The sequence below is a fragment of the Cryptomeria japonica genome, chromosome 2 (assembly GCF_030272615.1).
Source record: "Cryptomeria japonica chromosome 2, Sugi_1.0, whole genome shotgun sequence".
Classification (NCBI taxonomy): domain Eukaryota; kingdom Viridiplantae; phylum Streptophyta; class Pinopsida; order Cupressales; family Cupressaceae; genus Cryptomeria; species Cryptomeria japonica.
In genome coordinates this window covers 131,320,384-131,392,472 of record NC_081406.1, presented here as the reverse complement: position 1 = coordinate 131,392,472, position 72,089 = coordinate 131,320,384, and positions in this window count along the sequence as shown.

The window sequence follows — 72,089 nt, the reverse complement described above, 5'->3', positions numbered from 1 at the left end:
GCTCAGTGTGCAGACCACATATAGTTCTTTTGCTTAAGACAACACTTCTCGGTACTATGTCCATATCTATTACAATTTTTAAAAAACCCTTTGAAATTTGCCTTCTTACAATTGTTAAAATACTTTGTCCTACATTGGTTAAATGTGTGACCATATTTATTGCAATTGTAACAATAACCATTAGACTTAGTGACATTCAGTTGCTTACCTTTTCTAATTTGGCACATGTTAGCAATATGACCTTGATTTCCACAATAGTTGCAAATAGGCTTCTTTCTTTTGATGTGCTTCTTGTTTCCAGCTTGCTTTGATGATTCTCCTCTCTTGGTTGTATGAATTCCCTTTTTGGTAGAGTCTTTTCCTTTGTAACCGAGCCCTGCTTCTTTGTTGGGTCTTCTTGTATTCAGTTGCTCATCCAACATCTTTGATGCTTCATAGCTCTTCTTTAGTGTTTCCTTGGATTTCTTTTCTATTTCAAGTTCATTGGTCAACCTTGATATTTCAAGTTTCAATGCTTGATTCTCATCATCTTTAAGATTTGCTTCATGATGCGCATAACCTAATTGATCTGATAGATTTTGTTGAATCCCAGTCAACCTTATGATTTCATCATTCTTTTCAAATACTAATGCTTCAAGCTATTGTTTTTCTCTTTCTAGATCTCTTAATTTATCCTCAACTATCCTCAATGCATCAAGATTCTTAGTCATCTGTGTGCTGAAATGTTCATGTCCTCTTTTCATTGCTTTTAGCTGATTAGCCAGTGCTTTGTTCTTTTCTTTCAATACCCCAATCATTTCTTTAGTCTCTTTAGATATACTATTCTCAGATGATGTTTCAATTTGTTCCACTAACTCTTGAGAGTCCTGCAAATCATCAGATAATCTTCTTCTCACTTTCAATGATTTTTGCATTTGTCTTTGCATGTCTACAATCACTTGATTAGCATGATCCAACTCTTCTTGTAGATACACAATTCTCTGAGATTGTTTATAGCCTTCCATTGATAAGATCTTTCTCTTTATGTTGTTAAACCTTTTTCCAAGATTCAGGCTCTGATACCAATTGTTAGGCCCAATATGGAAAGCTAATGTACTGCGAGGGGAGGGGTGAATCAGTACTTCAAATCCTTTTATCAACAATATTTTTACTATTATGCATAAACCAAAAATTGTTGTAACATAACATAAAGCTAAAACAAATAGATAACAATCATACATGATTCACTCCATAACACATATATTTTGGTTACACAGAAACTCTTGGTTAGAGAGAAAAACTGCGGTGGGGATGGCACCCACAACTTCACTACTGCAATAATAAAGGTTTCTCAGTTAGAGCTACATGTTCAACTATTTCTGATAGCTTACCCTATTAGGAGTATCAAGATCTGTTAGATCTACCTTGCTAAAGGATTTTACAACACTTAAACTAAATGTTGCACCTGGTTAGAGGCTTTACAATTTATAGACTTAGTTAGAGTCTTTTACCTTGTTAAAGGTTTCTCTTACAACTTCAAAATATTTCAATAAAATCTTTATAAATATCTGCAACTTTACATCTGGAATGTTATAGCAGATTATATGTGCTCAAAATAAGATTACCTTGCTTATAGCATATCTCGGCAACCCATAAAGTAACTCGGTAAACCCTTATGTTTACTCTGTTCTTTGACTGTTCTCTAAAATCCTTCTCAGTGACCTCTGTGTCTTTGTAACAGTCATAACACTTAGTGCTTTCTCATGTATCACACATGTCTTGTTTCATACACTTCTGTATATCTCTGTCTATCACACTTTTATCCTTAATCCATGCTAAATAAATAGATCTCTTATGTCGGTGATCTGATTCATTGCTTCGATCTTACAAACATGATTTATTGAATGAATAACTATATAAAATATTTCATTGGTTAGATGACCTCAAAATCATACACAATCTTTAAGTGCAATTTCCAATGTGATAACGGTTCTATGTTCCTCGATCTTGTAACACGTTTTCCCATGTGTGTCTAGATTCAATAAATCTGGTAACATGTTTCACTCAGTGTATCATTATTTTTGCTCGGTAGGCATGGAATGAAACTCTGTAGACAACACGATGCATACTAGGCTCTGTGACTACTTTTTTCTATAACCGACTATTCTGTGCATACCGACTGAATGTTTCGGTAGTAGTAACTGACTAGAGTATATAGAATGAATTTGGATATAAAACTAATGGCAACTTGATAAGTAGTAACACAGTTATCTCCAGATGGCTAATGGGAAATATTTAGCATTTCAGCTTTCATTATTTACTAGAGAAAACTATGATTATTAGAGAGTCAAAATGAAGACCCTACTTTTATGCCAAGATCTTTGGGAATTTGTGGAAGGTGGATATACAAAACATGTTGATCAGAATACATTAAATACATGGACACCACAAAAGAAAAATCAGCTGAAAGTAGATAGAAATATGGATAACAAAGCTCTTTTCACCATTCAATTTGCCTTGGATGTTTCAATTTTTCCTTGAATTGCTAGATTGACAAAATCAAAGGATGAATGGGAGGCTCTACAAACTGCATACCAAGGTACAGACAAATCAAATTGGTAAGACTTCAAACTTTTCGAAGAGAATTTAAAAATTTGAGGATGAAGGAATCTAAGTCCATTCATGAATTTATTACTAGGACTCAAGGTATTGTGAATCAGCTTAGGACTCAAGGTGAAACTATATCAGATCAGAAAATTATAGAATTTTTTTTGAGGTCTCTTCCTCCTAAATTTGATCTAGTAGTAATTGCTATTGAAGAAAGTAAAGATCTAACTACTTTCAAAGTTGCATAATTAATTGGTTCTTAGTAGTGTCATGAAAAGCACATGCAACGTTCTATGGAAAGTTTTGTGCAAGCTTTCTAGTCTTCTATGAATATTGAGGAAAAATACAAATCTCCTCCCTTTCATACTGCTAAATTTCAAGGTGAATCTTTTGGTAATAACAGAGGAAGAGGTAGAGGAAGAGGAAGAGGAAATAACAAAGGAAGAGGATGAAGTTCTATTTATAGAAGGAGTATACATTGCAAATATTGTGAAAGATATGGGCACTATGAATTTGAGTGTAGGAAGAAGAAATCTGACCTGAATAAGTCAAGAGCTAGTTATGCAAAAGAGTCTTCTGATGCAAATAATTCTACATTCTTTGCATGCAATTTGGCAAAATAACCCCAAGAGGATGTCTGGTTCTTGAACAACCATTGCTCAAATCACATGACAGGTAAATCTGATTTCTTTATCAAATTAGATGATTCAATGAGGAGTAAAGTTAAATTTAGAGATGATAAGAAGGTTGTTGTAATGGGAAAAGGTACCCTTGCAGTCAAGACTAAGAAAAGAGACACTAAACATATCCATAATACTTTAATTGTGCCAGAATTACAACATAGTCTCTTAAGTATAGGACAACTTCTAGAAAAGAACTATAAAGTTGTATTTGAAGATAGCTGCTGCAAATTTTTTGATAAATCTAATAATCATCATCATGTATAAAAGATTTATATGATAGAGAATATATTGTTTCCTCTCAAATTGGTTTCTAGTAAGTTGCATGCACTAAAATCAACCATAGATGATTCATAGTTATGGCATCAACAAAATGGTCATCTGAATTTTCAAGGCTAACTTTGTTGAATAAGAAGAATATGGTGAGAAGTCTTCCTCCAATCAAGGAAAAAGAAGAAGTTTGTTTAGGGTGTGCACTTGGAAAGCATTACCGAGACATTTTTCCAGTGGGCCAATCTTGGAGGGCCGAATCTCCTCTAGAGCTTATGCATGCTGACATCTGTGGTGACATGCAAGAGCCATCATTGGGTAAGAACCTTTATTTTTTGACATTCATTGATGATTACTGTCGCCACACTTGGGTTTATTTTTTGAAGCAGAAATCTGAAGCCTTTGCATGCTTCAAGAATTTTAAAGCACTGATTGAAAAACAAAGCGGGTATCTTGTCAAGATACTTAGAACAGATAGAGGGGGAGAGTTTACTTCTAATGAGTTTGCTGATTTTTGTGCTATGAATGACATCCAAAGACATCTTATTGCTGCATATACACCTCATCAAAATGGTATTGCTGAAAAAAAGAACTGTACCATTATGGAAATGGCATGAAGCATGCTACAAACAAAAAATCTTCCAAATACTTTTTGGGGAGAAGTAGCTGCCACTATAATATATATTCTCAACCATAGTCCCACAAAAGCAGTTCAAAATCTCACTCCAAAGGAAGCCTGGAGTGGTCACAAGCCTTTAGTGGCTCATCTTCAAGTCTTTGGATGCTTGGCATATGTGCATAATCTAGATCAAAAGCGGAAGAAGTTGGATGCCAAATCCCAACTTTGTATATTTGTAGGCTACTCTACTACAACTAAAGGCTACAAGTTTTATTATCTTGAGACAAAGCAATGGATAGTTAGTCGGGATGTGATTTTTGATGAAGGGGGAGTATGGCAGTGGAAAGATGATGTGCAAAAAAATCCATCAATACTCATAAACATGGAAGTAACAATGTTCCTCCTCCTCTCCCCACAAGCTCAAGTGGAAGTTCTAGCTCTAGTTCTAGTCCTCCAAGCTCACCTAGTTCTTCAAGAAGAACAATCTCAAGTGAAGATTCACCCCCACCATCATCTCTAGCATCCATTCCAAGAAAGGTACAAAGTTTGGTTGATATTTATCAGAGGAGTGCCAATATAAATCCAGTTGTTAATTTTGCTTTGTTTAGTATAGTTAAAGCTGGACCCTCTGTGTGTGAAGAAGCAGTGAAAGAACCCGTATGGGTTAATGTTATGAATGATGAAATGCATTTCATTCATCAAAATAATACTTGGGAATTAGTTCTACTTCCCAAAGGTAAGCAAGTGATTGGTGTAAAATGGATATACAAAGTGAAATATCATGCAGATGGTTTAGTAGAACTCCATAAGGCAAGACTAGTTGCCAAGGGGTTTGCACAAACTCCTGGAGTGGATTATGCAGAAAATTTTTCTCCTGTGGCTCGACTTGACACAATCAAGATTATATTGGCTGTTGCAACATAATACAAGTGGCCAATATTTTAGATGGATGTGAAATCAACATTCCTTAATGGTTACATAGATGAGGAAGTTTATGTGGAACAATCTATGGGTTATGGAGTTCCAAAAAAATAACACAGTCTACAAGTTGAAGAAAGCCCTTTATGGGTTTAAGCAAGCTCCTCATGCCTGGTATACTAGAATTGATAGTTATTTCATGAAGAAAGGATTCAACACAAGCCACTCAAAGCCCACCTTGTATGTCCAATATATTGGTAATGATATTCTCATAGTTTGCCTCTATGTTGATGATTTTATTTATACAGGTAATAGAAAAGCTCCCATGGAGAAGTTTCAAGCAAAAATGAAATAAGAGTTTGAAATGTTAGATCTGGGACTCATGCACTATTTTCTTGGTGTGGAAGTACAACAGTCATTAGAAGGTGTATTTATTTCTCAATCCAAGTATGTATCTGATTTATTGAAGAAGTTTAACATGGTAGCATGCAAAGCATTTGCAACCCTCATAGGCCTTGGTGAAAATCTAACCAAGGAAGATGTTAGTCCCAAGGTTGATGCAACTCAATGTAGGAGTTTGGTTGGTAGCCTCATGTACCTCACAACTACAAGGATTGATATTATGTATGTTGTGAGCCTCATCTCTCAGTTCATGCAGGATCCACACGAGTCACATTGGCGGCCTGCTAAAAGAATTTTGAGGTATGTGAGTGGCACACAAAATTTTGGCATTTAGTGTTCTCCCACTGACAAGTTTGAACTAGTTGGTTACACTTCAAGTCGAGTCGGTTCAGTGGATGATAGGAAATCTACATTTGGTTATGTTTTTTCGTTTGGCTCTGGAGTTGTATCCCAGAGTAGTAAGAGATAGGAAACAATGGTACTTTCTTCAGCAGAAGTGGAATACATGGTAGCGTCATTGGCAAGTTCTCAAGCGGTATGGATAAAAAGGATATTAACATATCTATATTTAGTTATGGAGCATCTAGCTACCATCTATTGTAATAACAACAACACTATTTCCATGACAAATAATCTTGTGTTTCATGCCAAAACGAAACACATAGAGATCCAACATCACTACATTTGTGACTTGGTTCAAGATGGACAAGTGGAGCTACAATTCTGTCCTTCATCTGAACAAGTTGCTGATATTTTTACTAAAGCTCTTCCAACCACAAGTTTTATTGCTTTCAAAAATCAGTTGGGACACACCTCCATTGATCATTCAGGGGGAGATTGAAGATAACAATCAATGCTGTCATAAAATCTTCTTTTTCTTTGTTTTTTATTTTTATAATCCTGCAGTTTCTAAGCTGCATAGGCTCATAGTGTTTTTGTTTTTAGTTTTGTAAAAATAAATCAGCAGTTTGGGACTTCTTGTTGGCATTACATGAAGATTGTATTGATGACATATAGTGTTGTCATTGATGTCAATAGTAACCGGTAATGAAGATTTATTGCAACTGGTAATGATGTAGTAAAGCAACTAATAGTAAAGTAGTGAAGGCAACTGGTAGTATTATTGAAGCAGAGAGATCAACCGGTAACCCTAACTAGTTGACAAGAAAAACCCTAACCGATGAAGCTTGGAGAATCGGTTGTGATGATCTATGACCGAATGGTGATCGAAGATGAAGATGCCACGTAAGCATGATGCACATGATGAGTTTGAAAATGGATTTGGCATGTAGAGATAACAATTTATCTTGGGAATAATCAATTGCATATAATGAAGAGCTACATGATCCAATGTGCAATGATCTAGGAGTAGTTGAAGTTGTCTAGAACAATGTGTAGTTGATTGTTATGCAATCTAACGGTCAAGATTGAATCAATATGTTTGTAATCTCTATGAGATTTGTAGGGTTTGTGTTGTGTTACCAATCTAGTGTATTTGTTTTTAAGGTCGATGAGTTGTTTGTAATTGTGTTGGAAAATTTGGTTGTGTGATCATTGCCAAACTAGAAGGTGTGTCTTCAGAATGTTGTGAAGGCAGATAGGAGCATAAAAGGATCTGATTAAGCCAGGAAGTGCTATTTCTAGATAAGCAAAGAACATGTTGTTCCCTAACCATTAAAACAGTTAAATACCCTAACCACGTAAGCTTTAACAAGATTGTTGTTGAAATCCTCTAACTAGGTGATCCATTTTATTGGATTTGAAATCCTCCACTGAGGTTACCTTTAACATGGTATTGTAGTCAATCCCTTAACTGGGTGGTCCTTAACTGGATCTGTTCCTAATAGGACATTATTGTATAAGCTTCTAAAAAGGCTTGGCTCTTAACAAGGCAAACTTCAGAAGAGTTTAGAATACTTGTGGGTATTCATCCCACCGTGGTTTTTCCCATTTGGGTTTCCACAAGAAAAATCAACGTGTCTAGTGGTGAATGATTTTGTGGATGTGTTTTGATATGGTTGATATGAATGACTAGTAAATACACTTAGATATGTTTAGATGACCGAAAATGATCTGAAATGAGCTATTACAGATATTAGTGAAGTGGTTTAATGTTTTGGTTAAATGGTATTTGAATTTCAGATTTGTTGCATTGTATCATTGATGTTTTGGTCAATTAGTAAAGTTTGACAATGCAGTTGCAGTTTTTGATACAGTGGCTAAACCGATTAGTTTAGTGATTGGATTCTGAGTTGAAAGTTTAATTTATTTTCTATCTACTGATTCACCCCACCTCTCAGTAGTTGACCAAATCCTCATAGTTTCATCATATTATCAATTGGTATCAGAGTTGTCCAGGTCCTCTTGAGTTTAAGCCTAATAGCTTGAGGAAAAGATCTAGGATAACATGATAAAGAAACAAGGTCTGGAGTTTAATGGGGAAAACTAAAAAATGTGGAGTGATAGGATGAAGATCTATATCAAGAGCTTAGGAAGTCAATATTGGGAACATGGTACTAAATATAACTTGCCTAGTGGGATTCTGACAGATGATCAAAAGAAGGAGCACCATGAGAATAATCAAGCATTGGAGGCCACCATCAGTTCCTTGTCTGATTTAGAATATGTTGATGTTCATGGATTGGAGACTGCATATGAAGTATAGAAGAAACTGGAAGAAATCTATAGCGGTGATGAGCATGTTAAGATTGCCAAAGAAGAGAGTTTGAGAGGAAAATTTGATGATATTCAGATGGCTCAAGGAGAAAATATTCAATAGTATGGTCAGAGGATCAAGGAGATAGTCAGAGAAATAAAAAGTGTTGGAGGTATAGTGGAGGATACACTACGGTTAGCAAGGTGTTCAAAACCCTTCTACCGGTCTACGCTATTCGAGTTGTAGCCATTCAGGAACTCAAATCTATTGAGAAGACAAAGGTAACTCTTGACTATATCATTGGTAAATTATCTGCATTTGAATTAAATGGTTTTGATGGAAGTGTTCAGAGATGAAAATCTGCATTTAGAGCCTCAGTTTCAACCCCATCGGTAAGGAAAAGCAGAGAAGTGAGCTACAGTCATGAGTCTAGATCCAACAGAGAGGTAGATGATGAAGATAGTCCGATTGAGCTTGAAGAATTGTTGGCCAAGCGACTACCTGGAGGTACCAGTAAGTACAGAGGTAAACTACCTTTGAAGTGTTTTGCATGTAACCGGATTGGACATATTGCTGCTAACTGTCCAAATGGACATAATGAGGAAAAATGTGAGAAGTATAGGAAGTATAAAGGCAAAGGTAAAATAAATTGTCTCAAAGTAGTGGATGGAGGAATTACAGATGAAGAATCTGAGGAAGATGCAAATAAGGACATTGTCTTTGTTGCTATTAAAGAAGAGATATTAGATCAGTTGGCATTGGTCTCTCACATGGATAGTTCAGATGACTGGATTATAGACTGTGGTTGTTCATACCACATGAATGACGACCAGAATGAGTTTCTTACTTTGAGGGAATTTGATGGAGGTGTTGTGAGATTTGGGAATGACTCACCTTGCATGGTGAAAGGGAAAGGATCCATCTCTCTGAATGGTAAGAGCAGTGCAGATGATGTCTACTGGGTTGAAGGACTGAAACACAATATTTTAGTTATTGCTCAGCTCAATGACAAAGGTTACCCACTGAAAGTCAAGAATGGAGTGTGCAAGATTTATGGAAGCAAAGGTGAACTGATTGCAACCAGCAAACAAAATAGAGGTAGCTTGTTTCATTTAAACTCCAAAGTCAACAATTGTTTAATTGCAAAAGTAGAATATAGTTGGCTTTGGCATTGAAGATTTTGTCATTTCAATTTTGATAACATTGTAAGAGTCAGTAAGTCCAAATCAGTAAGAGGTTTGCCATAGTTGGACAAATCAGTGAATGCTTTGTGCAAGGAATGTCAGTTAGGGAAAATGACATCTTCAACCTTCAAGAGTAAATCTTTCTCAGCTAAACATTTGCTAGATTTGGTTCATACCTACCTATGTGGACCAATGAGGACTAGGAGTATTCAAGGTGATTGGTACTTCATGATATTTATTGATGATTTCTCAAGGATGATGTAGGTCACTTTCTTGAAAGACAAGACAAAAGCATTTAGTAAGTTTAAGGCATTCAAATCCTTAGTTAAAAATGAAAGTGGAAGAAAGCTTAAGTGCTTAAGAACTGATCAAGGTGGTGAATTTACTTCAGATAAATTCACTAGATACTGTGAAGACAATGGAATTAAGAGGCAACTTTTTGCACCTAGAACACCACAGCAGAATGGTATTGCAGAAAGAAACAACCAATCAGTAGTTGAAGATGCTAGGACTATGCTAATTCAAGGAAGTGTAGCTAAGACATTTAGGAGAGAAGTTGTCAATACAACTTATTATACAATGAACCAGATACTAGTTAAAAGAGGTAAGGACAAAACTTCCTATGAGTACTAGTATGGTAGATCACCTAATGTCAGTTACTTCAAAATTTTTGGGAGCAGATGTTTTATCAAAATAGATGATTATATTGGTAAGTTTGATGCCAAAAGTGATGAAGGCATATTTCTTGGTTACTCCACCAAGAGAAAAGCTTACAAGTGTTACACCAACCGAACTAAGATCATTGAAAGTGTAAATGTCTGAGTAGATGAGTTTCCTAAAAGCTCAGGTGAAACCAACAAGGATAAGGAAGAAGAAGAACCTTACACACTATTTTTGGAACTGGAATTTGTAAAGCCATAAGTTGGTGAATTGAACAGAGAAGCCACAATTCAACCAAAATAGGAAGGTCCAATAGAAGATGAAGAAAGTGAAGAAGAAGAAGAAGAAGAAGAACCTAAAAGAAAAGATCATGTTATTCCAAGGTATGTTAGACTCAATCATAGCCCCGATTAGATTATTGGAGACAAGAATGCATGTGTGCTAACTAGAACAAGGCTCAGAGAGAAATCTTGTATGATTTCCACCATTGAGCCTAGAACTACAAAAGAAGCCTTTGTAGATGAAGACTGGATCAAGGCAATGGAAGAAGAACTTGACCAGATAGAGAAAAAAATACACGGTCATTGGTACCTAGACAGGAGAACAAGAATGTAATAGGTAAAAAATGGGTATTCAAAAATAAACTAAATGAAGATGGAGTAGTGGTAAGGAATAAAGCCAGACTGGTATGCAAAGGATGTGCACAAGAGGAAGGTGAAGACTATGGTGAGACATTTGCACCAGTAGAAAGATAGGAAGGAGTAAAGACTTTACTTGCATTTACAACATACAAATGATTTAAAGTATATAAGATGGATGTTAAGTCAACATTCCTAAATGGAATATTGGAAGAGGAAGTCTACATTGAACAACCAGATGGTTGTACTTTAACTGTAGAAAAGGATATGGTGTGAAAATTACATAAGGTATTATATGGATTGAAGAAAGCACCAAGAGCATGGTATGAAAGATTGCACTCTCACTTAGTGAAGATAGGTTTTCAAAGAACTAGTGAAGACAATAACATATATCTCAAGATAGAAGGAGATAAGATACAAGTAAGTGAGGTATTTGTGGATGATATCATTTTTGGAGGAAATGATGATATGTGTCATGACTTTGCTAATGAAATGAAGAGTGAATTTGAGATGTCACTGGTACATGAGATAAAAAATTTCATAGGTTTGCAAATCCAACATATGAAGGAAGGTATTTTTATCACACAGTCCAAATATGTGAAAGAAGTGTTGAAGACTTTTGGAATGGGAGACTGTAAACCAGTTGGAACACCAATGGTTATAGGTTGTAAATTGTCTAAGGAAGATGATTCTGCATCAGTTGATGAAAAGGAGTGCAAGTCCATGATAGGTAAACTACATTATGTTGTCTACAAGAGACCAGACATTTCTCATTCAATAGGATTGGTTGCCAGATTTCAGAAAAGCCCGAAGGAGTCACACATGGTTGCAACCAAAAGAATTTTTAGATACCTGAAATGCACAATTGATTATGGATTATGGTATTCATATACATGAGACTTTGATTTGAAAGTCTATATAGATGTAGACTGGGCAAGCAATGTTGATGATAGGAAGAGTACAACTAGAGGAGCATTTTCTCTTAGAGGAAGACTAGTGTCTTGGAGCAGCAAGAAATAGAGTTGTATCTCTCAATCAACAACAAAAGCTAAATATGTTGCAACATATATGAATTGTACCTAAGCAGTTTGGATGAAACACATTTTGGAAGGTTTCAAGTTGAAGATATCAGAACCGGTAAGAATTTTCTGTCATAACATAAGTGCTATAAATATTTCAAAGAACCCGATGTTGCATGCTAGGACAAAGCATATTGAGATGAAGTATCATTTCTTGAGAGATAAAGTGCAAAGTAAAGATATGTCACTAGAGCATTATCTACTAAAGAACAACTAGCATATATCTTTACTAAACCTCTACCTAAGACTATATTTGAGTATGTTAGAGGTAAGTTAGGGGTTTTACCCCTACATGAAGTCAATTAAGCATATGAGGAAGATATCAATCCTGGAGCCTATTGAAAATATTGAAGTAGGATTGGTGTAGAGTGGAGCTACTCCACAGGGGGAGCAACTAGTTGCAGACCAATGAAGCGTGAAATCGTATGGTTTACCTTCACTTTGGCATTGTTGTCAAAAGGGGAGAAGAACTGTATATGATTGATAGCCAATTACTAGTTGAAGACATGAAGATACAGTTGAAGGAGAGTATATGAGAAAAATGTAAACCAAGATTCCTATACCTATGTGTATGCTTTACTCTCAATCATCACAATCAATGGGTATTGATATTTGTATTACCATCAATGCCAAAAGGGGAGAATGTTGGCAATGCATGAAGATTGTATTGATGAAGTATAGTGTTGTCATTGATGTCAATAGTAACTAGTAATGGAGATGTATTGCAACCAATAATGATGTTGTAAAGAAACCGGTAGTAAAGCAGTGAAGGCAACCGGTAGTATTATTGAAGCAGAGAGATCAATCGGTAACTCTAACTAGTTGATAAGCAAAACCCTAACCAATGAAGCCGGAGAATAGGTTGTGATGATCTATGACCGAATGGTGATCGAAGATGAAGATGCCACATAAGCATTACGCACATGATGAGTTTCAAAGTGGATTTGGAATGTAGAGATAAAAATTTATCTCGGGAATGATCAATTGCATAACATGAAGTGAAAAATGCGTGATGAGCTACAGGATCCAATGTGTAGTTGAAGATGTCTAGAACAATATGTAGTTGATTTCTATGCAATCTAATAGTCAAGATTGAACTGATATGTTTGTAGTATCTATGAGATTTGTAGGGTTTGTGTTGTGTTACCGACCTATTGTATTTTCTTTTAAGGTCGATGAGTTGTTTGTAATTGTGTTGGCAAATTTGGTTAAGTGTGATTGTTTCCAAACTAGAAGGTGTGTCTGCAGAATGTTGTGAAGGCAGATAGGAGAAGAAAAGGATCTGATTAAGCAAGGAAGTGCTATTTCTAGATCAACGAAGAACCTGTTGTTCCCTAGCCATTACAACAGTTAAATCCCCTAACCGGGTAAGATTTAATAGGCTTGTTGTTGAAATCCTCTAACCAGGTGATCCATTAGCTTGGATTTGAAATCCTCCACCGAGGTTACCTTGAACAGGGTATTATAGTCAATCCCTTAACTGGGTGGTCCTTAATTAGATTTGTTCCTAACATGACATTATTGTATAAGCTTCTAACAAGGCTTGAGTACTAATAGGGAAAACTTCAGAAGAGTTTAGAATACTTGTGGGTATTCATCCCCACCATGGTTTTTCCCATTTGGGTTTCCACATGAAAAATCATTGTGTCAAGTGGTGAATGATTTTGTGGATGTGTTTTGATATGGTTGATATGAATGACTGGTAAATCCACTTAGATATGTTTAGATGATCAGAAATGATCTGAAATGAGCTATTACTGATATTAGTGAAGTGGTTTAATGTTTTGGTTAAATAGTATTTGAGTTTCAGATCTGTTGCATTGTATCATTGATGTTTTGGTCAACCGGTAAATTTTGACAGTGCAGTTGCAGTTGCAGTTTTTGATATAGTGACTAAACCGGTTAGTTTAGTGATTGGATTCTAAGTTGAAAGTTTGTTTGGTGAAAGTTTAGTTTATTTTCTATCTACCCATTAACCCCCCCCTCAATAGTTCACCAAATCCTTATAGTTTCATCATGTTATCACTGCTACGTAAGAATTTGGTTTTAAGATTTAAAACAATTTTTTGAACTATTTTTCAATTTTAATAGTTTAGTTTTATGTTTTTTCCCATTCTTAGAAAATGATTGTCTATAAGGCAATTATTGGTATTATAATTTAGAATTAGAGTTTTCCAATATTAGTTTTAGAATACAGTTTGCATGTTCATTTAATTATGAATTTGTGTTAATTCTCTTTCAGTTTGTGAGTGTATTTTTAAAAATTATAAGAATCTTTCATATATCCACCCATCGAAAGTTAGTGATCGACTGGCCGTTTGTTTGTTGTTTTGAATCCTTATTAATCAATTCTATTTGCCAAAATTTTTGGGGAGAAAAACCCACTAATGTCATTGCAACGAAAGTGTTTTTTCAAGAAAAGAGACAAGTTAAATTTTGCAATCATCGGTGAATACCTATATCTTTTGAGATGGTTGGACATACAGCTGTACTAGTCCGCAATTTTCCTACTATTGAATAGTGCAATACTAGACCCCACTGTAATGCAAGCATTGCATGGGATGAATCACACCAAGTTTTTGGTGGTGGGATAAGAACAAAGCATTTGATACAAAATTTATCACATTATTCTCCAATCAAGGATAGTCCGTATCAAATCTAATTAAAAAGTGGTAGACAAAGAAAACTTTCATGCTTTTTATCATGTTTTTTCTACGAAAGAGATGAGCTAATTTTATGCAATCAACAGTTCATATTGTCTGCAATAAGATCGAATATATTTGAACCATTGAATTCTCAAAGCATTCACTTTAAGATGATTGGACATACAATGCATCATTGGTACACAATTTTCCTACTATTCAGCACTGCAATACTGGACCCACTCCACTACAAGCATTGTGTGGGATGAATGAATGAATGAATGAAGGAATTTTAATGACGTCCACGAAACCCAATGGTCTAAGGGACCAAGATGAAACACGCTAGCCCATTTTCAATTTCTTTTCTATGTTGGTTCTCTTGATGTGGATCTTTATTAGAAAACTCATTTTTTTGTGGATTCTTGTCTCTTCAAAAATCTCATTCAAGTTGTCTACCTTTAATTTGTTAGCAAACTGATTGTGGATATCATCATACGATGCACATTCTTTGATGAAATGTCATTCCATTTCCACCACCCTCTTATTGCAGAAGATGCACATCCTTTCTTCACATTCTTATTTAGGGACCTTCCATCTCCCAGTTTCACATCTCAAATGATGAGATCTCATCCTTAATTGCGCAATTAGAATTTTGGCCTTTCCATTGATTGCGGGTCTCAAATACACTTTTTCATCATGTTCCTAGGTGGGGTTAAACTCTTTGATATAGTATGCTTTTTTCTTGCCTAGCTGATTTGTCCACATAGCATTCCTAATTTTTTCTAACACCCACTTTTTAATCTCTTCTTTAGTGTTAGGGCAGTTCTGATGATTTATGTTCCACTTGTTCAACCACATCCTATTTTAATTTTTCTAGTTCTTTTTCCTAGGAGTTAGTTTCCCCTCTTCCGCGATCATTTTGGGCTAGCGGTGCTTATCCATATTTTCAGCCTTCTTTAGATAACATAACAATTGAATGACCACTAAAGCCTCAATTAGAAACATACTAGCTTCAACTAAAAGAATATCATACGGTATCGTTGATTTTAATTTAAGACTGTTGGTAATTAGATGCTTTTGAATTCTTTCTATTTGTCACCATTTATGATTTGATATGCTATTCCCCCAAACTTCACACCCATAAAGGATAACCGACACGAATAACAAAACAAAAAGGGTTTTCTTAGTTTTCCAATCCCACAATTCTGCTTTTCTACATCTATTCTGAAGAAGGTATAAAGCTCTCCATCCTTCTTGTATCCTCTTTGATCTACATGTCTCCCAAGTATGCCTATTGTGAAAATCAATTCCTAGATATTTTTAATCCACCACTACCTCCAAGGGGCTTCCCTCAAAGATAAATTTGACTTGTTGCTTCTTCTTTTTTAGAGAGAAGATCATGACTTTGGTCTTGATGGTACTATTCACTTTCATTCCAATCTCCTGACAAAAGAGCTTGAGAGCCTTCAAATTCTCTTCCAAATCTTGTGCAGATTTAACAATGAGAATAAGATCATCTGCATATAAAAGAAACTCTACCATGTATCCCACCAATTGAATACCTTCCCCATTAATGTTGTTTAACCACTCTTCAAGTTTACCAATATATAAACCAAACAAAGTGGGAGAAAGAGGATACCCTTGCTTAACCTTGATGTCACTGCCAAAACACTCTGACATCCCCTCTTTAGTTTTGAATTTAGCTCTAACTTGCTCATATAGTTTGTAGACAACAACTCTAAACTCCTTTGGAACCCCAAGTTCTTCCATTCTGTGCCAAATCTTATCCCAAGGAACAGTGTCAAAATCTTTTTTGAAATCAACAAAGCAGCAAAAGGCTTCTCCTCCTTTGTTGTCCCAAATTTTTTCAATGAAATGTCTTAGAGTAATGCAATGGTCAATGGTGGAATGTTTCAATCGGAAACCCACCTGCCCTCTAGCCCTTTTTCCATCTTTTTCCACTCATTTACTGATTTTGTGCTCTATCATGCTTCCAAACAACTTTCCAAAGAGAGGATTGACCATAATAGTATGGTAATTAGAGGGGTTATTGATGTCTCCACTTTTATGTAGTGGTATAACAATGCTAGTTGTCCATTCTACCGAAAAGTTGTTTTGGTTAACCCCATTAAATATTTTTTTGATATATGGAGCTAGGAGATCAACTCCCCATTTTAAATTTTTTTCTTGTAAACCATCAATATCTAATTCTTTACCACTTGCCAAATTCCTTATACCTTGTTTGATGTCTATCACTGCAAAAATATCAGCGAAAGTGTCAATTATGGGTGACCTACATTTCTCGTTTATGCGTTCATATAGGAGCTTTGCATATTCAACCCACTAGACCTCTGTTATATTATTTTCTATTTGATTTCTTTTTTGTTGCAGCTCCTTCCAAAATCCTTTAGGGTTGTGTTTCCCCAAAGCAATTAGCTCCTTCCTTCTTGCAATTACATAACTTTCATTTTTTGATTTTATCAATTGTTTGTATGCAATCTTATTTTGTTTGTTTGAATCCATCCTTTTAAGAGATTTTTTAGCATCTTTGCACTCTTCATCATACCAAGGATTAGTAGGGAAGGAATTTGAAACTTTCTTAAAAGGTTTTGAATGCTTACACCCCTCCAAAGCCTTGTGAATTAAAAGGGATCAACATGCTGCCACCAAAATACTCTCTCTCTCTGTCTGTCTCTATCTCTATCTCTGTCTCTGTCTCTGTCTCTGTCTCTGTCTCTGTCTCTGTCTATCTGTCTATCTGTCTATCTCTGTCTGTCTGTCTATCTGTCTATCTCTCTGTCTGTCTGTCTGTCTGTCTGTCTGTCTGTCTCTTCCCTTTCCCTCTATATTTTTTTTTGCCAACTCTATGTGTTTTTCCATAACTGCCTTCAAGATTTCATAATTCTCTTGATTTAAGAGGATTTTACCTTGTGCGTGGTCCTTCCTAAGGTTGTGTTGTTTCTACTCTTCTTTTATGCCTTTAGTATTTATGCAAAAATTAATAGAAAGAGGCATATGATCAGAATTCATCTACAAGGGACAAATCTCAATATTGAAGTTCAACAACTTAGAAATAGAGCTTATAGAGCATATTGCATAGTCAACTACACTTGGTTCATTGTGAGTCTTGCAAGTAATACCATTAGATCTCAGCCAGTTCTTCATTCCATTACATATAACCATACCATATAGACTACAAAGACCTAACGACTCAGCCCATAGTATGGCACATTGCCATTCCCATCCTGTGAGGTCCTTTTCCAAAGATGGTCCTCGTTTTCCCGTAGCCATAAGGGGTTACTATCTTCCCCCACATCATTGCTTAGCTAAATAGATTGATTATTCATTGTCCTAGCATTGAAGTCACCAATTAAAATGATTTTTCCTATACTGCTAAAAACTGAGATATATTTTTTCAGTGCAACATATGGGTCTTCATTATCCAAATTTATCTTGTAAATTTTTGAGCTTTTTGGTGCAAAGTAGCAAGTAGCCATCCAAAACATATCCTCATTATCTATTATTTTCGGCCATATAAATTGTTTATTTGGGTCCTCCTTCTCTAGTTTCACCACTCCACTCCACATTTCTTTTATTGGGATTGTTATCCCTCCATGCCCTTTACCTATTTCAGTCTCTTCATTCCACACACATATTTTAGTGTATCCATCAATGTCTGAAACCTTGCATCCTTCATGCTCATGTGTTTCCATAAGAAAAACAATGTCCTTGCCTTCTTCTATGGGCCCCAACCTCGGTCCTCTTCTCCATGATTAACCTCTGCAATTCCAACTTACTATGTTTATATACTCCCATGGGGCCCCGAATCCCTATTTCTTGTGTGTCCATCTATCAATAATTTGAGCTTTCCCATTTTTCAACCATGCCCATTTTCCTACATCTCTTGCAGATTTCTCTTTCTCCCATTCTTTGCTTTGTTCTTCTTGTCGTGCAAAAGTCAAATCTTCATCTAGATAAATATAAGTAGCTCTAAGAATCCCTCTATTATTTAGTATCATCGTTTTGTCCTCCAAATTCCTTAATGTGACTCTCACATGTCTATCCCTTCCCATATTTTATTTCCAATCACGTTTTCTTGTTGAATACAACTTGTCCATTTCAGCTTGTCCTCGAGAAAATCCCGTGCCCAAATATCTGTTCTTTCTTTCTCTCCAAATTCCTTTAGACCTTTGATGATAATATTTACTTCCTTGTCTTGTTTGTCTTTTTCTTCTCTTATTTGCCTCTTGATTTGTCTTTCTATGATTTCCTTTTGACCAACTGTTAGTTCATTTACCACCTCAACCCAAGATTTGGCTTCCTCTATCTACTCCTTCAACTTGTTTTCTCTCATTGTCCTATCTTCTACTATCGATTGAAACTCCTCCAGTTGTTCCATGATGTATATCTTAATTGATTATGAGTTATTTTTTCTTGTTGCCTTTCCTTGATCTATTCCCTATCTTACATTATTTAATTCTTGTTGCCTGCTCACTACACTATTTTGCAAACTTATTACCAACTTCTTTAGTAACTTGCTCTCCATTTCAAGGCCCTGACTAACTTATGTAATTTCCCTTAATTTTTTTGTCTTCTTTCTTCCCCTTTGCTTCTATAACTTCAATCCTCTTTTTCATACTCATGAGCTCATTTACATATAGTTCATATGACCATAGCAAAGGAGAGGTCGTGGGACTATACAAATCTTTATTTCCTTGATAACCTTCCTCCCTTGCCTCTTTGTCAGCTGCAAGAACTTCGGTTTTGGCTTGAGATGCCTCAAGCAAATCCTTGAAAGAAAGAGATTCTTTCTTTTTACCCTTGTCCCATCCTTGGTATATTTGATGGTGGGGTCAAGAAAAAAACATTTGATGGGAAATTTCTCACATTATTTTAGAGTTGAGAGTGTTAGCATGAAATCAACTAAAAAGTGGTTCATAAAGAGAATTTTAATGTTTTTTGATTCATTAAAATTTTAACAAGTGTCATATAGTGGTGAGTACTGATAAAGAGACATTTAATGTTGTTTGATAATACCTTTTGTTTCATTAAAATTTACATAATGCAAAGTACTTGATAAACATATCTTTTTGGTGGTGGGATCAAGAACATAACATTTGATGGGAAACCTCTCACAAAATTCTCGAATGGAGAGAATCAATATGAAATCAACTAAAAAGTGGTTCATAAAGAAAATGTTAATGTCTTTTGATTCATTAAAATTTTAACAAGTGTCATATAGTGGCCAATAGTGATAAAGAGACATTTAATGTTTTTTAGACTACACCTTTTATTTCATTGAAATTTACATAATGGAGAGTACTTGATAAACATAACTTTATTGCTTTTTGACCACATCCTCTGATTCATTGAAATTTTAGCAAGTACTACATAATAACAAGTACTTGCCTTAGAGAAATTTAATGTTTTTTGACCAAGGGAAAGGACCCAGTAGTTGAGCACATTCCAATTGTTGTGATTGTAGTTGTTGGTTTAATACCCATACTTGTTGATTTAATGTTTATTTTTTTGAAAAAATTGCACCAATAGTTATGATTTTAAAGTTGTTATTGAATAAAATGTATCATTAGATGTAAACAAAAACTAATCATATGATGCCACATCAGTTGCACAAGTATAGGGTTTTTTTTTGCACGAGTATTGTTCTTACTTCTTTTTGGGCTCTTATGGACACCTTGGTGAAAAGCATTTTGATGTGGCACCATATTTGATGATATGGCCCTGTAGCCTTAGTTAGAAGGAGGGCACTTGCCAAGTAAGCTACTGCAAAAAATTGGGTGTGATTTGATATTTCTATGTAGGATTTTGAGAAGGGCAAAGTTAGGGCGCACAATTACTGGGTCCTCCCCTATGTCCTTTAATTCATTGAAATTTTAACAAGTGTCACATAGTGGCATGTACTTACCTTTTTAGTATTGTAATAATAATAAAAATATTTAATGTATAGATGAGTTATAACCTATCAATTGATAGATGAGTTGAAATTCAAGTTAAAGGCAATATCTATGATCAACAATATCAAAGAAATGATATTTATTTTATCGACTAGCACTTGCACTAAAAGGAGGTGCAAGGGTTACGTCAAATACAAATTAATGTGTTAAAAAATACTATTGTATATTGTGTGATGGTGAAAAGTGGCTAATGGAAACAACAATATTGAAAGACTAAAATGGATCCAACCACAAAACCCTAGCCTAACAATGAAAGCAATCCACCATACACAATGAAGATACCTAAGACCATGCAAAATCAACAAAAACAAATAAAATATACCACTCACATGTCTAGTAGGGTTTTAATCTCCATCTCTTCCTATCTCCATTGATCTTGCTTGATATATTTGCTCTCAGATTTTATGTGTGCACAAGACCTCAACAAAGAACAAAAATATGGTTGATAGCTTGATCGCAAGAAGGCTTGATTGCATCATTAGTGTGCTCATTAGGGTAGATAATGAAGGAAGCATCCTCTTATATAGAGAACACTGGAAGAAATGGAGGGATAAGATTAAGAAGTGTAAAGGATAAATGGTCGACTAAGATTAAATGGTGGGTAGAGGAAATAAGAAAATAATGAGAGGGTAGGTAAGAGAAGAATTAAGAGATGAATGACATGTGTCATGGGTAGAAAATGCTAATGAATTGATATTTAATTAATAGAGGAAGTGGGATCAATTAAATAAATAAAATAATTATTTAATTTAGAAAAAAGATTATTTAAATAAATAAAAGTATTTATTTAAATGAGAAAAAAGCTTAGAAAGGGATAAAAAGAATTAATTAAATAAATACAAATTTATTTAATTAATAGAAGACTTAGGATAAAATAATTAAATAAATAAAAATAAATAAAAATATTTATTTAATTAGACATGATAATTGTAGGTGTCTACATATATATTTATAGAAAATGCATTCATTTAATGTACATTATCATGTGTATCGAATACTATATACAAGTATGCTTAATGTACATTAATTTACTTCATGCTTGTAGTGACGTGTTTAGTTTGGTAGGCAATTTAGTAATTTTACATCAAGATTGTAAAATAATTAATATTATACTTTTTAAAATTTAATGCTTATAATTATATTACATATGTTTATTTATATGCATATTTATGTGTGTGCATATAAATTTAGAGTTATGTCATGGTTTATACTAATTCAACTATTTTATTTGAAATAATTTCACCTTAAAATTAGTGCCATTATCTTTCTCATGGTTTAATTTTTTTTGAAAACCCTATCCTCCCTCCACATTTTTCACACTTAAATCCAAGAGTATTAGATTGTAGAAATTTTAAAAATCACTACAAGTTAATCATTTTAATCAAACATAAGTTAAATTGGAAATTCAACAAAATATTAAAATTAATATAAAATTTAAGAGAGAGAAAAAAATTAAAATTTTATTTTATTTATAATAAATCATTATAGCATAAAATTGAGAAATTAAAGAATATGCCAAACTTATTTTAGAAATATAAAAAAAATACGATAATGCACTAAAAAATTGAAAAAATCTTATAATTAGATTTTGTTTATCCTAAATCATTATAGAATAAAGTTGAGCTTCATTGCAAGTGTTACATTTTAGTATGCAGTTGAATCCAAAAACATTCTTGATTTCAAGTCAAAATAATAAAAAAAGTCATTCAAACAAACCATTTTTCAATTGACTTCCTTCAATTAAAATTCTTAATAGATATTTCTCATTCTCTTAAGACTAGTTATGAATTATGAATACTTCTAATTTGCATGATTACAACCTAGCTTATAATTCTTAAAAGCATGCTTTTTTCTTAGTTCTAAATTTATTGATATATTAGTGTATGAAATATGTGTTTGAATTAATTACCCACAAGATTATGGTAGTGGTTTGCAATGGTTTGTCCTACAACCATACTACTTCAAAATTATGAAAAAATATTATTCATAATTTATTATGATTGAAGTACTTTAGCAGTTTCTTGTCCTTTCTTGCATGCATAAAAATAGTTGTATAACTCTACCATTTTTTTAAAAGGTTAACATTTTAACCATCCTAATGGTATATACATGTAAGAGTCACACTCTCACAAATGGATATTATAACCTTTATTGTATTTTTCCAAAGCTTATATTTTACTTATAGTAAAAAAAGTATGCTTTTGAGAATGCAGATTGCATGCATGTATATATATTACAGGTTGATTTATCTTCAATTTAACATAACTTGAGTTTGATACAGGTTAAGGCTTGAAGATTCTAACCCAAGTTTTTAGAAGAAAATTGGGAGGAATTAAATAAATAATTATTTTGTAAGTCTCAAAATTTTGATTAGAGATCCAAATTTTCACATTAGCCTCTAGCCAAGAAAGAAAAATCTTTGTAACATTAAAGAGATTTGATAAAACCTCGATTCCTCTATTATCGAATTTCAAATCATGAACCCATAGAGCCTTAACAAGTGGGTGGTATTGACAATAAAGAATTAGAGACCACAAAATACATAATTGATTAATAAATAGCCCCTTGCAAAAGTCATTGCCATCCCATATAAGTCATGGTTTGAAGGCATCCCAAAATTTCCAAAAGATTTTTATGACAAAACTACTCTTGACCTAAATGAGATCCCTAATGATAAGAAAGGTATGAATATCGAGACCTTTTTAATTCAAGCATCTAGTGTACATTTTTCAATGCCATAAATTGTATCCCTATACAATTTCATCCTCACCTAGGCCTCACGTTTACATTCTAGCCTTCCATGCCCTGACCCTGCTTTGATTATGCTCACACAAACCCAAAATCACCATTTTTGGTACCTTTGTGGGACCCTATTCAAAATTCAGTCCTAATTGGAAGGACCAGGATGTCCTAGGTGCCATGGTCCTCCCAAAAACTACCCAAATTGTGACCTCGCAATGATCATATTTTGAAGGTGAGAAAACTTTGTCCATGTTAGCCTACTTCAAAATTTAAAACATGTTTGGTGTGCTTAGGTACAAAATAAATCCTAACCTCCTCATTTTGATAATCTCTCTACAAGTTTCCAATTGCACTTTTGCAATTTCAAGTGAGAAAGCAATCAAGCATCATCAAGGCAGTGAAGGAGAGGTCAAGTTCAAATTTCAAGCATTTTTGATGACATCCATGATCAAGATATTATGAAGACATCCTACATGATATCATTAAGCTTTGCATGAACACTTCATGGCGAGATTCATCTAGCTATCAAGTTCTAGTTCAATCATTTCAATTCATATCTAGCCTTATCCTCAAAAGTTAAGCTTTTAAATTTAGTCATTCCATTACAAGTTCAATTTCAATTTCAATTCAAGGGTTAATTCCAAACCCAAGGTTCGACCTAGGCAAACCCCTATCAATAACATCATTTTCCTTCTCTATGTGTAGGTGATAGGTTTATCAGCTATGAATGAAGAATCTAATATAGAATATGACAACAATTAGATCTAAATTTTGCAAGAACAAAAACCAGAGGACCAGGGCACCTCAAGCATCTCTATCCCACAAATTTTTGACAGACTTTTGTGAGTAGATTTTGAGTGAAATTTTTATTTTGAAAGTTTCTTGTTTCTCTGAATCTGATAGCTAAAGGACAGGATCGGACCAAGAATCTTGGTCCTATACTTTCAGGCTGAATTTTCTAACACAGGTTCTTCTACATTCTTTCTTTGAAAATCTAGCTTTGTGTAAACATACTACATCTACAGCTTGTTTTTCATGTTATTTTATGTCAGTTTTCTATGATTTTCCCTAGATCTAGCATTTAAATTTAATAATATACATTCAATCTTCAACTTCCTGAAAAAAGGGTGGTGATTTATGATTCGTATTCAATCCATTTCATACTTGAAGAGGATATTGGATCAATCAAATTCATTTTGTGCCTCAGTATAATATTTTATGCAAAATAGAAGGTTTCTTATTTACATAGCTAAATTAATGAAACCCTATTTTCCACTATCATATTTTTGTGAACCCAACATAGTTCTTTCTTTACTTCTGATTTTCAATTTTAAATCAGATTTGTATGGATTTAATCAATTCACATTTATATATTTAGGGGTTCAATGCACAAAAACCCTAGATATTTTGTTAAAATATTTAATTGTGGGTTGCATAATTTATAGTTTGTTTTCTTAGATATGATTTAAATTGCATGTTATTTTTAGTTTAGAAGAATTTATTTGTTTAATTCATTGGTTAATTAACCATTCTATAAAAAAATACATTGTTTAATCATTTATTTAGCTTACATTATGATAAGTATTGTGATATCAAGACTATCCATACCCTTCTTTGTGCATGATTTTTGTTACCCTTAGTCCCACATCCAATATCTCAGTGAGAAGAAGATATAGACTTATGGATTCTCAAAGTTTAAATACTAAGGGGTGTGAGCCTATGTTGAATAACCTATTTTATGGGAACTTGGTTGAATCCTCAATCCCTACACAAGACATACCTAACATTATGGAGAACAATTTCCCTCACATTTATCATGATGAGGATGAATCATTAACTAGAGTTACTATTGATCAATTGGGAAGCTTGACCATGAGTTGGATACGCTTCATCAATGGATGGGTCAAGAACACTAAAATAGTAAGGCAATATCCTTCATTCAAGGCTTGAGAAGAATAGTTAAAAGTGATGATATTAGTCTATACATGTTGTGTGGTATTGCTCATATTGTTCATACCAATGTTATGCTAATAAAAATTTGTGCCAAAACACCTGGTTACTCTAATCCTACAAATCAACTTGAGCATTCCATTCTTATTCCTACATTCTTGTCTGATGTGTCTACATGTACATCTTTTATCATGACTACACCTACACAAAATGCTAATCCTACACATGGTAGTTGTATATGGTGAAAATGGATAACAATAATAACAATATTGAAAGGCTAATGAATTCAACCACAAAACCCAAGCCTAACAACAACAAAGATCCACCATAACATATGAAGATTACCTAAGACAATGCAAATCAAATGAAATCACAAAGATTATACCATCACATGTCCAATAGGGTTTGGATCTCCATTCTTCCTATCTCCATTGATCTTGCTTGATATATTTGCTCTCAGATTTTATGTGCACAAGAGCTCAACAAAGAACAGAATGTGGTTGCAAGTAGGATCGCATATGAAAAGCGTAGTGTAGTCAAGTGCATAAATTGATTAGAATGATTGATTAGGGTTTGATAATGAAGGAAGTATCTCCTTATATAGAAGACACTATATGAAATGGAGGGATAAGATTGAGAGGTGTAAAAGGAGGTCGGCTATGATTAGAGGGTAGGTAAAAGAAATAATAAAATAATGAAAGGGGTAGGTAGTGTAGGAATTAAGAGATGAATGACATGTGTCATGGGTAGAAAAGGTTAATGAATTAATTAAATAAATAAAGATTTATTTAATTAATAGGAGGAGTGAGATCAATTAAATAAATAAGATATTTATTTAATTTAGGGAAAAGGGATAATTTAAATAAATAAATGTATTTATTTAAATGAGAAATAAGGCTAGAAGAGGATAAATGAACTAATTAAATAAATAAAGATTTATTTAATTAATAGAAGAATTAGGCTTAGATAATTAAATAAATAAAAATATTTATTTAATTAGACATGACAATTTTAGGTGTCTACAGTAGTCATGGGGGAAATCCTATTAATCAATACTCCTGTATACCTCATTCTATTAGCCTTCCATTTGTTTTTTGCCTCCTTATTCTCAACCTTCACCTACCTATCACAATATTACACCTCCATCTCAATATAACATGTGTCAAACTCCAACTCATCCACTGAAGCCACTATGAATAACTTATCTTAAAGTGTGTCATTCTTACAACAAAAAATATCCTTTTTAACCCAGTCTAAATTAAATGTCCCCACATATGATTTAGCTATCCCACTATTCAACGATGTGGTTTGTGTGGTTTCTCGTAAGAATGTGTCAATTCCCCAATTGGAGTTATATAATGGAAAAGGTGACCTCTTGACTCATATGAAGACATTTCAAACCTTGTGCAATGATTTCTCCCACACTCGTAGACTCTTGGCAGAAATATTTACTCGCATAGAGATAAAAGGTTTTCAATGGTATTGCTCCTTACCTCCTTATAATATCACTTCCTTTCAACAGTTGGCCAATACATTCATTCAACAATTTCAAAATAACATTAGTCCTAATATTACTTTGACTAATTTGATTCACTATAAGCAAGAAGTTAAAAAAAGAGATTGATTTCATTGGTAGATATAAAAATTAACAACATTCACAAATTGGTTATCTCATGCTTGATAGTGATTGTAATACCTTCCATGTTTTCTCCCTTTTATGTTTCTGTTGGACTTACGTTTGATTCTTTTTGTAATGTGTGGACATACTCATTTGCTCTATTGATGGTTGTTTATGCACGATGATTCTATGTTTTAGTACATGATTTTGTTTATGATAAAGCATACTATGAGGTCATATTGTTGGTATTAGGGGGTAAGTGCACCAAGATGGTGAACAAAAGGGGGGGTATATGTGGCCATTTTTTTTTTTGAAATCAGCCAAACCTAAACTTGGAGGAGCAATTTGAGACTCGTTCGCTCAATATTTGAAGATACTAAAAGCAAAAAAGATTGTAGTACTTTGAATCAACTTTCCAAATTATTGAAGTTTTTCAAAATTGGATGATATTAAGAGGGTGAAATATTTCACAGACACATAAGTGCTCCTATTTTTTTAGCGAAACATAACATAGTGGACTTGACGTGTGCATCAAAAAAGTTATAGTTGCATTTAGTATTTTGAAAAACCCTTTGGTAGAAAGATATTTAAGAGTGAGCACTAGAAGTTGTATTTTTTTGTTGAGTATTTCTTTTTAATGATTTTTCAAAGCAGACACATCCTAAAAATAAGGTACTTGTTTTTGTGTGTCATATAATTTGCACCAAAATAATCAAAAATTAAAAAAAAAAAAATTATAAGTGTAAAGAATGAAGTGTAGAACAATAATATATAATAAATCTCTCAAATTTGGACAAGTAGTTCAAAAGTTATTAAAAAAGTGGTACACGTTTGTCTCTGAGAACTCTAAAGACATTGGTAAAAGAAATTCAAGATTAATTTGTTAATGTTGTTCAAATTTTTTTAAAAATATATGCTTAGAAAGCTCAGAAGATTTATGAAATTATGGTGACAATTTTACAAATACCCACTTGATAACATGTAAACCTGCGATTGATGGTGGTGTTGCTGCAGTTTTTGAGATATTGGATGCAAACCATGTTGTTAGTGGGGCTGCTAAGAGTTCATATGTGGATTGATTGGGTAAGGAGACTCAGTCGTTCCCTGTTTGTCGCTCCATTGTTGTTAACTTGGATGATGAAATGATTAATGAAATAGATCAAGTGGTCTCTAATCTATCTTCTCATGCAGTTATTTGTCGATTTAAAGGCTTTTGGCCTAGTCTTCCAAGGCTTCATGATTGGGTCTCTAAGTAGTGGGAGCCCCTTATTTCATACTCGGTGTAGATTTTCCCTTTGGCCAAGGACTTCTTTGTTGCTAAGTTTGAAAATGTAGCTGACAAAAAGATTATTCTTTGTGATCATTTTTTAATTTGGGAGAATCGTTACCCTTTGATGATTAAACCATGGCATGAGGACTTCGTTCCTTTGTCTGAATCCTTCTATAAGATGCCAATTTGGGTTAGACTCCCTAACCTCCCTCTTCACTTTTGGGTGGATCCACTTCTTGAGGTTGTGGGGGATGCTTTGTGAGATTTTGTGATGGTAGATGCTGAGTCTTTTGATAACCTTCATTCTACCTATGCTTGTATCTTGGTGGACATTGATGCTTCCAAGGGGTTTCCTGAGGAGATTAAACTATTGACTCCCAAGGGTTTTTGGATCCAACCTCTGGATTATGAAGGCATTCCCTTTAGATGCAGAAGGTGCTTCAAGACAGGTCATGTAGCAACTAAATGTGATTTACATAAAGTTAAAGCAAATATGCCTCCATCTTGGTGGATTGGGGCTTCCTCCCACCATTACACGGTGTTAAAGGGCTCTTCTCAGATGGGTAAAGGGCCTGATATTTCTCCTGAAAATGTTATTGAAGATGCTCCTCCAGCCACTATTGCAAATGGTGAGATGGTTCATTCAGAGCCAATTGGCAGTTCAGAGTTGTCAAATGCTGCTGGATCTGCCCCTGTTGTTGGTTTTGATAGGTCTGAGGGTGTTGTGTCTAGGGAGGTTGTTGGAGCGATCCCTGTGACTGCTGTTGTTTCTAGGGGTGTTTGTGACTCAACTCCTGCTATGCCTGGTGGAGCTTCATTTCTTGCTGGCTATCCCTCAGTCGGTGGTTCGGAGGTGTCAAATGCTACTAGATATGCCCCTATTGCTAGTTTTGATAGGTCAGAGGGTGTTGTTCATGTGTCTAGGGAGGTTGCTGGAGTGGTTCCTATGCCTGTTGTTGTTTCCAGGGGTGTTTATGAACCAAGTCCATCTATGCTTGCTGGAGCTTCATTGCTTGCTGGTTATCCCTTAGCTGCTGATTTTCCTGCATTAAATTCATTAGAGTGGCAAGATGAGGCTGATAAAGTTGAAGATGGATGGATAACAGTTAAAGGTAAATGGTCTAAGAGGTCCTCACCTTCTTTTGACATTACCCTTCGATCCCGCATGAAGGGTCCCAAAGGGAAATCCTAAGTGAAGGGGTTGTCTTAACCATTGTGGGTAGTTGTGCTTTGTTTATTTTGGGTTCCCTGCAGTTTCTTAGGCAGCTCGTCTCTTTGGGGTTTCTACCCTTTCTTTATCTAGTAGGCCTGTTGGTTTTCTATGTCTATTCACAACTTTTGTTGGAAGCTGTAGAGTCAGCTGTGCTAGTTTTTGGCTATGGTTTTTATTGTTATTATCTTTGCACAACCTGCTTTGTTGGGTTCTAGATCCTGGTACAATATTTTGGGTTTCGGGTCCCTTCAAAACCTGTTGTATGAGGTTTCTGGTCCCCTTAAAACCTATTTTCCCTTATTCAAAAACATGTAAACTGGATGACGAGGAAGTTGATAAATAGGATTTGAAGAAGAAAACACATATAAAGGAGGCAAATGAAACCCCCAAGCCTCAACCTTGTTATCCAAGGCTAATTACGAGTTGTAACCCGATCGATCTTTTATTTTTTATATAACCCAATTATGCTTTTATTTTTTCAATAATTTGATTAGGTTTTTATTTGTTTAAAAATCCAATCGGTATTTTTATTCATTAAAACCCAATCAGATTATGTTCTTTTATATTCATATATATTAACATACATATATGAATATATAGTTTCAAAAATGTAGACATACATATATTAATATATGTAGATGTACATATATTCATATATCTATATCTATCTATCTATCTATCTCTCCTCCCACTCCCTTCTCTCTCTATCACACTCTCTCCCTCTCTTTGTCTCTCTCTCTCACACACACACTCTCTATCTCTCTCTCTCTCTATCTTTTTGTCTCACAATCCCTCTCTACTGATCTCTCTCTCTCAACCTTAAACTCTCTCAACCTCTTTCTCACTCAAACACTCTCTTGCTCTCCCTATTCCTCTCTCCCTCACTCTCCCCCTCTCCCTCTTTCTCTATCTCTCTCCCTCTTTCTATCCTTGATCTCTCTCTCTCTCTCAACCCCTCTATGTCTCAAGTCCCCCCCTCTCTCTCTCTTTCTACCTCTCTCAAGTATGTGTAGGATCATGGTGGGCCAAATAGGCCTTTAAGTGGCAATGAAAATTAGAAAAATAGAGTAAGGCAACTTGATGTAAAAATTTGAATAAGTTACCAACATTATTTCAAAAATATGTAAGAATAGAATCTGTAAAAAAAAATGAATCTATTAGATGAAAATTTAAAATTTCAATGCAGTGGTACTAAAATTTTAGGAAAAAGATAAGGTGTCTATCTGACTACCCTAACCACAATCAGACCATAATATTTTTTTTATAAAATTTTAGATGTAAGTAGAAGACTCATGTCCGGATGTGACACATGTTTTTTGTATTTTTTTAAAATAAATAATTAATTATAATGTTTTTACTACCTTTTTAAAAATATAAAAACTTGTATGTCTAACCACCATATCTTGGTCAAAATTTTATGAAATTCATTTTTTTTTTAATCCTATAGTATACAAAGTGATGCTCTGCCAAATGGAAGGATTAGTTATGATAACCAAGCACATAAAACAAGAAAGCAATTTGTTAGTGTTAGAAATCACATGGGAAACACTATCCTAAGCAAGCATATCAAGAAAGACACTACAAAACAAATAAAAAGCTTAATGAATCTACAAAATGTAACTAAACATCTCCATATGCTCTCTACCATGCTGGTAGCTTCTCCTTCCTTGTTCCTCTCCTCTCCAAGTTCCAAATAAGTGTAGCTCTCAGTAGCTTTTTGCACTATGGATGCCTTATGGAGGTTCAAGATGAAAAATGATTTACTTATGCAATGCAAGTGTAAACAAAAGCTAAAATGAGATGCTATTTAATTAGCTAGTGTTGATTTTAAGCCAAAAGAGTGAATGTAAATGATTTATGCTAAATGCTCTCTATCTAAAAATGACTATAAGGTAAATGCATACAAGTTTTCAGGATCTGGATTATGAAGAAATGGGCTCTATTTATAGGAAAAATGGAGCAATGGATGGTTGTGATTGAGTAATCTCAACAAGGGTCAGGATTGAATGGTTTATGATCCATGTGAGGAATTTAAACCCAATCCTAGGATGACAAGTGTCAACATGAGATGGGTTGAGAGGATAGGGAAGAAGCATTAAATGCTTGACATGACCTGAGGGTTAACTTGAGGGGTAAGGTTAAGGTTGTGTTGAGTGAATAAATTCATTATTCAAAGAATAATGCTTTTATCCAATGGATAAACTCTTGTGCAAGAGTTAGTGAGGATTTAACCATGGTCAAAGCAATAAATGCTTGAGGAGACACATGAGTTACATGAGGGTTGAATTAGGGGTCAAAGTCTCTAGCCATGGGTGCAAGTGGATTTAGCCATAAATGGTCATGTAAGAGCCATTAGTGGTTTAGAAGACTTTAGAGGTTAGCTTGTTGGACACATCAAGCCTTAAGTGATTTTCAAAGACTTTGGAGTCTTTATGAAGTGACTCCAAGTTGCTTAGGAATGTGACAATACTTAGGGGATGGATTAGGCTATTTAGGAATGGTTAGAAAGTGATTAGAAAGATCTACGTGGGTGAGGGAAAGTAGGATTTAAATTAAAATAAAATTAATTTATTTCAACTTGTGGTTGCAAGTTGCATTTTTAGGAGAATGCAAGTGGGGGGATTGTAATGATTTAAATAAATGTTTAATTTATTTATTTAAAAGAGGAAAGGGGATTAAATTAAATAAATAGGATTTATTCATTCAATTGACTGTAAATTTGGTTTAATGAATTAATTAAAATAAATTGAATAATTTATTTAATTAATAGGAGAATGATTGAGGATGAATTAATTAAATGTTAATTTAATTAACTGTTGGCTAGTGGGTTATTAATCAAATAACTAGTAAATATTCATTTAATTAAAATGGACAGATTTATGTGACTACACAAAGCATAGAATGTGATTCATGTTTTAGATTCAAAAAATGTGATACCGTTTGAAAGTTATAGATATTTTTCAATCAACCTATCAATCGGGACATTAGTCAGAATATCACCACTTTTTGGTCCCTCATGATCCATCACATATTCTCTCTCTCTCTCTCTCTCCCTCTCTCTCTCTCTCTCTTTCTCTCTCTCTCTCTCTCTCTCTCTCTCTCTCTCTCTCTCTCTCTCTCTCTCTCTTTCTCTCTCTCTCTCTCTCTCTCTCCCTCTCTTGTTGCCATTTTTGATGATTATGTTGTGATTGTCATTGATGGACACACACTTGCAATGAGATCACTTTTTGTATGTATGAGTTATGCTCAACCGGTATTTGTTTCAAACTGGTATTATGTTATAGTCTTTAGACTATCGGTGTCTTGTAGAAAGTGTTTACCAATCTCAAGCGGCATGAGGACCTGAAGTAGTTCGAGGATCTCAGTAGAACGGAGCAAAGGAACTAGAAGGGGCAGTTATCATTTTCCTAGTCTTCATTTCTACCAACCGGTAATCTATTTAATAGTTAAAATGACATTACTCTAAGTTACCAACCGGTAATCGGTAAAGTTGTATAAACCAATAATACTCTGTGATGAGTTACCAACTGGTATATCTTTGTGATGAGTTGCCATCCACCGACACTTTGATGGTGATTTTGTGTTGTGTTACCAAATGTGTCTAGATACAATGAACCTAGGAACTTGCAATGTAACCCTATTGGACCAACATGAAATCAGATTCCTTTTAAGGACATCATGTCTAGGGTTTTAGTATGTGTGTAGTTGTTAGGGTTTGTGGTGGTTGATGAGTACTTGTATGTGCGATTTTAACAGAAAAGATCAAGTCTGCGTGCTGTAACAAAGTGTGGATTTACTGAAGACTGAAGTAATGCTGAAATGCATTAGCAATGAGCTATCATGGATCTAACCAAGAAGACTATGCTATTTGCTAGATTATTCACTTGTTGATTACTCACATCTTTTATAAGTTAGAAACCCTTAACTGGGTAGGCCCAGAAAAGACTTTGTAAATCCTCTAACAAGGCGATTCACATATGTGGATCTAAAATCCTCTCACAAGGTAGTCTTTAATCATACTTATCTCCTAACAGAGATTGAGATTCCTAATAGGATCTATTTTGGTAAAGAACATTGTATGACCTTAACCAGTCTGACCTTAACCGGTCTGGTTACTATTCTGCAGATAGTTACTTGTGAGTTTCATCTCATTGTGGTTTTTCCCATTTGGGTTTCCACATTAAAATCTCTTGTGTTATGATGATTGTGCTTCTATGGGTGAATGCCTTACTTTTTGTTTCATTTACATTTGTGTTAACCGGTTTACTACTAGATTGATAAAGTGTTTGAGTTCAGTAATTTTTGGTATACTAATTCACCCCCCCTCTTATTATTCATCAATTGGTATCAAAGCCAACCTTTCTATAAGTCTAACCACTTGGAAAGAGATATGGGTGAATACACTGTGAGCGAACTTACTAATCGACTCACTCAGACTAAGCAAGCCTATGATGAACTTAAAGTCAAATATAAGGCCTCTTAGGCAAAAAGAAGAGAGCATGCTGAAAAACTGATGGAGCTAATTGAAAATAGTTCTTCTGATGAAGCAGACATGGAAGCCCTAGTTCAAGAAGTTGAAAATCTGAATGAGTCCAATGCCAACCTAAGAAGGGAACTTGAAGGACTAACTATTAGAATGTGTCAAGATCTTGAGAACCGAAGGAAAGCTGAAGATTTGGTAAAAGACTAAGATCATGAGATCTCCAAGCTGAAGCAAGAGATCAGTGCACTTACCGCTCATCTTCATTAAAATTAAAAGGAAAAGGAAGAAATGCAAGGTGAACTACACATGGTTGTTTCTGAGAATGCAACCTTGAAGGAATCAAATGCTACTATTACCAAAGAACTTACTGAGTCAAAGGAAATACTTGCCAAATTCAATAAGACTACCAAGCTAGAGAAGAAGCTTGAATAAGCTAAAATGGTAAAGCATACCAATGGAATTGGTTTCTCTGAATATGAGAAAGGTGAGACCTCTGGAACAAAAGATGGAGCATCAAAGAAACAACCGACACCAAAGGATAAAGGTAAGAAAAAGTTCAAACCTGTTTGCTTTAATTATCTCAAGGAAGGACACACTGCTAATGTATGTAGAAGTAAGGCTTACAATAACTTTCCTTATTTTCTAAATGATAAGCCTAGACCCAATAGATTCAATGGTAATTGTTATGCATGCAACAAGTTTGGGCATAGAGCATTTGAATGCAGGTCTGTCATGCACAACACTGGAAGGTATCCTCAAAGGAGTAAAGGAGCTTTTTTTGAACCCTCTGGGAACCGAAACCCAAACCGGTTTAATACCTATAATTATCAATCAGGAAGCAGTGGCTATCAAGCAGCAAATGGATGGAGAGAAACCTATTTGATCTTTCATGGTAGTGGTCACACTGATGCAACATGCAGAAGAAAGAATGGAAACATGAGCAATGGACCTTGGAGAGCACCTGGAATGATTTGCTATCATTGCAACAAACTAGGTCATACAACAAGATTCTATAGAATGAGAAAGAATATATCAGATGATATACCGGTAACTCCAGAAGGAAAGATAGATGTTGAAACCATTCAAGTGGATATGAAGAAAACCTAGAAGAAGAAGCCAGAAGAAGTGATTCAAGAAGAACTGGTTTCTGCACCTAGTGTGGAAGTCAGTGAACTGACAAACTAAGCATAAGAAAAGCTTAGGGGGAGAAAACGGTGAAATATCTTGAACCCCCAGTTTACATCGGTAAAAGACCTTAACTAATAAGTGATACCTGTCAACTGAAAGAAGACCGAAAATGGTAAAAGGCAAATTAGGGTTTACGCCCTAATAGTGGAGCATTTATTATGGTAGGTGGAGAACTTGTTTAAAAGGACTTTTCAAGTCATTTTTCACTTATCAGTTCTCGAGTGAAGAAGTTTTTTTAAGCACTGAGTGAAGAAAAGCGATTTGGATTGTGATTCGAAGAATTTTCAAAATCTTGAAGAAGAATCAGAAGTGAATATCAATTGGTCAAGTGTAGAACACAAAGCGTTATTTCAGCAACCGAAGGAGTGTGTGGTGTAGTGTAATTTGCAAGCCCTAAATTTTGAATTGAAAAGGTATTTCTCAAATTTCTCTATTTATCATGGCTTCTGCATCACACTCTAGCCCTAGTGCACCCGTTGATTTAGTAGACTTCATTCAACGCAAGGAAAAATACAATGCCCTATCTCAAATACCCGCTGGTGTTATAGTGGAGGAAGGCATTTTCGATTACATTGACTGTAAAATTGAAGACTTAGGATCTCTTGTAATCCATTCCCAGTTGATTTTGTTCTGTGGGAAGGACAAGAAGATTAAACCAAAATTTAGCATCCTGGAAAAGAAGAAGCTTCACAATGCAGTCTATTTCCTTGAAGAGTTTTAGATGATCACATCCGCATCATTCTGAGCAGAGTGCATGGTGATAAAATGTACTTAGAGTGGATGCATGACATCACACCAGAAGTGATTCATGCCATCACCAGTTTCTATAACATCGGTGAAGTACCAGCCCTAAGGAAGATCAGTAAGACGGAAATGACCAAGCTCACCGGGTTTGTGAGCGACCAATGGGGAATGACCATCAATCCCATCAAGGATGATCTGGTCAAATATGCCTCCATGGTAGTAGGTTACCATACATTTTATGCTAGCAGGATCAACTCTGTCTCTGCTGCAGCGGTAAATGCTGCCTACCGGATGATCATGGAAGATGCATCATTTGACTTATGCACCTGTATGCAAAGGCAACTTCTAGTGAACCTAAAGTCGATTAAATAGGATAATGCCTTGAGATTTAAGTTTGGACAACTATTGGTTGGGTTTTTCTTCTACTTCCAAGGTTACTTCCTAGGAGTCAGAGATATTCAGTGGTCTGCCGACCAACCGGTTACAAAGAAAATCAAGGAAAGCCTTCAAGTGGTTGGAACTGGTTATCCAGAAGTTTTAAAAAAATACTTTGATGAGTTCAGATGCAAAATGAGCCAAAGAGTGAGAATATTAGGTGCTATTATCAAGAAATATGAAGATGACATCTGCTTCACCATCAGAGTTGATGAGTTCATAATGGAGGTGGTTGAGCCTAGACAGAAAGAAGTGGAACCGATGGGATATGAGGTAATGTATGACATGCTAAATGGGTATGCCTCTACCATACTCACCTCGCCCCTTGATCCAAAGGCAAAGAGAACCGTAACCTATCTGGAAATGGTTACATCAGTTAAAGAACCATCAGTAAAGAAGGGAAAGGCAGTGCCTTCAGTATCGACATCGATTACCACAACAAGTCCCAAAGTGACCAAGTGGTCACCAAAAAAGAAGAAAAGGGAAGTTGCACCCGCCAAAGTCTTTAAGAGAAAGTGGAAGACAAAAGACACCACACCAGACTCAGAGGACACTGTGTCTGAAGAACAACCTAAGAAGACTAGGCCAACGAGGAAAAAGACAAAGAGTGAATCGACAACATCTGCATCGGTAAATATTGATATTTCCTCCTACAAACCTTTGACATATTGTCAAAGAACTATTAAGAATATTAGAAGAAAATTGCTTAGTGATTTGCAGGAATATTTTGATGATTTCAATGAAAATGAGAAAGAGGAAGTTGAATAGGAATTCATTCAATATTTATGTGTTAATGATTGGTCGCCATCAAAAATTAGATCTGTGAAACTGGATTCTTTATATAATTCTTTAGATAACAAATGACACATTGCCATAGAGAAGGAACAAGAAATAAGAGAGGAAACATTTGCACAATATTTTCTTAATGTGTCAAATTCAGAACTTTATGAAACTATGGAAAAATACAAAGGCCTCTTCTTCATGAGAAGAAGGAGACTCTTATTGCTAGACGGAAAAGTTCTGAAGTGGTAAAAGATACCCACTCTCATGCCCAAGCTACTTTAAGGTTGCATCAAGTGGCTGAAGCCAACAAGAAAGCTAAGCAAGAATCGGCAACCAATAAACCAGATGAGGTATATGATAGTGAAGGAGAATAGGTCATTGATCAAATGGACCCTATTGATGTTGATGTGTTGAATGGTGAAAATGTCACTCCGGGTACACAATTAGAAGCGGTAGGACAGGAAAAATAGGACAAAGAAAAGGCTGCCAAGGAGCAAGTAGAGAAAGAGAAGAAGCAACAGGAAGAAGAAAAGAAGAAACAAGCAGAAGAAGAGAAAAAGAGAAAAGAGGAAGAAAAGAAACAAGAGGAAGAGAAGAAGAAGAAGGAAGAAGAAAAGAAAGAAGAAGAGAAACATAGGAAAAGAAAAGAGAAAGGAAGATGAGAAGAGGAAGTAGGAACAAGAGAAGAGAAAGGTAGAAGAGAAGAAGAAGCAGGAAGAGGAGAAGAGGAAGTAGGAAGAGGAGAAGAAGAAGTGGGAAGAGGAGAAGAATAACAAGGATAAAGAAGAAAAGGAGCGGAAAGAAGAAGAGAAGAAGAAGGAAGAAGAGAAAAGAAAGAAAGAAGTAGAGGAGCAAAAGAAGGCAGAAGAAGATAAGTTAAGAGCCAAAGAGAAGGAGGAAGCGACACAAAGCACACAGGTGGAGACCCCAAAGGCAACCAGTAGTCAAGACAAATCAGCTGACATTACCAGTCCCATTGACCTCCAATCTTCTAATGAATCAGAGCTACTATAAAGCATTAAGCTTGCTCAAGAATGCCTAGAGGTGATAAGGAGGAAGAAGGAGCAAGACGTGATCCAAGCTGTAGTGGACACTCTTACCAGTTTGATACCCGATACCAACCTCCCTAGTACCGATTCCTCTCTGGCCCAACTAAAACTCTTATGCATAGTTGTGGAGGACCAGGTACAAATCCTGGAAGAGGTTGTTGAAGCACATGCCAAGAAGGAGCATCAAAAGGCTTTGCACACTACCTTGGTGAAAAAGTTACATGAGCTCCGGTCCGATCTGCAGAAGGCACAGAAGGACATCAAAGATATAATGGATGAGGGGAAATTGTTGCTTAGTAAGATATGTCTACCCCATCTATTCTGTGATGATGTGCTTGCCTAGAAAGACAAACTACAAACTGATTTATAGACATTCATAAGCACCTTCAAGACCCCATATGATTCCTTTACCGCTTATGGGCAAACTGTTCATCGGTTTCAACTTCAGGCTGCAAGAATTGATTTGGAGATCAACAACTGGACCAAGGATTTGTAGGAACTACAACTAGTTCTACTACTAAGACTGCAAATACTTCAGAAGTGCTATCTCAATCTGGATGCCTTGACGATTACTCAAGAGATGAGTACCTTGGACACCATGGAGGAACATGTATCCCGGATGCAAACGGAGAGTGACATTGCTACCTCATTACTTGAGTCATGGTCCTTATCCATGAAGCAATTTATGTAGGACTTTATAATCAGTTTTTGACAAGTTTCACTCTTTATTGTCATAAACATTTATTCAGCTAATAGAAACATGGGTTATTCAGCTGTATTTTTTCATTGTTGGCAAAGGGGGAGAAGTATTCTAGTATTTAAAATTTTGATGCATGCTATGTATACTCATGTTTATCTCTATAAGGAAGTAGTATACATTTTTTTTTTCTGCAAAGGGATAGTGTATATGCTTAGGGGGAGTATTTTTTATTAAGGCATATTTTTTTTGTAAAAACACTTAGACGTCAAAATTTTTCCTAAGTGTTGCCATCAATGCCAAAGGGGGAGATTGTTGGCATTTTTTATGATTATGTTGTGATTGTCATTGATGGACACACACTTGCTATGAGATCACTTTTTGTATGTATGAGTTATGCTCAATCGGTATTTGTTTCAAACTGGTATTATGTTATAGTCTTTAGACTATCGGTGTCTTGCAGAAAGTGTTTACCAATCTCAAGCGGCATGAGGACCTCAAGCGGTTCGAGGATCTCAAGCGGAACAGAGAAAAGGAACTAGAAGTGGTTGTTATCATTTTCCTAGTCTTCATTTCTACTAACTGGTAATCTGTTTAATAGTTAAACCGATATTACTCTGAGTTACCAACCGGTAATTGGTAAAGTTGTATAAACTGGTAATACTCTGTGATGAGTTACCAATCGGTATATCTTTGTGATGAGTTACCATCCACCGACACTTTGACTGTGATTTTGTGCCATGTTACCAAATGTGTCTAGATAAAATGAACCTAGGAACTTGCAATGTAATCCTATTGGACCGACATGAAATCAGATTCCTTTTAAGGACATCATGTCTAGGGTTTTAGTATGTGTGTATTTGTTAGGGTTCGTGGTGGTTGATGAGTACTTGTATGTGCGATCTTAACATAAAAGATCAAGTTTGTGTACTGTAACAAAGTGTGGATTTACTAAAGACTAAAGTAATGCTGAAATGCATTAGCAATGAGCTATCATGGATCTAACCAAGTAGACTATGCTATTTGCTAGATCATTCACTTGTTGATTACTCACATCTTTGACAAGTTAGAAACCCTTAACCAGGTAGGCCCAGAAAAGCCTTTGTAAATCCTCTAACAAGGTCATTCACATCTGTGGATCTAAAATCCTCTCACAAGGTAGTCTTTAATCGGACTTATCTCCTAACAGAGATTGAGATACCTAATAGGATCTATTCTGGTAAAGAACATTGTATGACCTTAACCGGTCTGGTTACCATTCTGTAGATAGTTACTTGTGAGTTTCATCTCACCGTGGTTTTTCCCATTTGGGTTTCCATGTCAAAATCTCTTGTGTTATGGTGATTGTGCTTCTATGGGTGAATGCCTTACTTTCTGTTTGGTTTGCATTTGTGTTAACCGGTTTGTTAGTTAAATTGTTATACCGGTTTACTACTAGATTGATAAAGTGTTTGAGTTCAGTAATTTTTGGTATATTAATTCACCCCCCTCTTAGTATTCATCATCTCTCTCTCTCTCTCTCTCTCCTCATCCCCTTTCTCTCTCCCCCCTCCCTATTCCTCTCTCCCAAGATCTCTCTCTCTCTCTCAACCTTAGTCTCTTTCTATCTATCTCTCTCTCCCTTCCCCCTCTCTCTCCCTCCTCTCCCTTCCCCCTCTCTATCTCTCTTTCTCTCTCTCTCTCTCTCTCTCTCTCTATAGTTTCAAAACCTCGATTGGGTTTTGGGCACTATATACTCTCCCTTTCTCTCTGACTATAGTGTCAAAACCTTGATGGGGTTTTGGTCACTTTAGACGATGCAAAACTCTCACTTTGTCTATAGTGTCAAAACCTTGATCAGGTTTGGGTCACTATATATTAATTTCTATAGTGTCAAAACCATGATCACGTTTTTGTCACTATAGACATTGCAACACTCTCCCTCTCTCTCTTTGTTTATAGTTTCAATACCCCGACCGGCTTTTTAATGATAAAATCTTGATTGGTTTTTTGTTAGTATAGGTGTCTTCATACGACCAAAAAAACAAAATTTCTAGTGAAGGACCCACTGTAACTATATCTTCATCCGTGACGTTCTCGGATAGTGTATGATTACTTTTTTTTTATATGATTTCAAATGATTGAAATGCATAACTATTTTTATTTCTGAATGTTTTTTGTTTTTTTAATTCTTTTGATTGTCAAATTCATTGATTTTTTATAGTTTTAAGGAAATTTTTGTTTGTTTAATTTGTATAATATTTACTAACTGTAGCTAGGAAATCGGAAATCATCACACGCATATCAAAACTAATCTAGCTCAATCATGAAATCTCAAATGTAATGATCTATCCTAAACACACTCAATAAAGACATGAAAATAAAGCATTCAAAACTAAAGACTATGCAAACCAAATGCAGATCTGAATGTTTCCTTCATGCGGCTCCATTGTCCTTCTTTCTTCTCCGAATAGCCTTTGTTTGTGGATCTCACCTTCAAGTGCATCAACCTAATGTGAAATCAAGATTGACAAGTAGCGCAAGAATACTTGAAGCGTGATTGATTCGACAAAGTGATTACCCTTGTTTGAAGAAAAATCATCCAATTTATATACAAATTCGAGAAAAGATCAAATTAGCATGAAATGGATATTAGAAGCAATTGATTTCAAAAATGGCACAATTGAGTGAAAAGAGGAAGGTTATGACACCTTCTATGTCATGAATTATGACATATTGCCAATGCAAAGGTTAGAGAACTAGAACCTTATGACATCTTGCTATGCCAAGAGTATGACACATGAGAAATTCATGCTTCCACCGAAGCACAAAAATAGGGAGAAACTAGAGAGAAACTAATTAGGTGGAAATTGAAATTAGGAAATTAGAAAATAGGTGGAAATTAAGAATTTAGAAATGATGAAAAATTAGGAAATTAGAAAATTAGAAAATTAGAAATGATGGAAAATTAGAAAATTAGGTAAATTAATTAATAATTTGTTATTTATTAATTAATTCACCAAAAAGAGGAATAATTAGCCAATTAAATGAACATTTAATTGCGATGAGAAGACCTAGGATAAATTGAAAATTATTTAACCTAGAGGAAGAAATGACAAATTAGGTTAAATGAATAAATCATAAAACCTTAGAAGAAGAATTAGAAATGCAAGGATGACAATTAGGTCTTGACAAAAGATAATTAATGTCGATTCGATTTGATCATAATTTTGAATTGATAAATGATTTGATTAACAAATGCGCCAATTGACAAGGAACAATGACTAATTGATCCAAAGTGACATGATTGAGAGGACGACGACGATTGATGATAAATTGATCGCAAGATGACAAAATTGACAAGAGGATAAGGATCGATGACAAAATAGATGACAAGATTGAAAATGACCATGATCGATGACAAAATCGATTGCAAGATGACAAAAGAGGACAAAACCCTAATTAGGATTGACGATGTCCAAAATGAGCATGCACATTGATGCGACAGGATAGGATTGATCAAAATCATGATTGAAAGTTATTGTTGACCAGACCGAATTCGAAAGCGAGATGATTGAAGAATGTAGAAGAATGACTTGACACTCGCAAATGATAAAAACCAAGTGTGCAACATGGAAGAAATGTTAATGCGACGCAAAAACCTAAAATGAGGCAATGTGCAAATGTTAAAGTATGACTCCGCAAGCGTTGACCATTTTTAAGTGTCTACATTTTGCCCCTCTTTGAGACAATGTGATTTTAAGCGTTGTTTCAAAGAACAATAATGAAAATGCCCCAGACAATAATAATGACATATGCATGCCCCCTCGAGGAATTGGTCGGAAACATGCAGAAAAGAGGCCAATTGATCGATAAAAATGATATGATCGAACGGATTGAGAATCGGAGATCGGATGCACGAAGGACAAGAAATTTAAGGTGCACAAGACCACGAACAACATAATATGGAGAAGGTGCACGTCCATCTATGCACTAACAAAGATCTATAAATGAGACCAAGAGGGTGAAAATTGCTCATTTGCACTAACCAAAAAGGAGAATTTGTTTCTCTCGACAAGAACACCTGCAGAGAGATGGTGAACATTCCAATGGCGGATCACCTTAGAGAATGTGTACGTACTTACAGATGACCAGATGATGCAAGAGCAATGGTATGTATCTCAAAAACCCATATTTTCAATTTCATGAATTTTGATTGCTTGCGGGACATTGCGGGGCCCATAGGGAATGCAGAAACTGACTTCTGCGCTTGTGTAGGGTGAATCCTACGCTTGTGTGATGTCTTCTATAGTTGTGTAATGGTACACAGGCATAGTTTATGTGACACAGGTGCAGGAGTTAAGACACAAGTGCAGTTGTGTATTTGTGACTCAATTTTGGTTCGAAACTGCATGCAAATGATCCGAAAAGGGGGGATAAGGGTAGGATAGGTCAAAATAGATAAAGAACACCTTGATTTTGCCATGAAACAAGGAAATGCAGCCCATAGGAACAAACTCTAATACTGACAAAATGTGCCCCAATTGTGACGCAGAGTCGACAGTATCCGTTGATCATGCGGGAGAATCGACAGATTGTTTCATGCTACGACATAGAATGAGGAGCATGGACAGAGATATCCTAGTGGGACTTGGGATATATTATGTCACATTCATGCCTAAAATTAGGGCAAACACAGGATTACTTACCGCATTGGCAGAGCGATGGCATTCAGAGACCTCATTCCATCTGGCGACTGTGACACTAGAGGATGTATGGCGCATCCTCCGCATCCGATACATGGGGAGATGGTAGAGTATGACCCAGTGATAGGGAGAGACTCTTTGTGTAGACTATTCGAGTGTGATGCAGATGATCTTGATATTGTCGAGAGGGAGATCCGCTGGGAGACCATGGCAGCAGAGTATGATCGACGATATGTGGTGATAGCATGCCTACTAGCAGGAGATAGATGAGGACATGGATTCCCTATTGGATGGGGAAGAGTGCTAGAGCGGATGGCGATAGAGGGGACAATGTACACATGGGGACCACGTGTACTAGCTATGCTATATTTTCAGCTGCATCAGATAGCATATCAGGGAGTGCAGACTTTGAGCTGTGGAGTCACATTGCTACAGGTATGGGCATTAGAGCACATAGCCATATGTCGACTGATTACAGAGAGACAGGTAGTACCACACTAACCATATGTGTATTGCTATGGGGGAGCACTGAGACAGGGTCCATTTGGATACATATTGTACTGGCGACATGAGCTAGACAGACTGAGAGAGTTCACATGGAGGCCATATCTTGATTGCCCTGGATGGTCAGATGATCATGAGGAGCTACCATATTGTAGATAGGAGAGGTACCTTATTGGGCGACCAGTGAATCACTAGAGAGTGATTGAGATGTACCTGCCAGAGAGAGTTAGATGACAATTTGGAGAGAGGCAGGATGTACCTAGGAGAACTGCACACTTTGCCCGATCTCACAGAGAGACGAGTCAGTGGGGGAGTATGATTCAGCCACACATAGCATGTGCTGACTTCTCACAGCTACAACAGAGACAGTGGGATTGGAGGTCAGATGCGGTGGATGCTGGGATGACAGAAGAGTATGAGATATGGTTTGCACGACGACGGCTAGTGCCATTGACTGATCCTGATATTCCAATAGTGAGGAGACAGGAGGACTTCCCACTCATAGGAGAGGAGGAGGGAGATGATGAGGACAAGGAGGATGAGGGTGGTGATGAGGAGGAGGGGAATGATGAGGATGAAGATGATGAGGGGGATGACGATGATGAGCCAGACTCAGCTGATCAGGAGTCATTGCGAGATATACCCATAGAGTCGGAGATAGCTAGGATAGAGGAGATGGAGATGTGCAGGGCTACCATAGCGAGTCAGTAGGATCACATTGTGACATTGGAGAGACAGCAGGATCAGTTTAGAGTGGAGATAGCCAGACTCACAGCAGCTTGAGATACAGCAATAGCTTAGGCACAACGAGAGGAACAGAGAGTCACTAAGTTCATTGGGTCGATTAGAGATGCCAGTGCACGGGAGATGGCACAGATGCTGGTAGAGACTAGAGAGGAGATATGCCATTGGAGGACACTATATGAGGGTGTTGTTCCACTAGAGCAAAGGGCAGCTTCATATCAGGCATGATCGAGGACAGAGAGTAGGGCATGCTCTCAGAGGTCATTGAGCAGCATGGGGGTGAGTGGACCTATGAGACCACCACAACCAGGACCGGGGATAGGAGGGACATCATCCAAGAGACATGGTAGGGATGAGGAGGATAGAGGGAGCACCTAGTGACAAAGGCATGTACTCCTTTATGACAGACAGATGACATATGTAGTTAGCCTGCAGGCCATACTTAGGACAGACAGTCCAATTTTGTACTTCGATATTATTGTGATATGTGATATGATATGCATCGATATGGAATGTGTTATGATTTGTAGTTATTTTTCTATGTATGGATGACTTTTGCACTGTTTATGAACATTTATGGATATATTTTTATGTATTTTTGATGCCTTTATAATACGAAATGGATAAAATGCTTGATATGATGCTTGATGTGATGGTTGACAGAATGCAGGATGCAGCATATGTGTTGGAGATCGGAGCACTAGACCAGACTGACTATCCGAATGATGGAAGAAATGTTAGTAAGAAGAAATGAGACAGAGGACAATTAGAGACAAAGAAAAACTTGCTTTCAGTAATGCACTTTGTAGCTGAGAACCTTTATTTTAATGTAGCAAAATGGATGCGTATCATCATGGCATTGAAGGCCAGAGCTGAAATGCAACCCTTTTTGCAAAAGACAGACACATCGCAGACAAACAACAATCGCAACAAAAAAAATAAATAAAGGGACCATGAACCATCCCGGTCACTCTAAATCACTTAGTGACATCATCAAGCAACATAGGAACATGATCGAAGATAAATCAATAAAAAGAGAAGATGCACAAATTCAAACAAATCAAACAAACATCTTGATCTTCATTGTCAAAAGTTGAAAGTGCAGATAAGATGATCATGAATGTCTGGTTTGATTGAAAAAGGTTCATCTGTGAATGCGTGATTTCAATAAAGTGCAGTGTGTGATTGCGTGTTGTTGGAGGTATGCTCAACGATCTATCTTATGCACAAAGGGATCATTTATTGCAAAATACGTGATGCCAAAGAAATTGTTGTTTTTGGATTTTGATGTTTTGAAATTTTTTTGTTCGTTTTTTAGGACTTTATTTGACTTTTTAGGGATTTTCTCAAGACATTTTTCAATTTTTTTGGGGATTTTTTCAGGACATTTTTCAATTTTTTTATGATTTTTTGCAAAAGTTCCAGTGATTGATCATGACAAGGAGAACGCACCCAATGCACATCTGAAAAACATATATAGACTGGGACCAAAACATATGTACAAGAAACCAGAGTATGCAAGACAACGATGTTGACCAATAACAGGCCTCGAACAGAACATTGGGTCAAGACAAAGATAGACATGATAAACTAGCCGAGAGAAAGCAGAGCTAGAAGTCATAACAGATGACAGAGAAATGATCTCATTACTCATGGCACTTGATTGCCAGGTTTTCACCATGGTACTTGCCCAAAGCGCTTGTTTGCCAGGTTTTCACTAGAGGGCGAATCATTTTTCTTTACTCTTTTGCTCTTTTTTCTTTGTTTTTTTAACCTTTTTTGTATTTTTTTGCTTTTTTTATTTTTTTGTATTTTTTCAGGATCATATTTGAAGAAGTGCTAATAGAAAATTATGCCCAGTACTTGTGAAGATGCATGCTATTTACAGGATCGGACAAAGGTTCACCTTCTGGAGTGGCAAGCTGATATGCCCCCGAGCCATAGGCTGCAGTCACTATGAAAGGCCCAAGCCAATTAGGTTCAAATTTGCCTTTGATGATATCAGTAGACTGTGCATTCTTAGGGTTTGCCTTTAAAACCATATCTCCCACTTCGAAGTGTCACCCTTTGACCTTCTTATTATAAGAGCGACGGAGACGGTTTTGATATGCTTGCAAATGTGTCAGGGCTGTCTAACGTTTCTCATCTAACATCTCAAGCTGATGCAATTGAGAGACTCTATGAATCTCATCATCAATCAGATGTTGCAAGGAAACATGCAAGGAAGGAATCTCCACTTCCAAGGGTAAAATGGCTTCCGTACCATACACCAAGGAATAAGGTGTTGCACCAGTAGGTGTGCGGATAGAAGTGCGATAAGCCCATAGTGCTGGATTCAACTGTACATGCCAATCTCGACCAGCGTCATTGACAACCTTTTTCAAGATCTTGATAATGGTTTTATTTGATGCTTCAGCTTGACCATTACCCTGTGGATAGTACGGACTGGAGAAACGGTGTTGGATGTGAAACTTTTCATAGAGTTCCTTAACATCTTTATTCTTGAAGGGTCGACCATTATCTGTGACTATGGCAAGGGGTACCCCATATCTGCATATGATATAATTCAGCAAGAATTTTGAAATTTGGGCACCAGTGATATAGGTCATGGGGATAGCCTTGATCCATTTTGTAAAATACTCTATGGCAGTAATGATGAACTTGTGTCCATTGGTAGATGTCGGGTGAATTTTACCAATAAGATCCAATCCCCATTGAGAAAAGGGCCACAGAGATATGATAGAATGAAGCTCTTGGGCTGGTGCATGAATATAATTTCCATGGATCTGGCACTTGTAGCACTTCTTAACAAAATCATGAACATCTTTTTCTAGAGTGGGCCAATAATACCCAGCATGAATCAACTTCTTGGCTAAGCTAAGACCATTGAAATGGCCCCCACATATACCATCATGAACCTCGTGTAAAGCCATTTGTGCTTTGTTAGAATCCAAACACATGAGGAGGATATGGTCAAAGGAACAACGGTAAAGGGTGTCGGCAATGATGACATATTTGGCCGTCTATCGGATGAAGGCTCGACGTTGATTGGCAGAAAGGTTAGGTGGTAAGGTTTGGGATTGTAAATATTGATATACATCATTGTACCATGGGGAGTTAGGACCAACAAGAATGCACATCACATCTATTGTCGGAATGTCAAAAGAAGGGACAAGCAATTGTTCGACCAAAAATTCACACTTGTCCATATTATGGGGCATATTCAACATGGAAGCAATCGTAGCCATCGCATCTACCGACTTGTTTTGCATTCTTGGAACTTGACTGAAATGGATAGCTGTGAATTTTGTCTTAAAGAAATCTACCATGTGCTTATAGGGAATAAGCTTTTCATCTTTCATTTCATAGTCATCATTCACTTGTCGGATGACTAATTGAGAATCTCCATAGACTTGTAAATGTGTGATGTTCTAGTGGACCGCTACTCGGAGTCCTGTGACCAATGCTTCATACTCTGCAATGTTATTGGTACAATGGAAAGTTATTCTATAGGACTTAGGAATAGCATCACCTTGAGGGGTGACAAACAAGATGCCTGCTCCAGACCCCAACTTGGTATGTGATCCATCAAAGTATAACTTCCATTCATTAGAAGATGTAAGAGCAAAGACTGATTAATCTGGAAAATCAGTCAACATGGGATGATCATCATAAATAGGAGCCTCTGCAAGTTGATCTGCCATGACTTGTCCTTTTATTGCTTTTTGCTTCGTGTACATAATATCAAATTCACTGAGGATCATCACCCACTTTGCCAGGCGACTCGTCAAAGTTGCTCTGCTAAGCAAATATTTCAGGGGATCAATTTTTGCAACCAGCAATGTTTGGTGGTTTAACATATAGTGCCATAGTTTCTATGTTGCAAAGACCACTACTAAGCATGCCCATTCAACAGTTGAATAGTTCAGCTCATAACCTACTAATGTCAGGCTGATATAATAAATAGCTCGCTCTTTGCCATTCTCATCTTGTTGAGCCAAGAGAACTCCTAGTGCCATTTTAGTTGCAGAAATATACAATATAAATGGCTTTCCTTCTATAGGAGGCATTAGGATAGGCGGTGATAGCAAATAGTCCTTGAGAGCTTGAAAAGCTGATTGACATTGCTCAGTCCATTTAAAAGTGACTCCTTTATGCAATAGGTGCTGGAATGGATGACATTTGTCTGCCAACTGAGCTATAAACCAACAGATTGACTGGAGCTTTGCTTGCAGACTTCTTAATTGCCAGAGATTGGAAGGAGGAGGCATATCCATTATGGCTTTAACCTTGGCAGAGTCGACTTCAATGCCTCTATGGGAAACAATGTACCCTAGTAATTTGCCAGCAGTGACATCAAAGACACACTTCTTTGGATTGAGTCTGAGCTTGTAGGTTGCCATTCGGTCAAAGATTGGGCCCAGGATGGCTAAATGACTATCCCTTGTGACAGATTTGCATAACAGGTCATCAACATAGTCCTTTGTCAAAGTATGCATGAAATCATGAAAAATTGTCGTCATCGCTCTTTGATATGTTGCGCCTGCATTTTTAAGACCAAAGGGCATCACATTCCAGCAGTAGGTACCCCAAGCACATGTGAATGCGGTCTTATGTTGATCTTCAGGGGCAATGCAAAATTGGTTATAGCTGGAGAAACCATCCATCAATGAGAGCATCTCATATCCAGCAGTCATATCAACTATAATGTCTATGTTTGGTAGTGGAAAATCATCTTTAGGGCATGCTTTATTGAGATCCCTAAAATCTGTACAGATTCTGATGCCCTCAGTTACTTTGCTAACTGGTACTAAATTGGAAATCCAGTCTGCATAATCAATGGGTCTAATAAAGTCCACATCCAGTAATTTTTTCAGTTCCACCTTGACCAAGAGAGCCACCTAGGGATGCATCTTTCTAAGTTTCTATTTGATAGGCTTGGCATCTGCTTTCAATGGCAAGTGATGAAGGACTAATTCTGGATCAAGGCCAGGCATATCTGCATAGGACCATGCAAAGCTGATCTTCTTCTCAAGAAAGAAATTGACAAAATCTATCTTTTCCTGTTTTGATAAAACAACAGCAAAATGAATGACCTTAGGGTTATCAGGTGTACCCAAATTGATTTCCTTGGTCATTTCCACAAGCAATGTTGATTTGTCCTGACTTGATAGGGGCATGTCCACTCTTCCACCTTTGGGCACCTCAGAGAGGTTTTCACCTGCAGGTACGTCTTTTATTTTTACTTTTGTATGATCAGAGAGTGCCTTGCGGTTTTCACTCAAAGACCTATTCTTTTGATTTTTTTCTTTTTCTTTTCTTTTTTCATGTTGATGATTGGAAGAGGGAGTTGACTCCCCCAAATATGCTATGGAATCTAGATCAATAGCAAATCCTACCTTATGATCACCTTGTGGTATGCCTTCCCGTAGTCCAAGGAATTCTGCAATTGCTTCGTCATTTTGAAAACAATCCAATGTGACTGGTTCTTGTTGGTCATGTTGGATAAGCTGGGGATAGATGAGGGGCATGTCATCATCGGTTTTAAGGAGGGAGAGGACTGAAATGGTAAAGATGTGAACATCCGTGGTATCACTGTCTGAATTGCTGGTATCTGATTTGGAGCTTGGGTCCCAGAATGACTCTATCCAAGCATTAGGACATGTTTTTGGAAGGGGAGTTATTTCATGTTTATCTTCCATAGGCAAAATATCAGGGTGGATGAAAATATTGTCAAGGGCATAGGAGCTAGAAGAAAAAGAGCTCCACTCCCATTCATTGGAATCAATTTCGGGTCAGGTATCCTCAGGTGTTATTTTATCGTCAGAGTTATGCCCTTTTCCACATGTGGTCACTTTGGTAGATGAGGATCCAATTCACAATGGTACAAAACCTAACCCTAAAGTTGGAGGTCGCATCTCAAGTATAACAGGTTCTAGCCTTCCCTTCTTATTCAGGCCTAAGCCACTGCAGCCATCATATCCTTTCTTCTGCAGCATAGTAAATCCTTTGCCATACAGTTCCACTGGCAACCTGACAGGTGGGGTCTCAGTTGGATCCTTATAAAGCCAATCTACGACATCATCATCCAAAGTTTCTTTGTCAAGTTCACCCCATCTTGTAAATGTAGTTGGAGGTTGATATTGGATAACTACCTTAGGTTCCTTTTGCAACAAATGTGGTTTGCCATATGATTTTGGAGATATTGGTAAATTCCTGATGAGGAATGTTTGATCCATTGAATATTCTCCGCATCCTTGGTCCTGCATCTTCAATTTTCCTTTAACAACATCTAACAATGCATTAGGATCCACATAGCTATTTGATTTGGCTTCTCTATTGACTAGGACTTGTTGCTGCGGAGAATCCTTTAGGGTGGCACAAAATTGAAATGGATTAGGATCTCCTGGAATTGTTATCTCAGTTCCATTGTAAGGATATTTTAAACATTGATGATAGGTGGATGGAACTTCTTTCATTGCATGGATCCATGGATGGCCAAGAATCATGTTGTAAGGGAGATCAAGGTCTAAGACCTGCAAGAAAGTGTTTTCTGTCACTGGACCGACTCTGATAGGTAAGGTAATTATCCCTTTATATGGGCACTCAACATCATCATATGCTTTGATTGTTATTCTTCTGGAAGCATCAATATCCTTTTCTGTATAACCAAGACCAATGACCACTCTCAAGGTACAAATATTAAGACCTGCTCCGCCATCTATCAAGACTCGTCGAATTTTATAATTATGGAAAAAGACTTCAAGGTGTAAAGGATCATTATGAGGGAGCTTTTTAGGTGAGATATCATTATCAGAAAATGCGACATTTTGAGAAATAGCTAGATGTCCAATTCGGGCTTAAAACTGGTCAACATCAATGTCTGTCGGGACAGTGGACTCCACTAAAGCTTTATCTAGGACTGCACGATGCATGGGGGACATTTTCAACAATTCAAGGATCGATATTTGTGCAGGTGTATTTCCTAGATGATCCGAGAGATTATACTGACTAGCAGGAGTTGGTTTGGGAGGAGCTGTAGGAGCTCCTTTCAGGACTATTTTGGATCGACGAGTAGTGACTGTGCAAGAAGGATCTTGTCCCTTTATTCTTAGAGTAGAAACATACTCATTTGACACGCGAAAACAATTGATGACATTGTTATAACCAATGTTTGCATAATTTGCTATTTGGGTAGAGTTTGAAGAAGACGCTTTACCCTTGTCATGATCAAGCAAAGGAGTTTTGAAAATTGTATGATCAGTATTAGAAGTCGCATTGGGTGGATCTATCTCAATTACTCCTTGGTCTAACAAGTCTTGAATGATATGTTTTGATTGAAAACATGAAGCAGTTTTATGTCCTTTCGACCGATGGTATTCACAATAGGCATTATCATTCCACCAATGCGGTTTCACCACTAGTTCTGCCTTGATATCTGGTAGCTTAATAAATTTTCTTGTATTAATTGTTTCATTACCGATTCAATATGCTCTCCCAATGGCATAAATTGTCAAGGAGGTCCATCTCTTGATCGGAAAGGTTTGCATTGCTGGTTTTGTTGCTGACCTTGTTGTTGATTATATTGTTGAGTGTATTGTTGAGCATGTTGTTGGTATTGCGGCTGTTGAGTAACGTTGCTCATTGGTGTTTGATTTTGTTCCATAGTTGACATATTAGGAACACTCAATTTTTTGATTGTGAACAGGGGTTGATTTGCATTCACCGCTCTTGCATCAACAACACCATCATTAGTGACATTCTTGTTTTTATACCAAAATCTATTTCGGTCCCCTGAATTATTCATATTGTCACTATCTTTATTAAGCTTAATGATTCCTTTAGCTACAAGAGCAGTTTCAATGTTCATCCCTTTCTTAATGAGTTTCTCAATAGTACTGGGACTTTTCAATTTGAGTTCATACATCATTTCTGGGACCAGATTTTGGATAAACAAATTTACTTGTTGTTCTTTAGGTATATCTAGGGAAGAATGACTATACAAGCTTCACCATCCTTGCAAGAAAGTCACCAATGGTTTGCCTTGCTTTTGCTTGGTGTTACATAAATCTGACATAGTCACATCACTATCAATGTTGAACGCAAAATGAGATATAAACTTCTGAGCTAGTTCCGACCAAGTCTTTATGTTTCCTGGCAGATGCGAATACCAATCCATGGCTTGTCCCGTGAGACTTCGTGCAAATAATCGCATTAAATATGTTTCTTCATAACTCACTTCAGTACATGCCACGAAAAATACTCGAATGTGATCTTTTGGATTGCCATTCCCTTTATATTTCTCGAAATTAGGTGCCTCAAAATGCTTAGGAAATGGAGGCATGTATAAGCTCTTGTCAAATGGACTAGGACATAAATCTTGATCTGTATATAGCTTCTTTGTTCCTTTGGTTTCCAATGCGTCAACTTGTCATTGCAACTTCTCAAGTTGTTGCACAATTGTATCAGATTTTGGAAGCCCATCATTAATCCCAGTGGGTACTCTTTGTCGATACATCGTATTTCTGATTTGTTGTTGATACTCTGAAATTGCCGTCTTTGGTGTCTCTAACATATAATGTTCTTGGTACACCTCTTGTTGTTGTGGTTGTGCCATGCTTTGATATTGACCTTGTTGCTATGCTTCTTGTAACCTAGGTTGATATTGCAATTGAGGGTGTTGTTGATATTGCACAGGTGCCAATTGCGGTTGTGAAGTATGATAGCTTGTTTGTCTTGGCACATATTGAGGCACATGTTGTTGTTGATGCTGCCGAATCGAGATTTGTTGACTTTGTGCCAATTATTGTCGTCGTGGTGTAAATCCCATCATTTGCAAAAAACTTTGTTTAGGTGGTTTTTGTTGTTTCTCCCTAAGATGGGGTATGGCTCTTGCATTAACTTGCTGTGTTGTTTGTCCAATCCATTGTGGTGGTTGCAAGTTTTCATTAACTTCTAATGAGGCAGAAGGCGCTGCAACTTGTTGTTGAATGCGACATTGTTGTTGTTTCACATTGTTTCTTTGTACATTCGATTGTACCTTTTGTGTATTACTCAATTGTTGCAACATTTTTTGTTGGCGCAAACCACTATCTATAGCTCTTTGTGTCACCATTATTGAAGGATCTGTCACCATAGTGTTTGGCAAATATATTGAGCTTAATGAGACATAAGAACTTTGTTGCACTGTGGAATTGTTTTGAACATTGGTGATGTCAGGCATTCCAGTCATGAAGCTTTCTTGCATCTTGGATTTTGATCCAATTTTATGCATGTGAGGAACCATTTCTTGTTGAGGGACAATTGTCAATGTTTGCGTAGTCTTCATTTGATCTTGTGTTACAGGTGTTGTGTTGAATAATGGATTATTTATTGTCTCAAATGGTGATGACTTTTGAGGAATAGTCACTGTCAATGCCTTTGAAGCACGTTTACTCATCAAGGTAGGTTGAATCTCTTGTTGCACATTTTCTTCATTTGGATGCAAAGAGAAACTTAACAGCTCACTGCCTTGTTACGTTTGCACATTAATTTGCTCGTTTGAGGAAGCTACGTCACTCATCATGTTAAGATATTTTTGTGGGAACATCTTAAAGACCTTGTTCAAGAATTTATCCATCTTTTTTGTTAACTTTGGATCTTGAAGGAACATATCAACATCATCAAAAGCATTAGAATCTGATGAAGAATTTGGTTGGACATTTGGATTTGTTTCTTGTTGAATGCCTTGGTCTGAACCAAATCCTTGTGAAAGGGTTTTTTCCTCATGTAATGTTTGAGTTTGAATGTCATGTTGCAGGTTTGGTTGATTCCAATTGAAAGGTGCATTTCCTTTTGGTGTTGGTGGAACACTCCCATGTCTTGGTTTCATGGGTACAAATATTGGTTCATACAATGGAGGTGGTCCAAGTTGAACCATTCCATATGGTGGTAATGATGTGTTTGATGGACCTTCAATTTGTACTATTTGACTAGTTTGAAACTGTGAATTTGCTATGTTGTCAATGGGTTGATACGTTGGTTCACCCATCTTCTTAGATTTTGACCTTGTCTCAATAGGCATGTCACTTATGCAAATGCAATATTTTTGGAATTTTTCAAGGATAATATATGATATGAAACTTAAATGCAACTAAATAGATGAAAATGCAATCTATGGCAAGAATGCAATCTATGTTTTTGGTTGTTTTTCAAGATTTTGACAAACTTTTGAATGCAAATCTAAAAGAGACCCTTAGGAAATTGGAATGATATCTAGACCTCAAAGGACAAAAGAATCAAGTGACAAAAGGACAAGATGACAATGTCTCCCCTATATGCTTGGATACTAAGCTAGGTTTGATGAAATGACATTGATGTCAAAAGGACAAAGGGTTTGATAAGGTCTAGACTTCCTAACAATGACTTAGGGTTTATCAAAGATTTGGATTACTCAAGTATGAAAAAACCTAGCTTTGACACTATATGCAAAGGGACAATTACTATCCAAAGGACCTTAATATGATATGATAATAAAGAGACCTAGGGTATGCAAATGCAAATGTATGACAATGTCAACCTAAGTTTGAATTATGAAATGCAAGAGGACACATGCAAATGGATGCAAAGGAGTATGACTTAGGTGAAACCTAATCTTGGTAGTTGACAATGAACTTTGCAAAATGCACACCTAGGATGAACCTAAATCCAAGTGACATGAATGTTGAGACAAGATTTTGAACAATATTTGACAACCATGTTTGAAGGTGTTTTGAACTTTGTTGGATGAAATCTTCTTGTGTTTAACCTTGTTTTGAATAAATTTGTCTTGTTTTTGAGATGAGATACAATTCAACTTTTGACAAGCAAAGAATACAAGATATTTCAACTTAGACTCAAGACAATCATGCTCATTCCCACATTTCTTATTGTAGGCAAGGACATTAGGTACTTGAGAGGTAGACTCATTATGGGATTCAAGGAGAATACTTAGATGCTTGACCCCATGGGCTCCCCTCCATGACACTCACTTCTCAGGGCAGCCAAGCATCAGTCCCCATGGAAATCTCCCCATGGCGAACTTAGTATCTCTTCCAAGTATCTGAACTTGTCCTTCTCAAGCAACTAGAAGGGTTTTTTAGCCTCTAAAAACAAGGTGTTTAGTAAGGATTTCTATTAAGTGTTACTCCTTGATTTCACGCAAGAGTGATTGAGACATTAAGCCCACCAAGATACCAAACAAATTTAGTTGTGCAAGCATGATTTAGACCATGAGGTCCTACTTAGATGTTGATATGAGAAAGAGTTCAAGGGTCATCACTTCCCAAGTAACTACAATTCCCACGTAACCCTTCCTTCAAAGCTTTTGCTCATCAGGTATTTGTTTATAGTGAGTTAGAATGCCAAGGTATTCTAGCTGTACTCACTTTGGGTCATTCCCTTCTCACGATTGTCACTTGCTTGCAAAAGCAAATGGTCAGGAAGGCAGGCCCTCTAAAGGTGACACACAATCAAAACAATGAGCATGGTATCGAAGATCTGGATTTCTGATCACCCTAAGAAGGATGAGAGCATACTCTCCTACTCCAATGTCACACTCAACAATCAAAGAAAACATACATTCATTCCATCCTATTTAGAAATCATACTAGGTGCCTATAACATTAATTGCAAACACAAAGTTTAGTTGTAATCCAAGGCAACCTGCAAAAACCCAAGTCAGAAGTTTGATATGCTTATTCTTTGACAATTGAACTTGCATAAAACATGTTAGTAGTTTCATTTGTTGTCTTTGCCATGCATAATGCCAAGGTTCTGCATAGAGAATTAGTACCAAAAACCAAAAAAGCAGAAATGGAATGCAAAACAAACCAATTTTTAAGCAAAACACTGCCTTTTTACCTCTGTTTCTGGACTTTACACAGGTGCAGAACTCATGACATAGGCACATAATGCATGACACAGGCACAGAATGTCTTTAACACAGGCACAGAATGCATGACACAGGCGCAGGTTGTCTTACACAGGCGCAGAAGTTCCTAGAAAACCCTGCATTACCCTGTTTCTTGGGTTTTTGACCTGCACATCAACTCCAAAGCACTCAAAAGCATGGTTAAATGGTTAGTTCACATTGGGTTCACCAATTAATGTAGCTAGGAAATTGGAAATCATCACACACATATCAAAACTAATCTAGCTCAATCACAAAAGCTCAAATGTGATGATCTATCCTAAACACACTCAATAAAGACATGAAAATAAAGCATTCAAAACTAAAGACTATGCAAACCAAATGCAGATTTGAATGTTTCCTTCATGCGGCTCCATCGTCCTTCTTTCTTCTCCAAATAGCCTTTGTTTGTGGATCTCACCTTCAAGTGCATCAACCTAATGTGAAAGCAAGATTGACAAGTAGCGCAAGAATACTCGAAGCGTGATTGATTCAACAAAGTGATTACCCTTGTTTGAAGAAAAATCATCCAATTTATAGACAAATTGGAGAAAAGATCAAATTAGCATGAAATGGATATTAGAAGAAATTGATTTCAAAAATGGCACAATTGAGTGAAAAGAAGAAGGTTATGACACCTTCTATGTCATGAATTATGACATATTGCCAATGCAAAGATTAGAGAACTAGAACCTTATGACATCTTGCTATGCCAAGAGTATGATGCATGAGAAATTCATGCTTCCACTGAAGCACAAAAATAGGGAGAAACTAGAGAGAAACTAATTAGGTGGAAATTGAAATTAGGAAATTAGAAAATAGGTGGAAATTAAGAATTTAGAAATGATGAAAAATTAGGAAATTAGAAAATTAGAAAATTAGAAATGATGGAAAATTAGAAAATTAGGTAAATTAATTAATAATTTGTTATTTATTAATTAATTCACCAAAAAGAGGAATAATTAGCCAATTAAATGAACATTTAATTGCGATGAGAAGACTTAGGATAAATAAATAAATAATTTAACCTAGAGGAAGAAATGACAAATTAGGTTAAATGAATAAATCATAAAACCTTAGAAGAAGAATTAGAAATGCAAGGATGACAATTAGGTCTTGACAAAAGATAATTAATGTTGATTCGATTTGATCATGATTTTGAATTGATAAATGATTTGATTGACAAATGCGCCAATTGACAAGGAACAATGACTAATTGATCCAAAGTGACATGATTGAGAGGACGACGACGATTGATGATAAATTGATCACAAGATGACAAAATTGACAAGAGGATAAGGATCGATGACAAAATAGATGACAAGATTGAAAATAACCATGATCGATGACAAAATCGATTGCAAGATGACAAAAGAGGACAAAACCCTAATTAGGATTGACGATGTCCAAAATGAGCATGCACATTGATGCGACAGGATAGGATTGATCAAAATCATGACTGAAAGTTATTGTCGACCAGACCGAATTCGAAAACGAGACGATTGAAGAATGCAGAAGAATGAATCGACACTCGCAAATGATAAAAGCCAAGTGCGCAACATGGAAGAAATGTTAATGCGACGCAAAAACCTAAAATGAGGCAATGCGCAAATGTTAAAGTATGACTCCACAAGCGTTGACCATTTTTAAGTGTCTACACTAACATATATGATGTTATTTAGAACAATTCATATTCATTATGGGAAGGAACAAGTGAAGAACTATTGAATCACAAGAGTCAATAAAGGTAAGGCAAACAGAGCACATGAAAAGATTACATGAAATGAGAAAATTGGGAGGAGAAGGTATGCCATCTACACCAACTCAATTACAAGGATCGAATGAAAATAAAGAACAAGCATTAATAAATGATTAAATAAATGTACTTAATGCAAGCCAAGAACATACACCAATATTAACACCCCCTAGAATTATTCATAGAAAACCAAGTATATAATTAACATTGATGAAAATATTTTGAAGCCAATGCTTGATAAAATATTTGAACACACTTGTCGAAGAATGGCTAATAGAGTATGGAAAAAAAATTTGAAGCTTAAATCAAACCAAAAGATGCCTTTTAATTGGTGAAATGATAACAAATTTAAATTTTAGAGAGATAATGAAAACTATTCGCTTAAGATCATCTAAAAAATAAACATGAAAAAACCTATACAATAAGAAATCTATTTGAGCATATCACGCAATTGGTTCAACGTCACACTGTAAAGATGAAAATGTTACTTGATGTGTTCTTACATCAACCATAATGAGAAAGAAAAATAAAAGGTTTTGTTTAATAAGAAAAATAGGTAAGTCGTTAAAGATAAGTATAAGAACACTACACCGTGCCTTAGGGAGGCATGAAAAAATTGAGGATCCTAACAATAATTCTCTTTAGGTATTTTCAGGCAGACTTCCATGAAAAGACAAGGTTGTTGATGCATTAAGACAATTAATTGAATTTTTTTGGCATGACAACACAAGAGTTTCACCCAATCAAAGAGATGTTATTAGAAGGCGAATTGGATCAATAAATTGTATACATTTAGAGAGTACACATGAAATTGGAAAGGTCTACTAGTCCCTTATGGAAAATACAAGTCAATAACATATGGGGTTAAGGATGGAAAAGAGTCAAAGAGATGTGAGCTAGTGAGTCAAGATATACTTGTAGCGGAGTTTATGAGTATTTTTTAGGAGAAAATAGTTTATGACTACATAATTAATACACATAGAGCACGATGGTTGGATGAGTACTTCAAGATATGTAAGGATACATTTCCTCACCATCATCTCTATTGTATATTTTGTAGAGAATTATATGCTAGAACCTCAAAATAAAGTACAATCCTAATGTTATCACTCTCAACCAGTTACTGTCTTTATAAACATAGATTTTAGGCATGCACATGGTATCATGAAGAAGGATAGAAAGATAGTAAGAGAATACCACTTCTACATTAGCGATGATCATATTCATTTGACAAAGTTTGTGCAAGGATGCTTTCAACTCTACTATGAGAATTTAAGGGAAAGGAATATTAGATACAACCAACACATCATATGGTCAGATAATTGCACATCACAATTCAAGAATGTAGGGATGTTCTATTGATTGAGTAGGATGCATGTGAGGACTGGTGTAATTTTTTTGAATTTTAATGAGGTTAGACATGGAAAGAGAGAGCACGATGTTGTGGGTGCATGTGTAAGAAGAGCCCTTGCTAGAGAAGAACTAAAGTATGAAGTTGGTGCTAAGTTAAAAAATGTGTGATGAATGAAAATAAAATAAGGTAGGTTAGGGCTTAATTCCATTCTCATTCATACATTGGAATACGAAAGAGCCTAAGGAAGTGAATCACTTTGACTTACTCTTATGAAAGAGAGTCAAAGGAATACTTTTAGGGTTTCTATACCTTTCCTAATATGAAAGGGAATGTGTTAAATATGAGAGAATGATAAAGTAAACAAGAAGAATGAATGAAGACAACTAGAACAAAAACACCAACAATCTAATATAGAGATGAAACTAAAGCACAAAGTATAGATCTAAAAATGAGAATATGATGTGCACCTGATACTAAAATTTGAGCTAGAAATGAGAGGATAGGAGTACTAGGTGCTTTTCTCCCAGTGATTGTACTGAGATATCAACTAAAAATCTAAAAAAAATGAGTTGATCTAGATCATGCCTACCAAAATTTTGATTGATTGGGGAGAACCAAGGTGCTGGGAACTTTCGCCCTGAGGACCAAGGCATTGGGCACTTTGGTTCCAAAGGTTTGGGTCCTGATTCTGGAACTAGATCTGTGATTATTGACAGAGACTTCTCTAAAATTATCCGCTCTGATAGAAACCTATACCTATGCCTGCAATCTGAAAAATGGTGTGTTTATGGCTATATAGGGTTTTGCCTTAATTAAACCCATTGTTTTGGTTATTTCCACCTCCACAAATAGCCAATAATGTATTGAAAAAGTGCACATGACATAAAATCTCATGTGTTTGTAAGATTCCTATGAGATAAAATGTAAACTAGAGTCCTACCCTATGTTTGTAGTAAAAACCCTAAATGAATGTAAATGCAATGCTTCAAATTAAAAATGCAATGTAGATCTAAAGAAATAATGTAAATCTGAAAATGAATGATGTATAAATTTTAAAACTCACATAGAGATACAAAAATAACATGAAACCATACCAAACCTTGAGGGAGAGGTACAAGCCAATCAATAGTTAGTGATCTCCTTATTATTCTTCAATATCTCCTAAGTTTCCATGATTGCTGAAAAAGGTTGATGAATACTTGACGAATGATGAATTTTCTGATTGAAGACTTCATATAAACCTGTACTTTCACTTCACAAAGGACCTCCTTCAATTGCTAGAGTTAGATACTCAAATGAGGAAAATAAAAGGTTATATGTATGAAACCCTAACTTTAATTTTGATCATAGGCCAACTTAGAATTGAAAAGAATTGACACAAAGTAGGAAATAAAAATTATAATACTACCCGATTAAGATCTCTAAATTCAGGGAGAAAAGGTCAGGACTAGAATGGCACCATTCTGGTCCGACCAAATTTTTTCCAAAATTCTACAGAAGCAAGTTATCATGATTATAAAGTCAAATCCCACATGGTAGGTCAATCCAAGGTGTTTAGATATGAGAAAATATGCCTTGAAGATGAGAATTAGGACCTTATTTGGATTAATTTAAAATAAAATAAAAAGGGGCACACTTAGGGTTAAAGGCCCAATTTTATAATATGTGAATTGATGAGAGATGACTCTAGATTTAATTAAATTAATAATTAAATGCCTAATGAAACCTTGAAAATTCAAAATGAAATGAGGCACGCTAAGGTGGGTGCTAGCCTAAGCATGGAATTGGACAACCCTAATTAAGGGTGTACAATTTATGATGCTACATTTAGCCCCCACTTTAGCAGTCATATGACACTAGATGCATATGCAAGCTAAAGTATAGAAAAGTAATCATTCATGGGAAAAAGGATATGTCCATAAGATGTCAAAAGAATCCCTTAATGGTATCTACAGTACAACGTTAGGAACCACATCTTACAAAACCACATTGTTAGTTGAGATAACAAAATCACCTAGAATGCTTACTAAGAGATGAAATTTGAGGGTAGCTATGTACCCCCCTTGTTTCATCTTGCTAATTAGTGAGTTGAAATAGGGTATCATGTTTACCACATGAAATTATGAAGAGAATTGATAAAAAATGCTTTCAGTGAAGCTTGATACAAGATAAAAAGAAGTTGATAAAACTTTCGTAAGAAAGAGAACTAAAACATGATTCCAACACAATGAACAATGCACAAATTGGAGTTCCCTAGCCCAAAATATGAAAGGCTAAGCAAAAAATGTAGAATTAGGGTTTTAGGGGAGAGAATACCTTAAATCATGAAAATGACACTATTCATTTGTCTTATTCACTTTTTTTCTCAAAGCATAGAAGAGGATCCCACATAGCACAAGAAGCCATGTTGATGACGTGAAGTGCCCATATAGATGGAGATCCTAAGGCAATATGTGATTGAGGACACTCTATTGAACGAGGCAAGCCCACCCAACTATATCTTTGTTCTTCATTACGTTATGTTTGGCTAATTTACTATTCGAAAACCCTAATTTCCAAGGGCTACCCAGTAGAAGTGCCCTAGTCCACCTAGGGTGCTCTGGTCCTCCCTGGGCACCCAAGTCCTAGTAGAGTGCCTTGGTCCCTAGATAGGGGTACCCAAGAAACACACATGGGATTAGGATACTTAGATGATGATGATAAGATGATAATTTTATGATGATAGATTATTGATACATGACAATTGATTTTGCAGGAGTTGTTATACCCACGTGAACATATTATTGGAATCACATATAGTCATCTACAAAATTCCTCGGCTATCCTTAGAGGAAGGATAGCTTCTCCACGTAGTGGGTTTGTGGCACATATGTTGAATGCCTGCCATCAAGTTTCATGGGCCTATTCTCATGACCTTGATGGAGAGATGGGATCCTGATACCTCCACATTCTTCTTGCTAGTGGGTGAAATGATAGTAACGTTAGAGGATGTATACTGCATCTTTAGATTATGAGTGAGAGGGTGGACTGTGATATTTTAGAGTGCTCATGGATAGCTATGAGGAGATAGTAGATATATTTTATAGGCAAACTACATGTAGAGAGATGAAGGGTTAGATTCTCTCTCAATGGCTACTTCATCCATCCAACATAGTTCCATTAGTGACGAGACATATGATTGCCATACTGATGCTAGACTTATTCCCTAATGGGTGAGGCAATCACATGCATGTAGGCTTGACATATGCCATTTACATGATGAAGGAGCACCGTATTGTGTTTTCATGGGGATGCAACATGTTAGCTCATCTCTACCATGACCTGGGAGACTATGCATATGGGAAGGGGAAGAGTGTGATGATATGCACTCGTTTGTAGATCTAGATGTTTAGCATATTGCATGCACTAGGCCAATAGGGTATCTATTTAATGTAGATGTTGATGAGCCTTGGGCTTATTAATATCCATGCATGAGATCATGGTAGAGGGGTGACTTACTGTACTTGACAGTTGTGATAGATCAATTTCCCCCAGTCAAGGATGATGTTTGGGTTCAACGAAGTTACATCACATGGTGGGAGAGGAGCTTCCCTAGAGCCATCTTTCCATTTGACTACCTGAGAGGGAATCCTCTCCCATGAACGAGATCGGTCGAATCATAAAGCAAGGATAGAGGTCAGGAGGCTTCAGAGGAGCCTAGTGGTGAGGATGGATAGGATCATCTGGATGATGAGGAGGAGGAGGATAAGGAGGGTGATCAGGAGAAAGAGGATATACCCAATCATTGAAGAGGGGAGACTAGAGCCATATAGCCTCCAATAATAGAGAATAAAGGAGAGGATGCAACAAGAGATGAGGAGGAGATGGGCTTAGATAGGTCGAGCTTGAGGCTACATGGGTCCTCACCATCAGAGCTACATCTTGAGATACAAAGGCGATACGAGCATGGGGAGAGTAGTTGAGCATTACCACAAACTACCATATCGTAGGCTCCCATCATATCGGACCCTACTTGGAAGGAGGGATATCTAAGTAAGAATTTATTTGAAGAATTAAGTTTAAAGTTTATTTTGCATGATGATATATGTATATAACATTCTCTCTCTCCATAGTGAGTGTGTAGGGATGGTGCGACCTTATCCATCACATGCTTAGTGATATCATTATTACATTGTTCATTCTACAATCCTTATAGATCATACATGGACCACAATGGAGTATAGGACGACATGAGGATGTATTCGACACAATGAGGATGCTAGAGCTTGGTTGAGAGGAGAGGGAGCGGCTACAACATGAGCTTATAGAGTCCCATATGGAGTTAGCCATGTTCAGGGGTATAGTGATGGATCAAGATTGGAGGAGCTCATCAAGGAGCCACTCATGATCTACCTCTACCTATCAACATGCACCAATGGGACCACCATGATAAATGCCAGAGGGCTAGAATAGCTACCATCCTTAGAGGTGGTGATGTAGAGGCCACATTTTGTATCCAGTGGTTGATATATGATATATCTAATTTCTCTTCAATGGAAATTTGTACTAGAAAGTGATCTAAAAAGGCATCCTGGAAAGGATCCACTGATAAGGATAACAATTAACAAAGGTAAGAAAATACTAATTTCACAACAAAGATCTATCAAGCTATTTGTAAACTCTAAATTAGATTTAACCTTGAGATCACTCCATGCTTACTACATCATATGTTCTTGGTGAAAACCAAAATTAGGATCAAAGGGCCCAAGTTGTTGTGCATGTAGTTCTAAGCCTCTCTTTCTCTAGTTGTCCACCTAATAGGCAAGATGTCATGCATTTATCACAAAGCATTTTAACCATATTAAAATATCTATATAGATCCAAATAGAATAAATAAATGAAAAAAAATCTCTCTATAGATAGGATATTTCAAGAACATAATTAGAAGTATAAACATTAATTAGGATGAACATTAATTACTACAAATAAATAGTTATATATGTTGAAAAGAGGCCATAAAAATTTGTTGGCAAGGCCACCTCCCTAATAAACTAAATTTTGGTGCCAATTAGGAGAGAGATAGGAGAGAACCACAACATAACCTACTTCATGATTGATACACAAAAAATGTATGGCTAGCCATTTGACAAGGTATATATAAAATAACAAAAAACTAGAATTCTTAACTTCTTACAAGCAAAGAATGTCTAAACATGTAAACCTTTGTCAACTATCTCAACAAAATATAATTGTGAGGTATGTCATACGTAAAAAAATTCATGAGTTAACATTAAATGAGTCAAGAGTGATATCCTCACAATCCATCTTGACAAGAGTTCTATAGTTGCTCTACAAAAACTCATCATCTAAATTAAAGTTGCTTATCCAAACAAATGGATAGTTATGTTGATATTTATCTAGAATATATTCACCCTCCTTCGAATTCCCAGATGGATTGTGAGAACATCAATGGACTAGTAGGGGATGATAAAAAGAAGAGTGGGTAATTTTTCTAGTTAACACAATAACATTGAAGCCACTTGTAAAATTTTAGTGAACCTAGGCTTATTCACCAAGTGAGGAGGAACAACTAATTTCCACATGTTTTAAGGTTTTGAAATTGCACCATTGAAAGACTATAATGGTTGGTCACTATTACCAAATAAGGGTTTTGGTGGAGCACCATTAGTGCTACTATTATTGTTATATTTCTTGGCTAACAATAATTGACCAACCCTCCTCTTTTTGTGTATGATATGAAATAACAAGAAACTAAGAATCAACAAAGCGATATTAGATTCTACAAAAAGAGACTAGTAATTGTAAAATATAATACTGCAAAGTTGTATCCCAATCTATGCTCCATGTACAAAGAAAATGCTACAAATATAATATAGGAATTTTAAAAGCCATAATTAAATGATTTGAAATATCTTCCAAATTTAAATGTGAGATGAAAAATAAAAACTAACTAACAAACAAAATAACAACATACTAATTTATGCTAACCTCCTAACAACTATGAAAATAACGTTTGACTTTTGACTTTAACTTTTCACATAGGATTAAAACTAAAAAATAATAAAATAAAAATTTAAATCCTATACTATAAATGGTACCCTAGGGATCCTCATTGAGCATCAATAGTCAAACAAAGAGGAGTTTTGTTGTGAGAAGTAACTAGGAAACACTCCCTAATTTTATGATCAAACTATTGGCATTAGAAGCAATTGTTTGTAAAAGTCAAATAAAGGATACATTGTGTGTGCTACTGCTACACTTGAGCAACTCAAATGCCAATGGTCTTCTTCGGGTCCTTTGACAAATGAGCCAAGGAAAATTTGTTGGGCTCAACATAAATGATATTACCTACTAAGGCTACTCTTTGGCAAGAAATTCTATCATGACAAAGGTACCCTAGAAAATTCCAACTAAACAAACAAAAATAAATCTCCTTAAAGACCACAAAGCTTCATATCCAAGGTGTGAATACTAGAAGGGATGCATGAGAACTAGGGGCCATGTTTGAGAATGGCCTTAACATGACTAGCTTTAGCAAAGTAGGAGAGAAAAAAACCTTTTTGTGAGGTTTTGGATAGCATCAAGGTAGATCTATTAGGGCCCAAGGATTGGTTGAACCCATTCTTTAAGCATACCTTTAAAGGGGAACCTCCCATTAAAATTAACCTATTTGAAGTCAAATTTTCGAGCTATCAACAAGTACTATTGAATTTCAAACTAGGAAGAATCAAACCCAAATGTGTTTTAGAAGGCATACCTCATGGAAGATCTTGAGGATGATTGTTTTGGCTTGGTTGGGTAGTTGTTCTATCCTCGTGTATCATCAAACCTTTAACACTAATATAAATATTCGATCAATGAAGTTTGAGGTCATAAAAAGAAAAAAATTTACTTGCAAACACAACAAGTTAATAGATACCATAATACATATAAAAAATAATACAAATTGCTACGTTAGAGAACCATCGTGACATCAAGAGAAACACTAACACACAAAACCTAAAACTCAAACCATAATAGAACTCACCCTGTTCCTTCATCAACATCCACGAATCATAAGCATCAAACAATCATCCTCCAAATCAGTTTTAGTTGTGAAAAATATAAACAGAGATTATATAGAAAAACTATCTTATCCTCATTGAAAATGATGTAAATAAAAGAAAAAAATAGATTTAAAGGCACAACAATTCAATGCATGTCTTTTTCTATTTTAATTCGATGTGGAGCCATTTTTTGTTTTAATGTAATGCTGATTCATTTGGGGTTTAGCTTAGTTCTGTTTAACCAAAATGCCGAAAATGTGGTATTTGCAATTAAAAAAAATTGTCAAAAGAATATGATTTCAACCGAGAAGGAAATCGGATTCACGGCAACCATTCCAATCTTAGAGAATGATAAAATAATAAATAGAATCAAATACAAGGTGCTACTTCACTAATATGATAACCTGCCAAAACATACACTAATACTTTGGATTTTAAATGGGTAATGTTTGTGGCAAGTAATCTGATATTAAGCAAACATTGTGATCAACAATGGTGATCTGATCATACTTTTCTGAGAATGTGAATGCACTCTTCATCAGGCACACCACTAAACCACCAACACCCATTCCTTGGTTTTATTTCATCCCACACTAAACAGGTCTCATAAATGGCCAACAATACCATGGCATTTGTATTTTGGTACAAATTAGTCCAGAAATCATCCCACAGATCAATTGTTGACTGCTCTTCTTCCTGGGCCTGCAGATTATTTCCAAGGGCATTCATGAAGATGATGATTCTGTAAGACTTCAAGCAGGTTGAATGCTTTATAGCTTCTAAGAAAGCCAGAGACACAATCTCCATTCCTTTAACTGAAATAGCTTCCACAATCCCATCCCAACCAACATGCTCTGTCACCAAGTCAGTCTGGACTTCTAATGATGGGAAGTGCTGGAGGAAAAACAGATGTGATCCCATGGCACTGCAACCAGGGTTTCCTGCCATGACTGCAATTCTCAGAATCCCAGTCTCTTGGAGACCATCCTCAGCTGTCATGTGAGGAATTTGGCTCCTCAGCTTTGTTAGGACATCAAAAGCTTCCATACCAATGTCCAGGAATCTCTGTTGAAGGAAGAGGAATCTCAGCCCAATATTGCAGTAATCTTCTCTGATTTGTTCATTCTCTAGGCCATTCAGAGCCCAAATCTGGGTCTCAAACTCTGCCTCATTCAAGGCCAAACCCATTAGCTTGGGTTCCAATTCCCTGAGTTGAAGGAGCAGAACTCTTTGCATCAACTTCCTTGAGAAAGAAGCAGCAGCATCAATTGGGTCATTACGCCTGCACAGATTAGATGGGTTAAAAATCATATCAGATACAATGTTGGCTCTGCTTTGAGCATATGCCATCTTTTTCATGACATTCTCCATAACTTCCTCAACCGAAGTTCTAGCCTTCGTGTACTTGGGAATGATATCCCATTCCCGATTGATGATGATACTCTCAAATGACAGACTTCTCAGAAAGTTCTGCTCTCGGGCTTCTGATGGGGGCATCTTTCTGTCACTGACAAATCTGCTTGGGAGCCTTCTGTCACTGTAATCAACTCCATTACCATATAATAGCATGTTTATAGCTTAAGCTTCACTCAAGCATGATTCAAACTGCCTTCTTCTCATTAAGAAGTTGTACTGCTAAAATTGTTATTCAAGGAATGCTCATTGGACCCATCAACATTATTGTGATGGTCCTCAAGATAAGGATTTCTCATATGATGAGTTTTGATTGCGTGAATAGTGTTATATTGGGCCATAGAGGGCCATAGAGGTGAACTGTAATCTCTTGCCTTCACAAGGGATTCATATAATTGTTCCTCAAGTACAGATATTCAAAATATGGATTGGTCGAAGGAAGTGTACAGAATACATTGTTTTGAATAATCAAAATAATTGTTTGCATTAAAGGGTTGTAGTTTAATTGGTTGAGCACAATTTGTAAGGATGATGATATGAGAAATAGAAAGTCATCCATCAAGATTCAAATTACTGAAAACATATAATTTAAATGTATGCTTACTCACATGGTTACATTTCATTATATGAAAACAGAGATACTAACAAATTTTTATTAAAAAATTAAAATAACCACCAATAAAATGTGAAAAACTATTAAAAAAACAATGCACATATATAATTTGGATTCTTATTATTCAATTCCTAACACATACTTTTGGCTTTTAAGTCTTTCTACCATTTACATTTATTTATATCAAAATTCATTGAAAACAATTATGTTGAAAGTAGAAAAATCTGATCTAAGTTCATTAATCATATGGGTGTCACACCTGGATTTGTGAATAGAAAAGAAATGACTTAAATTATATTGATTTTAACTAAAAGAGGGGCAAAAATTTATTCAATTCAGAAGAAGTACAAAGAAAAGGCTTTACACAGCCCTGTCAAGCTCCACTAAAAGGTCCAACTTTTGAGACAAATCCAGAGGTAATTGACCCCTCTCCACAATGTTCCAATTTTGCCCATGATCAGAGGGCCATTTGGCCAAACAATCCACTCCATTCTCTAGGAATATGATTGAAAGTAATTGAGTCCAAAGAATCACACAAATTAAGAATTTGTTTAGCAACCAAGGCTAAATGCCAACTAACATCTCCAAAAGTCTGCCTATTCAGCAAATTCACCACCACCTGGAAATCAAACTCACAAATAATATTGATTTAAAATGGACAATATATTCATATTTATAAACAGTGAGGAAAAGTTTAATTATAAAAAATAAATAAAAAATGTATTGTGTTAATTCAAATGATTAACATATTAACATCATCCCCTTAATTTGAAGCAGTAATAGTCAAATCAAGTATATTTCAAAAAAAAATTGACCTTCTCTTATTCAAGTGCTTTGGTAAGAATATTCATAGGTTGATCTGCAATGAGAAAATACTTGAGTTGTATGCTACCATCTTTCACATGTTGAAGCAAATGTAATTTTCTGTTGATATGTTTGGTTCAATCATGAAAGGTAGGAGTTTTAGCCAATTTGATTGTAGATTGATTGCCAACAAGAAGTGGTGTGGATGAAACCTAAAGTGTTTGTAAAACTTAAAAAATCCTTCAAAGCCATAACATCTCCTTAGTTGCTTCTAAAGATGTCATATATTTGGCTTCTACAAAAGATAGAGTTGTTACTAACCGTTTCTTAGATTTATAAGAAATAGCTCCAAACACTAGATGCATGAGAAAATCTGAAGTGGATTTTCTATCCTCCAAATCGCCAACATAATTAGAATTTGAATATCCCATAAAAGTGCAATGTGTTTCATTGATGTATTTGAGCATATAGTTTGAGTTCTCTTGAGATATTGAAGAAATCTTTTGGTTGATAACCATGATTTCTCTAGGTTGTTGCATTAATCTAGAGAGAGCTCTGACAAGAAAATAAATATTTGGGCATGTGGTTGTTGCAAAAAGTAAGCTACCAACAAGTTGTTGACCTATATAGTTGCATCAATTAAAGCTACATAGTCATTAGATGTGAGTTTCAAATTTTGCTCCATAGAGGTACTAAGTGGTTTATAGTCAAACATGCCAAATTTGTTTAGAAGTTCTCTAATATATTTATTTTTTTGGATGAGAGAGATTTAATTAGGTTTCTTAATCACCTCAATGCCTCAATACTAATGAATATGTCTGAAATTAGGCATTTTAAACCCTTTCTTCAATTTATCTTTCACTATATAAATATATTATTCATTGTTACTAGTTAGAAATAAATCATCCACATAAACAACTGGATATATATAAATGTGCTATCAATATTTTTAGCATAACCAAATTCAAAGTGTTTGAAATTCAAATTCAAGAGGCACTCAACAAGGCTTTTATACTAGGCTCAAGAGACTTCCTTTAAACCATACAATGATTTTATTAGCTTGCATACTTGGTGTTGTTTCTCAAATTGACTGCATATCCTTGTGGTTAAGTCATATATTAATTCTTTGAGAACAACATTCAAAAATGTAGTTTTGATATCCATTTGGTGAACAATTAGAAGACGGACTCTATAAATCCAATTGACTAGGGAAACAACCACCCGTACAAGTGAACTCCCTCTCCAAAAAAAAAGAGTCAAATCACTTGTCATATAAAGAGAGAACAATTTACTCAATTATAAGACTTTATCTCAAGTTAGCAAGTCAATAAATTTTATTAAAAATCTCTTGTCAAATGTTAAACTTCTCTACTAATCCAAGACCACTTTGAGGTTTATAGGACATTTTATATAAATTATAATCAATGTAACAACTTCTTTCAATGCAAGTGCAAGTTTATAATACTCTATGGACTATTAAGTGACATCTAAAAGTGTAACTTGAAATCAATTACTTTTTGTGGCTTTTCATATAAGAGATTTTATAATATATATATATTGTCCTCTATTATTATTATAATATCTTTTATTTTGTATCTCATAAAAAATATATTCAATATATAGATATCTATTAATACTTTTCCTAACTTCTAATAATATATAGTATTTTGACTAATAATTATTTTATTATATCTAATTAAAATTTTAAATATATAATAATAACATTACCATGTGGAGAGCTATTGAATACTCTTTCTTTGTATGAGGGAACTCCTGACAACATTAATGTTTGTTGGGTTAACCTTTCTTGACTTTGTTGTGTGTCATAAGTAATGTAGTTGTATGCATATAACATTGTGGTTCCATATTATTGGTGAATATGCTTGTGTGTCTAATGTCACCTCTATTTTGAAACTCTATATAATAGATGCCCTAGCTCTTATTCTATCAAGACAATTTAAGGCTTTTGCATATTTATATGTTTTGTGATCAACATATCACATTATTATTTTATTTACCTTCATTTAGTGGCATAACAAGATTGTTGACATTGAATAGTATGTCATCCAACCACTTTTCAAAGACCTTTAAAACAAAACGACCACCTTCAATCTATAAGCTTTCCCACCCTATAATAATGGTCTGTCTCTTCTTCCTTTTCTTGCCGATATAATAATTAACAAGGTTTAGCCTGTAAAGATTGGACTAAAAGTCTTCCTCTTTGTGTACCTTGAAAGCATCATAGTATGAAATGTTATGTGGTTCAAAAATTTAATTCTATCTTCTTTTAGTTTGGTCATAAGAATGCTTCTTTTCAACTTGTTCTAATCTTCTTATAGTTCAACCAAGTTCTATCCAACCTTATTTTCATGTTCTAGTGTAGCTCTTAAGGAAAGTATGCCTTGAGTCATTCGAGTTGTGTTGCCTCACCCACCATTTGCATGTTGGGGTAAAAGACGATTTTTTTTTACATAGGAGGTAGTGTTTGAAATTTTAAAAACAGAACGTTGTATGTAATTTGTGTTGTTTGAAGGTCGAAAAAAAATCCATGTGAAGAGACATGCAGACTATAGCAACAGAAAATTGCATGTGAAACCTACCTTCCTTTGATTTTCACAGCAAATTTTTTAGGCAGTAAAGATTTTAAGTATATATGCAAGTCATATGTCCATTAAAAAAATATTTTATCTTTAGTTTAATTAATACTGAATTTATTATATTTATTAAAATTTTAAGTAATTATTACGTGGAGAGCTATTG